At 52.1% G+C, this 69,775-nt stretch overlaps 2 protein-coding genes across 4 annotated transcripts; one reads left to right on the top strand and one right to left on the bottom strand.

The window, feature by feature from the left end:
- Nucleotides 1-9,485: 9,485 nt before the first annotated feature.
- On the top strand, nucleotides 9,486-42,496 carry STRA6 (signaling receptor and transporter of retinol STRA6). Of its 2 annotated transcripts, none has more exons than XM_050797742.1 (18): nucleotides 9,486-9,636; nucleotides 19,556-19,686; nucleotides 24,020-24,086; nucleotides 24,416-24,501; nucleotides 25,697-25,836; nucleotides 26,375-26,541; nucleotides 27,953-28,075; nucleotides 30,386-30,453; nucleotides 30,634-30,710; nucleotides 30,975-31,036; nucleotides 32,613-32,775; nucleotides 36,915-36,990; nucleotides 37,982-38,115; nucleotides 39,510-39,627; nucleotides 39,708-39,809; nucleotides 40,513-40,676; nucleotides 41,031-41,186; nucleotides 41,722-42,496. In XM_050797742.1, the coding sequence occupies exons 2-18, from the start codon at nucleotides 19,574-19,576 to the stop codon at nucleotides 41,883-41,885; spliced, it is 1,980 nt and encodes a 659-aa protein (XP_050653699.1). In that variant the 5' UTR covers nucleotides 9,486-9,636; nucleotides 19,556-19,573; the 3' UTR covers nucleotides 41,886-42,496. The 2 variants fall into 2 exon arrangements, with proteins under 2 accessions (XP_050653699.1, XP_050653698.1); XM_050797741.1 differs by lacking the exon at nucleotides 9,486-9,636 and adding an exon at nucleotides 19,319-19,420.
- A 2,514-nt stretch (nucleotides 42,497-45,010) lies between these two features.
- ISLR (immunoglobulin superfamily containing leucine rich repeat) lies at nucleotides 45,011-48,234 on the bottom strand. Of its 2 annotated transcripts, none has more exons than XM_050797746.1 (2): nucleotides 47,890-48,234; nucleotides 45,011-47,058 (listed from the first exon to the last, which is right to left on the bottom strand). In XM_050797746.1, the coding sequence occupies exon 2, from the start codon at nucleotides 47,048-47,050 to the stop codon at nucleotides 45,764-45,766; it is 1,287 nt and encodes a 428-aa protein (XP_050653703.1). In that variant the 5' UTR covers nucleotides 47,051-47,058; nucleotides 47,890-48,234; the 3' UTR covers nucleotides 45,011-45,763. The 2 variants fall into 2 exon arrangements, with proteins under 2 accessions (XP_050653703.1, XP_050653704.1); XM_050797747.1 differs by lacking the exon at nucleotides 47,890-48,234 and adding an exon at nucleotides 47,256-47,408.
- Nucleotides 48,235-69,775: the final 21,541 nt, after the last annotated feature.

The raw sequence follows: 69,775 nt of genomic DNA, 5'->3' as shown, positions 1-69,775 counted from the left end.
GCCTCGGGTAGATGGGGAAGATGGCCTCACCCACCTGTTGGGCTGCCCGTCCCGAGGGTTCGTCCAGCCTCAGTGCCTCCACACGCAGCTGAGCATCGTGCTGCCCATCATTCTTGCAGAAACCTGGATGAGGGAAGACGGGGCTCTGAGATGGTCTCAGGTTTCTCTGCATGTGCCAGGAGACCAGGAGGACAGGCAGGGCCCTGGGGAAACCTGGGCTGCCCAGCCTTTGAGTCAAAGCCAAGCAGTCTTGGCTAAGATTTCCCTAGTAGGCGACTCCCTCCTAGGCCCCACCCATGGCTGCCTCCCTTTGCTGATGCCCAATCTAAGCCCACCGGGCAGGGGTGAGGAAGGGAGGGCTTAGCCTGTGGGATGATCGTAGGTCCTGCCACCACCCTGGACTCCTAGACTGGGGAAGAGTTCAGCCTGCCCCCGATTTATGGCCATTTAAAGTCTGGGACTTTGTTTCCCCATTCCCTCACATTCCTCCTTCTCCAGGCAGCCTGCTGGGGTGGCCTCACAGTCTAGGCATGGATTTCCTTCTCATTCCAGCTCACTTTACTCTTCTCTGCTTGGAGTTCCTTCCTCTCCACCTGCTCTGGAAGTTACAGAAGGCAGGTCCCAGGTCTCCTCATTTCTGTCTACCCCCACATACCCACAATCAAGTGGGGCTCAGGGTCAGGCACACGGAGCTGAGTGTAACATTACTCGGTGTAATGTCCACTGCCCAGGACTGGATCCCAAACCCGCTGTGTGCTCAGCACTTTTACATTTACAAAGCCACCTCTCATCTGCCCTTCTATTTCCTTCTCACCTGACCTTGTGTGACAGGCACCAGTGTCCCCACGCCACACTGAAGGAGGTGCGGGCCACAGAGGCCCAGAATTTGCCCAAGGTCACACCGGCAGAGCTTTGGGATGCAGTCTGGAGCTCCGACCCTGCCCCTCCCAGTTCTCCTGAGGCTCTCTGGGGTCCCAGAGAGGGGCTCAGGCAGGGGTTCCAGGGTCTTTCCCCCAAACCCCATCCTTACTTCATACCTTTGGGCAAAGTAAAGATAAACTTGCTCCTGGTGAGGGTGAGGCTCTGGCCAGGCTCCTGCTGCTCAATGACATCAGTGACAGCAGAGCAGGCAGGGAAGGGGTCCCCATCATTCACTTGCAACTGCACCCCAGCCCCAGAGCCCACTTGCAGGGGGTTCTCTGCTGACAGTCTCAGGGCGTATCTACCCCCCTCATTAAACCCCACGCTCAAAACTTCGAACTCCAGATCTAGCCTCTTCTCTTCGGCCTTCAGCCTCTGGCTCAGCAGGGATGCAGAGACCCAGGGTTCAGGTCCCCTGAATGCCATGGCCACTGAGAGACCAACTGCCAGGCTGAGCACTGCAGCCTCTCACCCACAGCCCAGCCTAGACCCAGTCTGAAAGCCTGCAGGCTGGGTGCTCAGGGCCACTCCCCACCCACCTCTGTTTGTTTGAGGAGAAACCAGGTAACAAGGCAGGAAGCTGGGCCTGACCCAGGCAAGTTTTGTTCCATCGATCCCTTCCTTTTAGCATTTGTTCCTTCAACAAATATTTCTTGAACACCTACTGTGTGCCAGACACTATTTTAGGCATTTGAAATCCAGCAGTGAACCAAACAATAACTCCAGCCCTCTGAAGCTTATCTTCTAGGGGCAGGTGGGTAGAGACAGACAAAAATAAACACTAAATATAGAAAATTATAATGTATGCTAGAAGATGTTAAGTTCTGTGGAAAAAATTAGAGCAGGGTCAAGGATGAAGATTCTGGTGTGGGGAGCACATGGGTATGTGGTATCCAGAACTTCCCATTCTGGGAGAGCCTGTTCATGTGCCTATTCTTTCTCAAGAGTTCTTGGCTTGGGGTGTGGGGAGATCTCAAGGGAAGGGAGACAGTGTCTATTCTCAGGGAGCAAACCCTTAGTTTACCTTCTTTTTATTTTTTTTGAGATGGAGTCTCACTCTGTCACCCAGGCTGGAGTGCAGTGGCAGGATCTTGGCTCGCTGCAACCTCTGCCTCCCGGGTTCACGCCATTCTCCTGCGTTAGCTTCCCAAGTAGCTGGGACTACAGGCATGTACCACCATGCTCGGCTAATTTTTGTATGTTTAGTAGAGACAGGGTTTCACCATGTTGGGCAGGCTGATCTCGAACTCCTGACCTCAAGTGATCCGCCTGTCTTGGTCTTTCAAAGCGTTAGGATTACAGGCATGAGCCACTGCACCTGGCCTAGTTTACCTTATTAATCAAGACTTACAATGTGAGGCACAGCTTCACTTTGCAGACAGCCCAGGGCCTCTTACACCAAAGAGTTGTCAGGCTGGAATCCATTCTCCCCGACTCTGGGTCTTGGTGTTACCCGATGGGAGAGGGGAGATTCAGGACTCCCCTCAGTAAGAACTATCTCTACCATCACCACCACCACCATCACCATCACCACTACTGTCACCACTACCACAGTCACCACCACCATCACCATCACCACTACTGTCACCACTACCACAGTCACCACCACCATCACCATCACCACTACTGTCACCACCACCACAGTCACCACCACCATCATCACCACCACCACCATCACCATCACCACTACTGTCACCACCACCACAGTCACCATCACCATCATCACCACCACCACCATCACCATCACCACTACTGTCACCACCACCACAGTCACCACCACCATCACCAGCATCACCACCACCATCATCATCAGCACTACTGTCACCACCACCACAGTCACCACCACCATCACCATCATCACCACCGCCACCATCACCATCACCACTACTGTCACCACCACCACAGTCACCATCACCATCACCATCATCACCACCACCACCATCACCACTACTGTCACCACCACAGTCACCATCACCATCACCATCACCACCATCACCACCACCACCATCACGATCACCATCACCACTACTGTCACCACCACCACAGTCACCACCACCATCACCATCATCACCACCACCACCATCACCACTACTGTCACCACCACCACAGTCACCACCACCATCACCATCATCACCACCACCACCATCACCATCACCACTACTGTCACCACCACCACAGTCACCACTACCATCACCATCATCACCACTGCCACCATCACCATCACCACTACTGTCATCACCACCACAGTCACCATCACCACCATCATCACCACCACCACCATCACCACTACTGTCACCACCACCACAGTCACCATCACCATCACCATCATCACCACCACCACATCACCATCACTACTACTGTCACCACCACCACAGTCACCACCACCATCACCGTCACCACCACCATCACCATCACCACCACCTCTATCACCACCACCACCACAATCACCATCATCACTACCACCTCTATCACCACCACAGCCACCACCACAATCACCATCATCACCACCACAGCCACCACCACAATCACCATCATCACCACCACCTCTATCACCACTACTACCATAATCACTATCATCACCACCACCTCTATCACCATGACAGCCACCACCACCATCACCATCATCACCACCACCTCTATCTCCACCACAGCTACCATCACCATTATCACCACCACCTCTATCACCACCACAGCCACCATCACCATCACCATCATCACCACCACCTCTATCACCACCACAGTGACCACCACCATCACCATCATCACCACCACCACCACCACAATCACCATCATCACCATTACCATCACTGTCATCACCATTATCACCACCACCATCACCATCACCACCACCACTACTGTCACCACCACCATCACTATAACTGCCATCATCACAGTCACCACCATCACTGCCAGCAGCAGCAGCATCACCAGCATCACCATCATCACCTCCATCACCATCATCATTACCCAATATCATCATCATCAGCCTCATTATTAATGGCAGTCTTTGTTGAGCAGCCACTGGATACCAGGCACTCTACATGGCTCTGTGAGTTGATATAATTATTCCCCCTTTTACAAATGAAGAATTCAAGGCTGAGAGAATGTCAGGAAACTCATCCAAGATCACATGGCTAGTGAGTAAGTGTTGAGATCTGAACCTCAGAATTCTATCTACACTTATCCCTACTAAACATGTCCTGGGACTGGCTCAAAGATTTAAATGTATTATATTAGGGAACTAGGGAATTCTGTACCCTAAAACTGTAGTAGAGTTCTGAGTCTAAAGAGAACATTTATAGACAGCATAGATTTCATTCAAAAAAAATCTCACTTGAAGTTACATTGACTGAAATGTGTCACTTTCATAAAGTAAAAGATACCAAGTCTAAAAGTGGTATTGGCCAGGTGTGGTGGCTCACGTCTGCAATCCCAGCACTTTGAGAGGCCGAGGCAGATGGATGACCTGAGGTCAGGAGTTCAAGACCAGCCTGACCAACATGGTGAAAGCCCATCTCTACTAAATACAAAAAGTTAGCCAGGTGTGGTGGTGCATCCCTGTAATCCCAGCTACTTGGGAGGCTGAGGCAGGAAAATCACTTGAACCTGGGAGGCAGAGGTTGCAGTGAGCCAAGATTGTACCATTGCAATCCAGCCTGAGCAACAAGAGCGAAACTCTGTCTCAAAAAAAAAAAAGTGGTATTGGCCAGCCCAGCTACGGGTCCCAATGTATATAGCAGGCTTCCTCTGCAATGATTAAATTTCAGTTTCTTCAGATCCCCCAGGGAGAAGCTGAGGCAAAGAGTTCTAGCCGCCTGACTTGTAAGTGAAATTCAGCAGATCCCTTCTGTTTGGGTGTCAGTGTGCCCATCTTTATGATTGGGATAGTGGGGCAGGTAAGTCATCTCTCAGCTCTGATAGTCTGAAATTCTATAATTCATGTCAGGAAAGACCACAGTATGGCCATTTGGGGGAGAGGGTAGGTGGCAGAGGCTACCTGGAAACCTTTGCCTCAGCGGCTGGGCATGGCCAACCATCGTGGGTCTGGAGGTGGTGGTTTGCCTCTGCCAGGTCTGAGGTCTTGGAGCTTAGTGACTCAGTAAAAGCAGCTCCCTTCCCTTGCATATTTGAAGTGACCCGCAGAGATGTTACAAGATAGGAGTCCAGTTGCTTCTGCCCTAGGACCAAACTTTGCGCACACGTATCCCAGCCCCATCCCCTGCAAGCAGGGCCCATTCTCAGAATCACGTTTTCCCGGTCGGTTTATCCCAAGTCCCTTCAGTACTTCCCTCATACCCCTCATTCTCCCTTCTTTCCCTCCCTCCAACTTTCTTTCCTTCCTTCCTTCCTTCCTTCCTTCCTTCCTTCCTTCCTTCCTTCCTTCCTTCCTTCCTTCCTTCCTTCCTTTCTTTCTTTCTTTCTTTCTTTCTTTCTTTCTTTCTTTCTTTCTTTCTTTCTTTCTTTTCTTTCTCTCTTTGTCTCTTTCTTTCTTTCTTTCCTTACTTCCTTCCGTCCTTCCTTCTTTCCTTCCTCCCTCCCTCCCTTCCTCCCTTCCTTCCTTATCCCAAGTCCCTTCAGTACTTCCCTTATACCCCTCATTCTCCTTTCTTTCCCTCCCTCCAACTTTCTTTCTTTCTTTCTCTTTCCTTCCTTCCTTCCTTCCCTCCTCCTCTTTCTTCTCCTTCCTTCCTTCTCCTCCTCCTCTTTCTTTCCCCTTCCTTCCTTCCCTCCCTCCCTCTTTTTCTTTCTTTCTTTCTCTTTCTTTCTTTCTTTCTCTCTCTCTATCCTTCCTTCCTTCCTTCCTTCCTTCCTCCTTCCTTCCTTCCTCTCTCTCTCTCTCTCTCTTTCTCTCTCTCTCTCTTTCTTTCTTCCTTCCTTCCTTCCTTCCTTCCTTCCTTCCTTCCTTCCTTCCTTCCTTCCTTCCTTCCTTCCTTCCTTCCTTCCTTCCTTTCCTCCCTCCGTCCCTGCTTGCTTGCTTGCTTTCTCTCTCTCTCTCTCTCTCTTTCTTTCTTTCAGACCAAGTTTCGCTCTTGTTGCCCAGGCTGGAGTGCAGTGGCGGGATCTCGGCTCACTGCAACCTCCGCCTCCCGGGTTCAAGCGATTCTTTTGCCTCAGCCTTCGTGAGTAGCTGGGATTACAGGCACATGCCACCATGCCCAGCTAACCTCCCTCCGACTTTCTACAAAGAATCCGAGGTGGCTCTGTTGGCCTTAGCAAGTTTTTAGGATCCTCCACCACCTAACGTCCACACCCACTCCTATTTCTTGCCTCCCCTCCCCATTCTCTCTGGCGAAGGCTTACTTTTTTTGATGTGTGTTACTTTTTTTTAAAAAAATTGTACTCAAATACACATAAACTTTACCGTCCTAACCACTTTGAAATGTGCAGCTCAGTGGTGTTAAATACATTTACATTGTTGTGCAACCAATCTCCAGAACTCTTTTCATCTTGCAAAACTGAAACTCTACACCCATTAAAAAACAACTTCCTCTTCCACCTCCCCCCAGCTCCTGGCAGCCACCATTCTTTCTGTCCTTGTGAATTTGACTACTCAGGGCTTCATAGAATTGGAATCCTATGGTATTTGTCTTTTCACAAGTGGCTTATTTCACTTAACATAATGTCCTGGGGATGGTTCCCTTTTGCCCCAGGCCAGGTCTGCCTTTTCTTACCTCCCTACCCTTGCTGGTGTGATTTCCACTGCCCAAACTGTCCAGCTCCACCCGATGCAGCCCTATTCATCCTGCAGACTGGCTAAAAGCCTCCTCCCCTGTGACCCGGGTTAGTGACTCCCTCCTCCACCCCATTTTGCATTTTCCTCTCCTGTCTCAAATGATGACTTGCCCACACAAGTCATCATTCAATGCCCTGAATGTTGTTTCAGGAATCATGTTTGTGTGCCCAGGCTGGGTGAGGAATAGGTGCCTGGGAAATGGTTAAAGCATTATGGATGAATAAATGAATGAATGCATGAATGAATAAATTGATGAAGAAATCCAACCCAGCTTCTACTTATGCAGAAAGGAATAAGAGTTCTTTCGGCCATTTCATTTGGATTCCATCTGTGACAAGCAAAGACCATTTTGGGCTTTTGAGTCAAACTTGGACTCAGAGTTGCAACCTGGGGCCTCAGTGGGCAAGCAGCTGGTGAGGAGGGAGGGTAGCTGTGTTGGAGGGTAAGAGGCAAGACAGGAGGCAGAAACCCTGATGCTCAGGCATCTCTGGGTCTGGCCTCAGTTCTATGTAGAAATCTAGAAACTTCAATGAATTTCAGCAAGTCAGAGCTGGCTGGCACGCCCATTTTACAGATGGAGAAACTGATCCCAGGGCCACAGGGCAGCACCAGATCCCTCCTCCCTTCCCAGGTTCTCTCTACTCCCAGCTGCCTCCCTGATTCAGCCTCCTACAGTTTTCAAAAAGCTGAAACTCCAGGTGAGACTGTCTCTGGGGGGCAGGGCCTGGTTCCCCAGAGGGAGTCAAGAAGGAGTAGTGTATGTGGGCTGGGGTGAGGGGAGGAAGGCAGGAAGGGAGCAGCCTTGGGAGGTGAACTTCCAAGCCACCTTCCAAAGTTCCAGCGTGAAAGACTTTAATGGGGCCCTGCAGTCTTCTTTCTTCCCCAAAAGAATGGCCACTCAGAGGCCGCTGGCTTTGTTTGGAAGAGCCAGGGCCTATAATTAGCCCGCCCCAGAGGGCGCCCTTCCTGCTTCCCACAATGGCTCCTTTCAACCTCCCCCGCTGACACACCCCCACGGCCCCTGAGGGCTCTGAGACCCCTATCTTCAACGACCCACCTCCAACTCCCTCCCCACCCACACTTTACTTCCTTCCTCCAGGCAGAGCTGAATCCTGGCAAGCAGGGAGTCCGTGAGTTCTCTGGAGCCAAGGACCTGGGGCTGAGACTCATCCCCTTCCATAGGCACAGAATCCGAGGTGCAGAGAGAGCAGGTGGGTAGTGAAGGGACAGAACTTGGGTCTCCTGATTCCTGGTCCAATGCGATCATGCGATCATCACTGCTCCATCCTGGACCTTCAGCACCCAGTCCCCCGCAGCAGCCTCTCTTCCCCTGCAGGGGAACGTCACCCCAGGCCCACCTTCCACTCCCTTCAAGTCCACAGTGCCAGAGGCCCACAGGGTGACAGGATCACAGGCTCAGACCAGCAAAGGGAAGGATGGCAGCCAGTCCCCCTCCATCGCACAGATGGGAAAACTGGAGCCCCGAGCACGGAGGGGCTGCAGGGGCCGGGGGAAACCTTCCCCATCGCCCTCTGAAGGTTGGCTGGAAATCACCAACAAGAGGCAGGTGAATAGGAGGAGAGGCGTACACAGGAGCTTTCCCAATGAGGACCCAGAGATACAGGGAAAATTGTCCATTTTTATGCTGAGTTTCAAGGACATATGGACAGCTGTGTAGCGATATGATTGGTCAAAAATGACAATGATGTAATGTAATAGACCGAGTGGGGACACCCAGCAAGGCCTGTCTGTCTGGATTTCTCCTGGCCTCTCTGAGCATGCATTTCTTCCTTCCGGGTGTGGGCATGGGAAGGACTCTGGAGTGGAGGTCTGGCCTGCGATCAAACAAGGTAGGCCTGAGACTTTCTGCATTTCTTTTCTTTTTTTTTTTTTTTTTTTTGAGACAGGGTCTCACTCTCGCCCAGACTGGCGTGCAGTGGAGCAGTCTTGGCTCACTGTAACCTCCACCTTCCAGGCTCAAGCATTCTCCTGCCTGAACCTCCCAAGTAGCTGGGATTACAGGTGTGCACCACTACCGCCTGGCTAATTTTTGTGTTTTTAATAGAGACGGGGTTTCATCATGTCAGCCATGCTGGTCTCGAACTCCTGACCTCAAATGATACACCCATCTCGGCCTCCCAAAGTGCTGGGATTACAAGTGTGAGCCACCGTGTCCCACCTAGGCCTGAGAACTTCTTTGAGGCCCGTTTTTACACAGAAATCGGGGAAAGTTAGAGTCTGTAGGCTTTATGGCTGGCCTTGGGGAAAAGGGGTTTTGATTTCTATGACCCGCCTGCAGGAGGAGGGATTCTCATTTCTACATCTGTCCTTGGGGGAGAACGGGTCTGAGAGACAGGAGGGCAGGAGACAGCTCGGTCACTTTTGCTTCGGAGGCTTTCATTTTGGGGTGTTATTTTCTGAGTTCCAACAGGCTGCATTTGTGGTCACTCAGCCAATAAGTAGTAAAGACAAAATTAGAAGCCTAGTCTCTTCCTTCCACCGAGGGGCCTGGCTACTTTGAAGCTTTCTGTCATGAGTAGTGACTGTGATCCTCTCTGTCACGCCAGTGCCATCGGATAACACACCTTTCCTCTCTTGGCCTCCTGCTCCGGGCTCCAGCACCAAGCACTGTCAGGAGAGTCTTGGGCCATCCCTCAAGTCCTTTTGCTCTGACCTCCAGCTGAGGAGGAGCTGGAGGAGGGGAGCTAGGGCAGCATCAGTGATCCCTGGGCTTGCCCTGACAGCCCCCCTCTACCAGCCTTGCCTTGGAGGGGCTAAAGTTCCTGGTCTGGCAGGAGGGAGAGGGTAGCCTTACTGCTCAGCAGCACTGACCTTTGCCTTCATGTGCCCAGTTGCTTGGCTGCTGCACCAGGCTCTGAAGGCACAAACCCCTGAGACGGTGTCCAAGCCCAGGGCCCTGTAGACTGCGGATCCTGAGACCAGCACCACTCGTCCTGCAGCACTGGGGACAGACAGGGCAGGTAAGGTGGGAAAGAGGGCAGGAGATGGCAGGGGCAGCACGGAGTCAGCACAAGACAAGGCCCAAGATCAGAGATTTAGGCATGGCCTGGGCTAGCTTAGAAAAGGTACTGCCTAAAACCTTTAAGAGGAGAGATGCAAACCTCACAGCCAGACTGGGGAGTGGGGAGCAAAACAAGGAGCAGGAGAGAGAAACCAAAAGGAAACAACAGAGAGCGTGATAGAGAGAAACACAGAGTTAGACAGAGAAAGAAGGAGGAGAGACAGAAGGAAAGTAGAGAGAGACAGAAGGAAAGGAGGGAGACTGAGTCAGACACAGAGAGGATGAAACAGAGTGGCATATGAGGGACAGGCAGAGACTGATGGACAGGGGCAGAAAGGCAGACAGGAGGACAAACAGATAAAAAAAGAGAAAGGGGCCGAGCACTGTGGCTCATGCCTGTAATCCCAGCACTTTGGGAGGCCGAGGTGGGCAGATCACCTGAGGTCAGGAGTTCGAGACTAGCCTGACCAACATGGAGAAACCTCGTATCTACTAAAAATACAAAAAAATTTAACTGGGCACGGTGGTGCATGCCTGTAATCCCAGCTACTCAGTAGGCTGAAGCAGGAGAATCGCTTGAACCTGGGAGGCAGAGGTTGCAGTGGGCCGCGATAGCACCATTGCACTTCAGCCTGGGCAATAAGAGCGAAACTCCGTCTCAAAAAAAAAAAAAAAAAGAAAAAGAAAAAGAAAAAAAGAAAAAGAAAAAGAAAGAAAGAGAGAAATAAAGAAGCCAGGAGCAGATATTGACAGACAGACCCAGCAGTGGGCAGGGGTTCTGCTGTGTTATCAGACAAAGTATTGAGAGGTGTGTCTCAATCCTGCCATTTGGCTTAATCAACACTGGGGGCCTTCCCTCAATCCCAGGAGTCTCCCAACCATACAATGAAACAGAGTCCAAGCTCTAGGAAGGGATGTTCTTGGGGGAAAAGCAGTGAGGTAGGGATGTGGGGTGTGTGGGGTGTGTGTGTGTGTGTGTGTGTGTGTGTGTGTGTGTGTGTGTGTGGTGTGGTGGTGGGGAATCTCTGGCAAAGCTTTCCCTAGGTCAGTCACTGACCCTGGCACATCATGTGGCCTCTCTGGGCTTAAGTTTTTTTTGGATGTGATGGAGTCTGGGGTACAGCAGGAGTCTCCTTCAGCCTTATAACCTGGCCTTAGCTAAGGCTCTGTCTTTGCCGCTAACTTACTGCTCTATTCTACTTAACTCATGACTTCTATCTCGTAGTCCAAGATGGCTGCCTGAGATCCAGCTATCACAACTGTTTTTCAGCCAGCTAGAAGGAGGAGGGGTAAAGAAAACACCTCTCTTTTTAAGAACACAACCTGGGAATTACGCTCAACACTCTTTTTCCAAGTCACTGGCCAATACTTAGTCTAAGGGCTACATCTAGCTTCAAGGGAGACTGGGAAATGTGCAGTACTGCGCTGGGGACGGAATCAATTTCACACAGCTCAGTGATGCCTTCACAGATCCTTACTCATAGCAGGCTTATTTAAAAAGAATTACACATGCAATATGAGTTTTAAAATATACATTTCAAACAAGTGAAAAATCCTCCTTCATTCTCCAAAATTCATCCCTCCCCCAAGTGTGACCACTGTGAACAGTTTGCTGTGTGTCTGCCAGATTCACTTTTTATGTATACACACATACATACACATATGTCTACCTAGTTAAAGAAGCATAAAATGAGATCACGATTTATGTATTGTTCAGCAACTTGCTTTCTTGGTTACTGTTACTTGGCGGTATGTCTTGGAGGTTCTGCCACGTCAGTCCACAGAGAATTACCTCATTCTTTTTAACAGCAAAATAGTACTTCAGTGTGTCAATTTATCAGCATTTAGAGATGGATATTGGGGTTGTTGCCAATTATTTTTGCCATTACAAACGGCTTTGGGAATTTTGTCTCCATATACATGCACACAGACATTCCTTGGGAATGGATTCCTAAAAGTGTGCCAAAGGTTAATTTTCTCTTTATGTGGGTTTAACCCTTTGGAACTAAAAATCCTTTTCTCCATGGACAAGATGGTGATCACATCCAAGCTGGCTGGCTGCTTCCCTGTCTCGGCTTGAGCTGCTCTCTCTCCCTCTCCCTGCCTCCCACTGGGCAGGCCTGGCTCTGGCATCACCGCCCTTATTAGTCCTCTCTTCCAGGGTCTTTCACTATCATTGGAAGCCAATCTTACATACAAAAGCCTGTGGTCCCACATTTTTATAGGTGGCACTCCCTTTCTCCTTCAAGGAAGAAGAGACCACCTCTCCAGGGCCCTTCTCCTGAGAATTTAGGGCCCTGCTTCTTGGCCCGGCCTTTATCTACTCCCTCCCCGCCCTGCTTGCCACAGCACCTAGTTGGAGCACCCACTGAGCGCCATTTCCTTCCCCAGTCTTGTCTGCATCCCTGCAGGATGCCCCCTCTAGGAAGGGGAAGGAGGGCAGGGTGAGCCTGTGCTCAGGTGAGGGGCGATGCAGTCGACTGTCCTGCAGCCTTGGAGGGTGCAGGCATGTACTTGGGGCAAAGAGCAGGACTCCAGAACGCCAGCCTGTCTGTGAGGAGTGAGAAATAGAAGAGAGAGCTCCGAGGGGGCCTTTTTCACTTCCCCCAGGAATAGATCATATCTGGAATTCCATCCCTGAAGCCCCGACTACCCTTAGCATGGTCAGGGCCCTCAGCCCAGCTAGGCAGCAGGATGCGGATCCGGTTATTAAAAGCTGAGCTGGTGGTTCCCCTCCAGCAATTCATCAGGCAGTGGCCCCCTGGGAGTGATAGATGGGGACAAATGGGTGTAAGTAGGGGGTTCCTCAGCTTCTCTAAGGCCACATCTGGGGAAACTCAGCCATCAAAGCCCTGTGCAGGCTTCTCCACTGAGAAGCCTGAGGGCCAAGGAGATCAAGTTTCGAGCAAATGGTTTGGGGGTGTGGAGAGGCTCTACCACTGGAGACAAGCTGCCCTGTGTGTTGTGTGGGGCCCCAGCCCCTGCTCTGTGCCTGAGCTGGAGAGGGGGGTGGGGTGGGCTCCTCTGATCCTGGAATCAGGGGCAGGAGGTCTGTGAGGGCAGGAGGAGGGGCACAGCCAGACTGGGGAAGCGGGGAGCTGTCTTCCAGGAGGAGCAGATCAAGCACCTTTTAAAGCAGGTGCTGGGGCCACTGCTCAGGGCCAACCGCCGAGACCGCACAACCAGCCATCCCTCTAGGATCCCAGCCTAGCTGGAGCCGGGCTCAGAGAAGGAGGCCCTGTGTTGGGAGCATCCTGCTTGCCTGAAGGGACAAGTTTCCAGGAGTGATCAATAAAGGAAAGGAAAGAGACAAGGAAGGGAGAGGTCAGGAGAGCGCCTGGTTGGAGGTAGGCTGGAGCCAAGCCTGGGAGGCCAGATGGGATTGGAACAGGTCAGGGAACAGGGAGAAGGCACATGGGGTGAGGAGTGGGGAGTGAGCAGGAATCAGGGCCTCGGAGCAGGAAGTGAGCAGAGTGATGGGCTGGAGCAATTCTGATGAATAAGGTCGGAGACCTGGGGAGGGCTGCCCTCAGGGGACACTGGGGGGCTAGCAGGAGCTCCAAAAGGCCGTGAGACATTTGCAGAGTCCTGTCTGAGTTGGATCTGACTGCCTGTGAGCAAGAGGTTGGTGGAGAGCCCTGTCCTGTGGTCAGCAGCAGAACAAGGAGAGAGAAGTCAGGGGATCTGCCCAGCAGTCAACGTCCTCAGTGAAGAAGGAGGGCAGCACAAAGCCTACATCTCAAGGACACACCATAGTGACAACACTCCAGGGAGGAACGTGCTGGGAACGGGGAATGTGGGGCTCTTATAGCTGGGGAATCTTCATGGCCTTGTGTCTAGTCCTCTGAAGGCAGGAAACCCTCTGTTGCATATTGATGTTAACAGCCTCTTCTTGATTGCCTCCCATGATGGGGCCCTCACTACTCTGTTAGAGTACGAAGGCTACCTTTGGCCTGAGCTGAAATCTGCCTTCCCTCCTCCAGGTCAGTACTAGCCTAGCTCTCTGGGAGGGAAAGAACATGCTGCTCCCCTGGAACAGCCAGCTACCCTCCTCCTCCTCACCAGTGTCCATTGCCATACGAGAGCCTGGTCTAAATCCTTTATGTTCTGATGATGCTGTTGGTGAGGGGGGCATGAGAACTGCAGGAAGGGAACATCAGCTGGTGCTTCTGACCCTCCCACATGGCAGGGGAGGAAGGAGGTAGAGAGACAGGAGGTAGACAGCCACATCCATACTCTTCCCGCCGTGAGCACGGCAGCCAACGACACTGCCTTCCAGCCCACTGGGTGGAGTCAGACTTGGTCTGGTGCCAGAATTAAGCACGTGTGTGTGCGAGGGGCTGTTGGATGTGTGTGTGTGAGTGTGCTGCGCCACTGAGGGCACACCCCGAGCTCACGGGCCCGCATGAGGTTGACTTTCTTGGCTGTTTATTCATGGACTCTCAAGGTGACTGGGCTGCACAGGTAGGCGCAGGGGCCATCCCCCAACTCCTGGACTGAAGCTCCTCTCTTGGGCATTCTCTTCTGTGCTGTGGGAGTTGGGGGTGTTCCTGAGGTTTGAGTGTCGTAGAACTATTGGGTTTGCTGTAGGACTCAGAGATGGGAGGGTGGAGAGCAACAGGAGTCTCCAGGCTTTCTGCAAATGCTCACAGGCTTTTGAACATCTTGTTCCAATCTGTGGTTGATTTGCCGGAGTTTGAGTGTCCTGAGGTGTTGTAGTGGTTCTCATGTGTTACTGAAGGTCTGGGGGTCCTTCGGGGCAATACTGAGGTTGGAGGGGTTCTCATGGCATTACTGAAACTCAGGAATGTTGCTGAGATTCTGGAGGTGCTCTGGGAGATCTGGGAGTCCTTGAGGGGATGTTTCTGAGGTTCTGGGGATGCTGCTGGCCTTCCCCATTCCTTCTGGCCTGCTGTTAGCTTCTTCTAAGCTTAGCACTTTGCCCTTTGAGGATTTGATAATCACAGGCTGCCGAAGGCATGCACGTGGGCCTCTGTTCCTGGATGCAAAAATTCCTCAGGTTTAATCAACTTGAACAAAAACATGAGAGGAAGGAAGCCCTGTCCCAAGGCCTTCATGGGCCAGCTCCAACCTGAGGGGCGTAGCAGCTCTGTGCCAAGCCCAAATGGCAGATGGCCTTCATTGGCTCAGAGTCCAGAAGCTTTTTGGGACCTCCTCCCATATTGAGCAGGGCTTAGCCACCCGCCAATCTGTGCCCAGCTGGGAGTCCTGCTGGCTTGAGCTGCTCCTTGGATACTGGCATCAGCCTCATCTGAGTGCCACGTGGGCTCATGCTGGCCACAGCAAGGCAGCCCTGCCCTGACCCCTATGCTGCTCTCTCCTTGTCTCTCAGACTTCCCTTCTTGGCACTCCTGAGACACGTGTAAATTCATTCTTGCTATCATTCCAGATCTTCCATGGCTTCAGTTCCCTGCTCCAGGCCCCCTCCTCCAGGGAGCCTGCAAAACTGCACAAGCCATCTCCTCCTTTCCCTCCCTGCTCCTCAGTCTTTGGCAGTTCTGTCTTTTGAGCACTTTTGCTCTCCAGCCTGCCCTCTCCTGAGGGCAGGGCTGGACCTTCCTGGGTATCAGCGCCCCTTTAAAGCCAGCTCCAGAGGGCAGGCCCTTGACTCTGCTGCCCAGGCTTTCGGAGAAATTCTTCAGGGGCACATCATTACCATCCTTCTCTTCCTAACACTTTTTGCCTCCTGCCATCTGCCCAGGTAGCATCTTTCCTAATAGCTCAGAGCCAAGCCTCCCATTTTGCAGATGGGAGCTCCAAGCGATTCTAGCCCCAAGCTGAGGAGGTACCTTGGGCTCAAGAAGTGGGCTCACCTTGCAGCTTGAGCCACACGGCTACCTGCTATCCATGGATCTTCAACTCAGCCTGCCCCTCTGTCCCCACCAGACTGGGCAGGGCAGCTGGGGGCCAGGAGGGGGCAGGTGGGAAGCAATGGGGTCACCTAGGAAGTCACAACCACTCTCTGTGAGTTTCTTGTTACAACTGGTTGCTGGTGTACAGGGAGGGGTGCCTTGAGGGGAGAGTTCACAACGAGAATCTCCAGGCTGGATTTGATAGAGGCCAGTGAGATCCATAGAAGGGAAAAGACTCACTCAAGGCCACATAGCCAGTCCCAGGGTTCAAATCCAGCTAGGTGGCCTCCCCAACCAGGCGTTCTCCACTGCCATGCAGAAACCTGGCCCTTACCTCTGGACCTTCCAGCTCTGCCCTGGCCAAAGTACCGGGCACAAGGCTGCCCTCTGCCTGCCAGGCCCACGCCAGGGGAGAAGGACGAAGCTCACCATTTCCTCCCCTCTGCTTAGGGCCTCCTTTGGTGGCCTCTGTGTCTCCCCATGAGGAGGGAGGTGGTATTGTTGGCACTGGGTTCTCCGTGGGGGGCGGGGAAGGGACTGTGCCTGGGCTCGGCTGGGGTCCCTTTCTGCCAGCCTGACTGCAGCCCCTGGGTGGATGGAGGCTCCTTCAGGCAACCTGATTGCCTTTCCTCAGTGCCTGATATGGTTTGGATGTGTGTCCCCTCCAAATCTCACGTTGAAAGTGACCCCCAATGTTGGAAGTGGAGTCTGGTGTGTGGTGTTTGGGTCATTGTGGAGAATCCCTCCTGAATGGCTTGGTGCCCTCCCTGCGGTAATGAGGGAGTTCTCGCTCTATCAGTTCATGTGAGAGCTGGCTATTGGTAAGTGCCTGGCATCTCTCCTGCTCCCTCTCTCGCCAAGTGTCCTGCCTGACCCCCCTTCACCTTCCATCACGATTGTAGGTTTCCTGGGGCCCTCCCCAGAAGCCGATGCGGGTGCCGTGCTGCTTCCTGCACAGCCTGCAGAACTGTGAGCCACATAAACTCCCTTTCCCTATAAGTTACCCAGAGTCAGGCTTTCCTTTAGATCAACGCAAAACAGATGACCCCAGTGCCCAACTGGTACCTCCCTCTCTCCCCTCAGGTATCAGCGACATACCACCTTCCCAGTGAGGCCTTCCCTGACCACCTCGTCTTAAACAGCCAACTCCCGTCTGTCTCTCTTCTCTTCCCCCACTTCACTTCCCCTCTGGTGTCGTGTCCCTCAAGCCCTACCATACATCAGGTTCCATTTGGTGCAGGGCTTGACTCATCTTGCTAACTGCCAAACCAGCCTGGGGAAGGCAGAGTTAGGCTTCTTCCAAGGAAGAGGATGGTTTCTTTCTTTCTTTTTTTTTTTTTTTGAGATGGAGTTTCCCTCTTTTGTCCAGGCTGGAGTGCAATGGCAAGATCTCGGCTCACTGCAACCTCTGCACCCCCCCACCCCGGGTTCAAGCCATTCTCCTGCCTCAGCCTTCCTAGTAGCTGGGATTACAGGCGCATACCAGCACGCCCGGCTAATTTTTTGTATTTTTAGTTGAGACGGGGTTTCGCCATGTTGGCCAGGCTGGGTCTCCAACTCCTGACCTCAGGTGATCCACCTGCCTCGGCCTCCCAAAGTGCTAGGATTACAAGTGTAAGCCACCACACCTTGCCAAAGGGCATGGTTTCTGATAGGCAAGGATGTCTAACCCCAGACACCGCTGCCTTGTAGAGGGAGTGGGCTCCCTGTCTGGAACTGTACTCCCATAGTTGGAGGTGGATTTAAAATCAGATGTGAGTTGGTTGCTCCCTAAGGTAAGAGTCTGAGACCCCTGAGCAGGGAAGGGCTTGCTGGGCTCTGGTGTGGGCACGGGGGCTCTGGGAAGCCCAGCTGGTGAACCTCAGGGCACAGCAGCAGCCTGTATAGGACAGGCCCACTAATGAACACTGACCGCCAGAACAAGCAATGGCTTTGCCGAGCTCAGTTTCTAAAGTCCCTCTTACCCAAGGGCCAGGCGCTGTGCATCAGGGGAAGGCAGGAGGAGGGAAGGCAGGGATAGAGTCCCGCCCTCCAGAAGCTCACACCCGCGCCTGGAAGGCAAGTTTCCCGCATCCCTGGGATCAGAAGGGCCAGTGTGGGTTCCTGCATTACATCAAATAAAGCTCAGGTTCAGCCCTGAGTCAGCAGGCGCTGATATCTCTGTGGGATGGTGGAGAGCAACAGAACCCTCCTCCTGCCAGAAGGGCCATTTGGAAAGAATGGGGAGGAACTCAGGCTAGCAGCGTGCTCAGCCCCTAATCCTTTCCTGTGGGCTTGGGAATTTGAATGACAGCCTCCTCCAGGATTTCAAGCCCTGTTTACTCTGAGACTTCACCCTTGCTGTTTCCTCTGTGGGGATCACACTTCTCCCCACCCCCATCCCCATCCTGAGCCTGCCACCCTCTGCTCAGCTGACTTCCCTGCCCTTCAGATCACCATGGAAAGGTTATTTTCTTCAGAGTCTCCCCCTACTCCCAAATACTCTTGGGCTAAATTTGGTTTCCCATGGTAGAGACCAGCTCAGCCTGTGCTTCCCTTTGTACCCCTCAGATTTTGGAGGGGATTTAGTTATCTGGCCGTGTTCCCCGTGAACTGTAATGTCTCCTGCCTCAGGGCTCAGGACAGTGCTGGCACATACTGGGTGTTCAATAAATTTAAGTTAAAAGACTAAATGAATAATGTCTTTTTAAAAAAGCTGTTGAATGACTGTCTTAGCTGATAGGGTCAAAGCCCAAGACCCTTGTAGGGTATTGGAAGGACAGAGACCCTCACAGTTTCAGGGGCCTAAACCTCCATCAGGGACTGTGGCCTGAGAACTGCTTTCTACCTTCTTCTGCCTCTCGCCCCTCCCTTCAGGCTGGGGCACAGGTCCTGCTCCTGGGGAGGGAGAATGAGGAGGAGCCCTCCTCCCTGGCCCAGACCTTGCCTTGCTCACCCTCAACCTCACTCCAGGAGGAGCAGAAGGCAGGCGGGGCTCCTCTTGCCTACCCGTGGGTCTGGTTTGTGTTTAAAGAGCTAATTTCCGCCTTGTGGGGGTGAGTTATCTCCTTGTGAAATCAAGTTGTAGGAACAAAAAGGGTTTACCAGTGAGACACATGTTGCCTCCTTCATGGAAACCCTAGGAGAAGGAACGGACAGATTCCCCTTCCCTGCCTCCGCCCCAGCCCAGCCCCAGCAGTTGGTCTCCCTCGGTTGTTGCTGCAATGCTGGTCTCCTGTCTGTGTGGGGCACTGCAGATGTGGCGGGCAGGGGCGTGGGAGCTCTGGGGCAGGCGCTGAAGGCAGGTATGTGTGTGAAGTCAGGTGCGGGGGTGGGGGTGGCTCCTGGCCACACCCTTGCAGCGCTCAGGCCGCCAATGGTGCTGGGGCCTCCTCCCCCAGGAGGGGGGCTTTGTCAAGGATTATGGTGTGTTTCCATCACCGAGGCCCAAAGGGGCCAGAAAGGGGCAGGCTGAGGCTGGGGGAGGGGAAGGGAGCCCAGCTGGGAGGGCCCAGGCAGGCAGTGCGGAGCTGGCTGTGGCCTGCCTACTCTTTCATCTCTGCAACTCCTTCCTCCCTGGGCCTCCCTTCTGGTGTGTCTGTGGGTCTGTCTAGGTGGGCTTGGGAAGAGGGAAGGAAGGGGCGTCTCTCTAGGCAGCTCGGACTGGACAAGCCTTCTTTGAAAATGGTCCTTTGAACAAACGCCTGCTGGTGGTTGGTCAGACAGACAGATGCGCCAGCAGGAGCCCCGGGGCCCCAAGGGGACAGCTATCTCTGCAGGACCGGTGCGATGGGCGGGAAGGGAGGAGGGGACACGAGAGGCCCTGTCCTCCTCCTGTGCCAGCTTGCTCAGGCCCTCAGTCCCAGACGGGCTTTTCCCAGAGAGCTAAAAGTAAGAAAGTAACCTTCAGGATTAAAGAGAAATGTTTCTTTGTTTGGGTTTTCCATCTTTTTTTTTTTTTTTTTTTTATTTTAAGCCTCTTTTCACATCTGTAGTGGCTTTTCTTTCTCTCGCCTGGGGTCAAAGGAGGAGAAGGGCCGGAGAATGTCATCCCAGCCAGCAGGGAACCAGACCTCCCCCGGGGCCACAGAGGACTACTCCTACGGCAGCTGGTACATCGATGAGCCCCAGGGCGGCGAGGAGCTCCAGCCAGAGGGGTAAGTGTGGAACCCCCCAACCTCATTCTGTCGGCCATCAGAATGGGCTGATGGCAGAGGTTGCAACTGGCCGGGGAGCAGCTCCTGGTCAGGGGCTGCTAGGTCTGGCTCTGCCACTTATTTGCTGTGAGACCTTGGGCAAGTCACAGCCTCTCTGGGGTTCATTCAGTCTCTGCTTCCGCTACATGAGAACAAGACCCCTCACCTTGCTGTTAAGATACCTAAGGCTGGTCACCTAAAAAGCACCTGTGTGATGTGTTAAAAATACAGATTCCTTTAGTGTTCCTTGCAGATTCAGATCCGCAAGGATGGCTCCCTGGGTGATTCTGGCCCATAGCCAGGATGGGGAAGCTGCTGGGAGCAGTTGAGGCAAGCAGACCTGCCTTCAAGGGGTTATTGGTCTCTGTGGTGAGCATTTGGGTGTGGTGTTTCCAAGTGTCAGGTTCTCTGGGCAGGCTGGGGGATTCGGTGAAGGCAGAGAACCAAAGGGAGAAATCGTGGGGAGAAGTCACTGAGCGAACAGCCACCTTTGTTGTCTTTGGATGGTCTCAGAGTATGAGGAGAGCCTATTCCCTTCAGCAAGAGTGCTCAGGCCAGCCCAGGCTAGGGTGGGAGCAGGGAGGCAGCCCGCCCCCGGGTGGCCTGAGAACCCGGCCACAGCTGCTTTGCCTGGGTCCATTCTACCGGGGTTTAGTCTGGGCACCCTGGTGGAGGAGCTGGACCCCTTCTGTGTCCCCCACCTCCTGCCAGGATGCCTTGCCTGTGTAGGACCCAGAGCCAGTTCTCCCCTGTTGTTCCCAGGCCTGGCCCCATCCCCTACCTCCCTGCTCTGTCTGAGGGTTTGGAGAAGTAGAAAGGTGAGGCTGGGGGTTGCCGAGCCAGATGTGTGCACATCTGTTCTCCATCAAAACCTGAAACTTGAGAAGGAAAAATCCTTGCGTGCCTCCCCAGGGGCTGGGGCTGCGGCCTGGCTGGGCTTGGGTCATCCAGCAGGGACAGAGGCTCCACCCAGGCCTCGGGGAAGGAGCTGTTGTGTGGAGGACTCAGGGTTCTGACCACCTGGAAAATAGCCTGCAGTCAGCAAGGGCGTGCGCCCCACTCATCCTGCCTGACTGACTGAGAGCCTGTGGGCTCCACATATCCCACTGTGTATGTGTGGGCTGCGAGGGACCAGAATGAGGAGAGGCCCAGGAACTCATGAGGATGGTTTCTGACCTAGGTGAAGGCTCTAATCTGAAGCTGTGTCCTTGGGAGCCTCAGGGCTCGGACACTGGCCGCGAGCCAGGTGCCTGTAGCTGTAGTGTGGTCTCAGAATAAAGTTGTGTGTATGTCAGGCACTGGGTGATGGGGAGTCCAGTCCCTCATGTGGGTGACAGCTAGAAGATTCAGCTCCTTTCTCCCACTGCAGGGCATGGCACCCGTAAGAATAAAGAGATTTGTTTGAATCTACTTATTTAGCCAAACCAATTGAGCTGCCTGCCATCCCCCTTCCCCCGAAGTGGGAGCAGAAAATTAGGAGCTCAGGGAAATCCCGAGGAGATGAACTTGGGTTCACCTCTGTCTGTGAGTCAGACACCCTGGGGACATGTTGCTTCAGAGCTTTGAAGAGCTCTGGAGTGCCCGGTGCCCCAGCACTCTCAGGCTGGAGTTGGGGTGGATGAACACTGATGGCAGTGGAGTCAGCCACAGAAATTTCCTAAAATCCAGAACATTTAATGGTTCAAACATCCTCAGTGGCTTCCCGGGACCTCCCATGCTTGCTGTACCCTCATCTTACCTCACCTCTGGGCTGCAATCACACTGGAGGGCTTGACCAGCCCCAGCCACGCTGCCTGTTGCCTGCCCCTCTGCTTCCTCATGCACTTCCCTCCACCCGGAGCTGCCTTTTCCCCTTCTTTGCCTAAAGAGATGTTAACCATCTTTTATTTATTTATTTTTTGAGATGGAGTCTTACTCTTGTTGCCCAGGCTGGAGTGCAGTGGCGCGATCTTGGTTCACTGCAACCTCCGCTCCCCATTTCAAGGGATTCTTCTGCCTCATCCTCCCGAGTAGCTGGGATTACAGGTGTACACCACCACGCTCAGCTAATTTTTTTGTATTTTTAGTGGAGGCGGGGCTTCACCATGTTGGCCAGGCTGGTCTTGAACTCTTGACCTTGGGAGATCTGCCAGCCTCGGTCTCCCAAAGTGCTGGGATTACAGGCGTGAGCCACTGCGCCCGGCCAGTAACCATCTTTTAAACTCCAGTCAGATGCCACCTCCTTTGGCCCCAAGTTCTCCCTCCTCTGCATCCTTCAGCACCTGCTGTGCCTGTCCCAGGATCAAGCTCACCACCCTCTCCAAGGTCTTTATGTCTGTGCCATCCTGTCTGTCCCATGGCACAAAACATGGGGCCACAAGCCACCAGCCAAACATTTGCTCATTTCTGTGCCACTTGAGATCCCCATCTGGCCCCTCACACTGAGCTGAGAGGTCAGATGGGGACCTCAGGTGATACAGAAAGGGCCAGAGGCTCCCCCAGGCAGGGCCCTGGAGGGCGTTTCTGGGGGTGGGATTGGTTTGGGGTAAGGTCCATAGGAAAATGGTCAAACTACTCCAGGGACAGTTTTCCAAGTCCCTGCTGGGCCCAGATATACAGGTGGAGCAGGACCTAGTCATGCGGGGAGATGCAGGCTGAGAGGGAGGGCTGCCCCGTACACTGGAATGAGAGGCCTTAGGAGCTGGAGGTGGGGAGCCTGAGACTGGAGCACCAATGGTGGGAACCTGCTCCCTGCATGGCAGCTACTCAGGATCCCACTTCTACTTTGGGAAGAGGCTGGTCTCCTGGCCAAGAAGCTGTCCAGAGCTGACTTACTCTGCCTGTCCACCAAGTGGCTGGTTTCTTTCCCACCGCTCATCCGCTGGGATTTCCTGAGAGAAAGTGAGCAGGACAGACCGAGCTGACCCAGCAGAGGGTCCCAGGGATCTGTGCTCCCCTGGATAATGCGGCCTTGATGCCTCTCTTTATACAGTGGGGAGTGTGCTGGCGGAAGGCTGAGCCCTCTGGGCAAGCAGGGACTGGCCACAGCCCAGGCTCCATCTCAGGCCCTCGCCCACCAGACCTCACTGGTCTCACCCATGCTGCCATCCTCCCTCTGGCTCTCCCAGGCCCAAGCTGGGAAAACCCGTAGCTCTACCGCTCCCCAGGGACCCAGTCCTGCCTGATCTCCCAGGGCCAGGGCCAGCCCTGAGCTCAGGACTCCTGCCTCACTCCCTTTCTCCGCCACATGATTCTGCTGGGGAAATGGAGGGTTTCATTGTCCTCAGTGACCCCTATCTCCCCTGTGGGTCTACCTCTGTGCTCAGCCAGGGTGACTGCAGGACCATTGCCAGGCCATAGAGAGCCTCTGTGGAATTAGAGAAAGGGATCCCCATTTAGGTCCATTCAGTTCAGCGGGTGCTGGGTTTGGTGAGCAGGGTGGCCTGCTTGTTCCCTTGGCTGAGCATCTTTGTGCAGTGGGCAACCTGCATTGCTGTCCACGGAGGCTGTCGTTGAGAGGGAAGCAGGAAAAGAGACGGACCAGGGGAGATCATTTTAGTCACAGACCAACCTCAGATGGCAGTGAGTAGAGGGCAAATCATCGGGCCAAACCCTTGACTGCTTGACCCAGGTAGTGTGCTCAACCACAGTTCTGAGAAGAGGTCTGTGAGACCAGGAGCAGTCAGAGGGGCTTCCTGGAGAGGGGAGGCCTTGAAGGACAGGAAGCATCTGGGTGAGCAAGAATAAGTGCTCAGCCAGGCACAGTGGCTGACACCTGTAATCCCAGCACTTTGGGAGGCTGAGGCATGAAGATTGCTTGATCTCAGGAATCCAAGACCAGCCTGGGTGACATGATGAGGCCCTGTCTCTACTAAAAATACAGAAAAAAAAAATGCCATGCGTGGTGGTGCACACGGAGGATTGTTTGAGCCCAGGAGGCTGAGGCTGCAGTGAGCTGAGATCGCCACTGCAGTCCAGCTTCAGTGACAGAGCAAGACCCTGTCTCTAAAAAAAAAAAAAAAAAAAAAAAATAAGTGATCAGGCTGAGCCGGTCCACTCTGCTGCCCCTGGGAGCTTCCCATCTCCTTTAGTCTTATAACCCCAGAGCTTGGCATGGGGCTGGCACATCACAGGAACATGAGGGCCCCAGAATGACCCTGAGAAGGTGGGACTGGGCAGGCTTGTGTAGGAGGGATCAGAGGGTTGAGGGAGGTAGTGGGTAAAGCCTCAGTGTGAACAGTCTTGAACCCCAGATCCATCTGCACACCCAGGGGGGCCTGACGCAGGCCTGAGCCAGCCTTCCTTTGCTCTGTAGGGAAATGCCCTCCTGCCACACCAGCGTACCACCCGGCCTGTACCACGCCTGCCTGGCCTCGCTGTCAGTGAGTCCAACCCAAGTTGAACCTGGCTTGCAAAAGCTACTGCCAGCCTGGCCAGTGGGACCCGTGTTCCCGGTGGGGCTGGTGAAGGGGGTCCCTGGGAGATCCTGGGTGGGGGGAGCTATCTGGGAGTTCTCCCAGCCTGGGGGCCCAAACCAGGATGCAAGTCCAACCTCCCAGATGTCTGTCACCCCTTGACCAGTCCCCGAGATGCCACAGGAGTGTGCACTGGGCAGGTAGGGGATATCCCGGGGCCTGAGTCCAAGCCCTCAAACTCAGACCCTCAGGGGAGGCCTGAGCACCCCAAGCCCTCTTCTGTGCTCTCCTTTCAGATCCTTGTGCTGCTGCTCCTGGCCGTGCTGGTGAGGCGCCGCCAGCTCTGGCCTGACTGTGTGCGCGGCAGGCCCGGCCTGCCCAGGTTGGTGCCATGGTCTGGGCACCCCCACTCAGGGGGCGCAGCGGACAGGGTCACTCTGGGAGGGTGGGTGATTTGTTAGGTACCTAAAAGGTAGCTCTGGCTTCAATGACATCCCTACCTCCCTCAGCCTGGGGCTTTCCTCACGCCCACCCAGGTCTCCAGGTTTAGTCAGGACCCCCAGAGGAAGGGGGAGGAGCTTGCACAAGCCCACCTGGGAGAAAGGACTCCAACCCAGACCCTAGGGTAACAAGCCTGACATGACCCAGCTTCAGAGTGTACCTTCTCAGGCAGCCCTCCATGTGTGGATTGACGTGACCATCCCAATGCCATCTTGACCCTTGTCTTCCCTGAGGGTATCACCTGGACCCTAATGCTTGAAGGCAGATTTATGGGGACTGACCTCTAGCCCCCATAGCTGGAACTTTCTTCTCCTATCTCCTTCAGCCCTGTGACCCCAGAGCCTGCCTGGACAGGCATGATCCTGAGGAGATGGGGCTGGGCAGGCTAGTGCGCGAGAGACCAGAGGGTTGGGGCAGGTGATGGGTAGCTCCCTGGTATAGACAGCTTCGCATCCCAGACCCAGACGGTGCACCGAGGCTGGTCTTGCTGTGCTGGTTTTGTAGGGAACCAGCCTGGGGTCTCCGGTTGGCCCCAGAAAGAGCTTGCCCTGGCTGGGGCAGTGCTTGAGGGAGAATGAACCTCTCAGAGCATGAATGCAAGCTGCAGTGCAGAAGCCGAGGGTCTGAGTGGCTTGCCCTGAGCCCAGAGGGGTGATGCCTGGGACAGCTATGCCCGCTGTCTGCCCTCTGCCTCGGGTCCACACCCAGCCCAGGGCGGTGGCCGTTGTACAAGGATGTTGTGACTCGCTGAGTTCTCTGAAGGTTTGCCAGCTCAGACAGACCAATTAGTGTGGAGGTGGCTGCTTCCTGGAGCTTCCAGGGTGGGCGGAGGGAGCAGTCTTAGGGCTTCTTCCCACTGTATGTATGTCCCAAGTCCCTTTGGCACAGGACCCAGAGCTTGGTAGATAAGAGGCACTCCACAAATATCTATGGAATGAATGAATGAAGGGGTCTTATTCCCCCATCTAGAAAGTGGGACTGACTCTACCTCCTTGATTTGTGGAATACAGCCTGGAGGTAATGGGGGTGCAGGGGCTGAGTAATTCCTTCCTGCCCTGTCCTTGCCTCTGTGCTAGCCCTGTGGATTTCTTGGCTGGGGACAGGCCTCAGACAGTGCCTGCTGCTGTCTTCATGGTCCTCTTCAGCTCCCTGTGTTTGCTGCTCCCCGACGAGGACCCATTGCCCTTCCTGACTCTCGCCTCAGCACCCAGCCAAGGTACCCACTGCCCCCCAGGCCCTGAGGTTGGTGTGATGGGATGGGAATAGGGTGGGGTCTCGGAGTTTTAAGCTGAGCTCAAGGAGATGAGGGTAACAGGAATAGTTGTCAATGAGATGGGCTACTATCCTGAGACATGACCTCTTCAGACCATCCAGTCTTTACAATGATGCCACAAAGTATGCATATTAGCCCCATTGTGCAGTGGAGGAACTGAGAGCCGGGGAAGCAGTATCTTAAATTGAGTATTTACTCAGGCACCATGCTAAGCATCATATATATACCTTCTCATTTTTCCCTTGCTAATATATTGTGATTATTTCCATTTTACAGGTGGGAAAACTGAGGCTCCAAGATGTAACTTGCCCAAGATCAGAGTTGAGACTAGTTAGAGCCTGGATTTGAACCTAGGGTTCTTGCCTGCTGAACATGCTGAAGGGCTTGGAAGCTGGAGACAGGAGAGAGGCCTGGGTGGGCTCACCACAGGCCTCATGTCTGCTCTTCCAGCATGGGTCTCTCTGCTTGTTTCACCTTCCAGGGGCCTGGAAGATGCTGGGACTGTTCTATTACGCTGCCCTCTACTACCCGCTGGCCGCCTGTGCCACAGCTGGCCACAGAGCTGCACACTTGCTCGGCAGCACGCTGTCCTGGGCCCACCTTGGTGTCCAGGTCTGGCAGAGGGCAGAGTGTCCCCAGGCACCCAAGGTAACTGCTGACCACAATGGCCTAGGGCAGAGGGGCGTGCAGAGCAACCTACTCAAACCACGGTGCCTCCTTTGAGCTCTGATTCTATGAGGGGCCGCCCTGCAGCCTTCCATTGTGCATGGGATTCCATGCCTTCAAACACATGCCCCTTCCAAGCTTGACTGTTCTGTGGGAGAGGCAGGGAACAAGGCGGCTGGGCCCAGCCCTCAGGAGCTTTAAGTCTAGGATGGGGCAGAGAAGGGAAAGTGGGCAGAGTAGGGGGAAGAGAAAGCCTGAAATGGCCCCCACCCCCAACGCCTGTGTTAGGGATTCCCCAGCTTCCCTTTGGTCAGGCTGGAGAGGGAATGGAAGTGAAGCGTGATGGAGGCCGGCAAGTGTGAAGTCAGGGATGGTCTTAGAGGGACAAGAGGAGAACTCCAGAACCTCAGGACCTTGCTCACTGGCTGCTGGCTGGAGTTGTGAAGCTGTCCAGTCTAGAACCCAAAGAGTGATGGTATAGGCTTTAGAGCCAGACAACCTGAGTGTGAATCCAGCTTCACCACTTCATTCATTCGCTCACCCATTCATTCAACAACATATTTGAAGCACATACTCTGTACCAGGGACATTTCCAGGCACTGGACTACAGCTGTGAAAAAGACAGACACAGTCCCTAGCCTCCCAAGAGCTGTCATTTCAGAAGGGAAGACACGATACACAAACAAAATGATGCCAGGTGGTACCCAGTGCCTTGGGGAAACAGTGCCACCTTTCTGAGACTGTTTCTACATCCGTCCATGGAGCTGATAACACCAGTCCCTCAGGGTGGAGGTGAAGACTAAGAGGTTGCTTTGAGAGGGGGGACTTGGTGGCTCTTTTTTGCCACCTAGAACCTGGCACATACTAAGCTCTCAATAAAAGTATATTGAACCCACAAATAAATGAATGAGTATACAAAAGGCCCACCCCCAGGAAGTCCTCAGCCCTGGGAAGTAGGGCATAGACCTTCCTGATGCTTAGGTTGAAAACTGTATGTAGGCAAAGTCAGGCTTTTGCGTGATTTTCAGAACTGTTCCTAATGCTCCGGGAACACAGAAACAGAAAGAGGTGTCCTTTCCAGGCCTTATTCCAGCCCTGGTTGAGGTGGGTGTGGGGGGCAGGAGGGAATCAAGTTATCTCCTCCTCTTGACTCCTCTCAGGCCTGTGGGGGTCCAGGAGCATGGGGGAGGGGTGAGCATCTCTGCAGGGCTCAAGAAGGGGAAGTGGGCAGGTTTGTGCTGGGTGGCGGGTTGGGAACCATAGAGCTGAAGCCTTCCCATGGCCCCCCAGACCATCCTCAGGGCCCAGTGTGAGGTGGGAAGGGCAATGGATTCTGGTTCTTGGCTGGGGGAAGAAGGTGGAAGGTAGTCTGTCTGGGTGTTTGTCTGTCCAGATCTACAAGTACTATTCCCTGCTGGCCTCCCTGCCTCTCTTGCTGGGCCTCGGATTCCTGAGCCTTTGGTACCCTGTGCAGCTGGTGAGAAGCTTCAGTCGTAGGACAGGAGCAGGCTCCAAGGTAAAGGGGCAGGCCTGGGGTAAGCTTTTCCTCGGCACCCAAGACAGCCCTACTCTCCCATATCTGTGGTCCCAGATACATGGCCGTGCTTAGTGTAGGGCCCAGCACAGAACAGATGCTCAGAAAATGTTTGCTGAGACTGCTTAGTCCTGCCTCCCCAGGCAAAGGCTGGGCTGGCCCTTGACTGGCACCCAGGATACCCGCGGCACTGAGTTGTATGAATAGTAGGGACTTAACAAGGCAGAACTGAGTCAGAAGCCAGGAGAGTCATCGCTCTGTCTGTGAAACACTGAGATCCGGCTGGAGAGACAGCCTGGAGCCTTGCGCCTAATCCGAGTTCTGCACATACTGAGATGATTCAGGAAGCACCCAGGGCAGAACTGCATTATGAATCAACTCTAGGTTGAATGTGGTCGAATAATTTCAGATAAAGGAGACGGCTGGGAGGGCTTCCTAGAGGGGGTAGACTTTAGCAAGGGCCTGAAGGACAGGGAGATCTAGAGTGAGGAGAGAATAAGGAGCAGACATTGTAGGCACAGGAAAGAGCATGAATAAAGGGGAAGAGATGGTTTTGTATCTGTTTTGTTCACTGTATTTGCAGCACTGGGTAGGCCTTAGCCCTTAATACATACTCAGCAAATATTTTTGAAGTTTTGAATAGATGAATGAATGGATGGATGGATGGGTGGATGGGTCAAAGGAAAGGTGTATGGAAGGAAGGATGGATGGATGAATGCATCATGGTAAGAGAGAATTCTTAGAAGATACTTCGATCTTAATGAAAAGCCTTCTAAGGACTTACCATATCAGGCCCTGGGCTCAGTGCTGTGGACTTGGAGCTGATGGACTTGCGTCTGATCTCCAGGAGCTCCCAGTGTGGTGGGGAGACAGATGCAGCACCAAATACCTACAGTGCAATGTGAAGCGTGCTGCGGGTGTTGGGACTGCGGGTGCAGGGGCGGTCCAGTACTTCTTTCTGGTGAGAGAGGAGGAAGAGGAAAGCTCTGCAGAGGCCCTCAAAGGGGAAAGAAGGACAGACTTAGGAGAAAGGCTTAGGACATAGAGGCCAAAGGGCTTGGCTTCTCTTTAGACAGGGCAGGGGAAGGAGAGGCTTGATGGGAGGCACCTGGGCAACCAGCAGGTAGGTGGTGATGCCAGCTGCTGGCCCAGGGAAGGTGGAGGGAGAAGCAGGTGCTCCTGGGACAACGTGTGGTCCTAAGTGTGTGTTGCTCAAAGTGTGGAGCTCAGCAGAGGGGCTGGGACTGGGTGTTAACTCAGCAAGGTCAGACTGAATCCAGAGAATGAGTGAGATCCCTAGGCAGGATGGAGAGCCCTAGGTCCATTTTGGGCTACTCTGGTCCAAGAAGGCCCACAGACTCCAGGCTCGGCTCCCACGTGGCAGGCAGCGAGTTCTGAACACTTGTAGCTCCTGCCTGCTGAGGCTCACACTCCTCGAGGAAGCCCGTGTCCTCTCCTGTTTACATCTGGCTCTGAAGAGGGAGCGGCCCCCCAGGGCCACGTGGTGCCCGAGGCATGCCCCTTTACCTTCCCTTCCAGGGTTTCCACCACCCCACCCCTCTCTTCATTGCCAGCCTTTCCTCCCAGGCTTGAGAGGTGCAAAATCCTCTTTGGACTTTGGTCAAAGAGGTTTAAGTCTCAAAGGACCCCCATCAGCTTTGAGCTGACCCACTCCTGCCCTGGATCCCAGGGTTGTCATGGCAACAAGTGACAATCGCCTATGTTCTCCCAGTGATTCAGGGCAGGGGCTCGCCCCATCTTCCCATGGACCTCTGCCACTTCACAGGCAGCTTAAGGCCTGGAATGTGGCTTAGACAAATCTGGTCACCCTTGTGATCTCCCTTGCGTAGTAGCAGGAGGAGAAGCCTGAGGGAGTCTGACCTGGAATGACCCCCTCCTGTGTCCTGGCCTGGGATGTGCCCGTGGGACACAGCTTCCCTTTGCCCCAGTTTCAGCTACCAGAGGCCAGAGGGCTAGGGGTGGGAAGAAACAGTGATGAGATGTGACTGAGCAAAGCAGGTGAGAGTTGGAGACAGATCTTAGGAAGAACTTCCTGGCATTGATGGTTCTTTGACAGGAAACTGGCCTTGTGTTTGTGAGAGAGAAAAGGGAAGCTTTGGAGGGCATGGACCTCAAACCCACAGGTCAGCCCCCTCCGCACTCACCACCACAGCCATGGCCAAGAGGTTTTTATGGAGCACCTGCTTGGTGAACACTCTAGTTCCCTGAGCCAGGACCCACGAATGGGTCGAGGCAGGTCTCATCTGCTTGTTCAATTGTCTGTCTCCACAGGGGCTGCAGAGCAGCTACTCTGAGGAATATCTGAGGAACCTCCTTTGCAGGAAGAAGCTGGGAAGCAGGTGGGGTCTCCGACACACCCTCTGTGGGCCAGTGGATCAGGCTGGTTAGAAGCCGTGCTTGGGAAGCTGGCACCGGGCAGCATGGCAGGGGCAGAGGGGCAGAATGACCAGCCTCTGGGGCTGGCCCTCAGGGAAGGGGCTTCCGCTGAGGACCCCACACCTGCTTGGGTCTTTCTGCAGCTCCCACACCTCCAAGCATGGCTTCCTGTCCTGGGCCCGGGTCTGCTTGAGACACTGCATCTACACTCCACAGCCAGGTATGGGGTTGGGAGCTGAGGCGGAGCGTGACAGGGGGTGTTACCCTCCTTTGCACAGAATGGCTTCAGTGGAGGACTGGCTCCTGCTCCCTGGAATCCTTGTCATCAACAGGGACAACTACCAGCTTGGGACAGGGGGAAGACCCTGGCCTGGCCTTGGTCATTCAGAGTCCTGTGGCCCTTTTCCTGGGCCCCTTGGGAGGGAAGAGGGCTCCCGGGCCTGAGTGGTGCTGTTCACCACACTCCTTCCTTTGAGGACTACAGGATTCCGTCTTCCGCTGAAGCTGGTGCTTTCAGCCACACTGACAGGGACGGCCATTTACCAGGTATGTCCTGCACCCTGTACTGCCATCTGCCTGTGGAGCCCTGCCCTCAACCCCCAAGCCTGGAGTAGCTCCGGCCCAACCCAGCTCTCTAGGTGCCCCATCCAGAACCCCGACCAGGTGCTGCAGGCCATCTTGGGAATTCTGGCCTACCCAGAAGGGTGGGGGGTGTTCACTCTTGAACTCACAAAGTGACTCGGAGCATTAATTTTGGAAGCCACATAAACACAAATTTAAATCCTAGCTCCACTATTTACCTCCTGTGTGGCCTTGGGCAAGTTATTTAACCTCTCTGAACCTGTTAGCTCATCTGTAAAAAGGAGGAAATAGAGTAATTTTCCTCTTTGAGTAATTGGGAAGATTTAGCGAGATAACATGTTTGATAAACTCTGCCTCACCACCTCCAAAAAAAAAAAAAGAAAAAAAGAAAAAACAAACAACAACAATTCAGATCCTAGGAGATAGTTACAATTATTCCCCACTTTACAGATGGGAGAATGGAAGCTCGGAGAGGTGAATTTGACTTGGCCAAGTTTGACTACACACAGCTGATATCTCAGCGTAGCCTAAGTTTGAATCCAAGTCTGTCCAGCTTTAATTCCTGCACTCATTTACTTTCACAACATAGAAAAACTGGAAATTTTACATTCCAAAGTTTAGATAGATAGATGATGGGTAAATAGAGGTGCAGACACAGTCATCCCTCAGTATCTGAGGTGGATTGGTTCCAGGACACCCCTCCATTCCAAAATCCAAAGGCTCAAATTTCTGATGTACGATGGTGTAGTATTTGCACGTAGCCTACACACATTCTCCAGTATACCTCGTTATCTCTAGATTACTTACAATACCGAACATAAGTGCTATGTAAATAGTTGTCCCACGGCTGGGCGCAGTGGCTCACACCTGTAATCCCAGCACTTTGGGAGGCTGAGGCGGGCGGATCACGAGGTCAAGAGATTGAGACCATCCTGGCCAATGTGGTGAAACCCTGTCTCTACTAAAAATACAAAAATTAGCTGGATGTGGTGGCGTGGGCCTGTAGTCCCAGCTACTCGGGGGGCTGAGGCAGGAGAATCGCTTGAACCCGGGAGGTGGAGGTTGCAGTGAGCCGAGATTGCACCACTGCATTCCAGCCTGGCGACAGAGCAAGACTCTGTCTCAAAAAAAACAAAACAAACAAAAAAACCCAAAAAGTTGTCCTACTGTATTATTTTTTATTTGTATTATTTGTATTGCATTATTATTTTTTATTGAGGGTTTTTCCCCAAATATTTTTGATCTGTGTTTGATTGAATTGGTTGGTCATGGATGTGGAACCCACAGATATGCAGGGCCGACTGTATGTAGTTATGGTGCTTGAAGGCATGCCTTTGGCCTATTAGGCTATAATTGCACCTGTCTGTAATGTCCTCATTTAGAGGCATGAGGACCCTGCTCTAAGGAGCAGATAAGAACACTGATGGGCAATGGGCATGTGGCTGGAGCCTGTGTGCTGCCAGTTTCTTCCCCAAAGTCTCCCCTGTTAGTACAGAAAACCCTTTCCTGGGATGGGGCCCTCACTGTGGGACTCTTCCAGGTGGCCCTGCTGCTGCTGGTGGGCGTGGTACCCACCATCCAGAAGGTGAGGGCGGGGGTCACCACGGATGTCTCCTATATGCTGGCCGGCTTTGGGATCGTGCTCTCAGAGGACAAGCAGGAGGTGGTGGAGCTGGTGAAGCACCATCTGTGGGCTCTGGAAGGTGAGGCCTCCAGGGAGCCCCTGAGGGCTGCAGTGGGGAATGAAAATGGGGAGACCCAAGGTCTATGCCCTAGTCGGCCATGGACACACTGGGGGCCCGTGGGCACATTCCTTTCCCTCTCTGGGTCTCAACTGCCTCATCTCCAAATTGAGGCAGTTGGCGCTTCCAGTTCTGAGCTTCCATGAAACCTGAAGGGACATCTCAGCAGCTCCTGCCCCTTGCCTGCTTCTGTGGCACCTTCCCCCACCACCCCCAGTGTCTCTGACCAACTCTCCAGGAATGGAGATGAGGAAGGCCATGGGCTGGGTGAGATGAGGTGGGGAAGGAGGGAGGAGACAGTGATGGGGGACGGTGAGGATTTCTGAGTGAATCCTCATGGCAGGGGGCTTGTGTTGGGCAGGGTGCAGGCTTTCTCTTCCCAACTCCCTGTCTTTTGGGGCCATCTCCTTTCTCCTTCCCTCCTCTGACAATGAGCTCCTGAAGCAGGGAACCATCCCGGCCTTCGCTTCTGTGGTCTGATGCCTCCTGTAGCCACCTACTTACTCTGCCTCCTGGGCACTCCCAACAGCCCTGTGGAGGGGAACTGAGAAGTGTCCCCACTTGACACATGGGGAGGGATTTGCCTGAGGCCATCCAGCAGGGCAGAGTGCAGCCAAGAGAACGCAGGGCTCCTGAAGACTAGGTGGGGGCTCTCTCCATCACCTTGGGACAAAGCCCTGTGCTCAGGACTCAGGAGGCATGCACCTTCTGCTGACTTGGGGGCCCAGGCTGGGACGGACAGGCCCCCGGCTTCTGAGGAGTAACGTGATGGTCAGAGCATGGGCTGCCAGCATTGCAGGTGGAGGTGTGGCTGCTCCGCAGCTGTACCCGACCATTAACATCATCCTTATCCCACAGACCTGGGCGTGCTGGTCTTGGGGGGCAGGGGAGTGGGCAGAGGTGCACAGAGTGACCGCTTCCTTCCCTGACCACCTCCACCATCTCCCTGAGCACCTCAGTTCCCATACTAGAGGCTGCCCTGGAACTGCTGCTGAGGCCCACAAACTGGACAGGTGACAAGTTCTGTGTGAGCTGAAAATGACTTCTGGGAGATTTTTCGAGCTGGTTGCAACCTGAGTCATAGGCAGGTGCAGACATGGTCCAGGTCAGTCCACAACCAACCTCAGACCCTTGCTCACAGTGACCCTGTAGGTCAGCATCATTGATCCCAGTTCACAGAGCAGGGCATTGAGGATCGAAGGCAAGAAGAGACACGTCCAGGGCAAAGGATTCTGCTTCCACTCATCACGCCTTATATTTTTAATTGCATATTGCAGTTTCCAAGCTCAAAGGCTCCCACTTTGGATCTTCTTGGGCCAAACAGAGCAGCATTTACTCTCTAAATTTGCAGATGAGGAATACTGCAGCCCAAGAGGATTAGAGATATGGGTTCAAACAATTCTCCCATCTCAGCCTCCCAAGTAGCTGGGATTATAGGCGCCCGCCATCAGGCCCCAAAGCCACCCCACAACCTGGGCTCCAGTGTCCCTTGGTCTGCCCTTTGGCTAGGGAGCTAATGTCTTCTGCGCTCAGAGCTTCTTTAGGACTGCCACCCAGCGCTTGGACCATAAGCCTGGCATCACTCACAGAGAGCTGAGGCTGAGTCAGGCAAACCAGATTATAATCTCTGTTCCATCACTTACAAGCTAAGTGACCTTGGGCAAAGTGCTTTACCTCTCCTGACCTCAATTTCCCCACCTGCAAAATGAGTGCTGGAGTGAAAAAGGAACACTTGCCCTTGAGGCCCTCAATCACATGAGGGATGACAGATCTATCCCCCAAAGCAGGGCCCAGAAGAAGGCAGGCACAGGATCCCAGAGGTGGCAAAGAGCAGGAAGATTGTGTGAGTGCTGGGGTTTGGGGGCGCCCAAGTTGGGAACCAATGGAGGGAGAGAGAGGTAGGAGGTAGATGGATGGAGATCAAAGGCCAGGCCTGTGGCCAAGGGGGCTGCTAACTTTCACCGCTGTGTTAGCCTGTACACTCACCAGGCCAGGCTCAGCAGGTGGGCTGTTCACCTCCTGGCAGCAAACGGTCCAGAATGTGCCCTTGCTGCAGCCCAGCTGGCTCCAGAAGGGGGACCACAGAGGCTGGAGCTATGCATTCACAGTGCTTTCTCCCAACCTTGCTTCTGAGAAAAGTGTCCTTGCCAGGGCCCTGGAGGAGGGAGCTAGGGACCGGCAGAAGGGCCTAGGTGTCTGTAGCATCATTTTTAGTCCTGGCTGAATCTGGGAAGCACCCGGTGATTTTAACATTCCCGATGCTCAAACCCTGTGCCAGACCTACTGAATCGGAAACTCTCAGAGTGGGGCCCAGCCTCTATGATTGAACAGCCCTCCCAGTGATTTGTTTGTGTGTGTGTGTGTGTTTTTTGTTTTTGTTTTTGTTTTTGTTTTTTTGAGATGGAGTCGTGCTCTGTCGCCCAGGCTGGAGTACAGTGGCGCAATCTTGGCTCACTGCAAACCTCCACCTCCTGGGTTCAAGCAATTCTCATGTCTCAGCCTCCTGAGTAGCTGGGATTACAGGCACATACCACCAGTCCCAGCTAATTTTTTTTTTTTTTTTTTTTTTGAAATGGAGTCTCACTCTGTCTCCCAGGCTGGAGTGCAGTGGCACGATCTCAGCTCACTGCAACCTCCGCCTCCTGGGTTCAAGTGATTCTCCCATCTCAGCCTCACGAGTAGCTGGGATTACAGGTGCCCGCCACCAGGCCCGGCTAATTTTTGTATTTTTAGTACCATATTGGTCAGGCTGGTCTCGAACTCCTGACCTCAGATGATCCACTGCCTCAGCCTTCCAAAGTGCCAGGATTACAGTTCCAGTGATTCTCATGCAAGCAAAGTTTGAGCGCCACTGTAGCAGGCACCCAATGAATATTGGCTGGTTGATTGATTTCAATTCATTGCTGATGGAAAGAAATCATGAAGGCTCTGCCTTTGAAAAGTCTCCAGAGCAGTGGCTGTCAGCCCTGACTGCACACTGAATCACCAGTGTTGCTTTCACAGGCTAAGGCTGGGTCCCACCCACAGAAATTCTGATTTGACTGGTTTGGGTGCAGGCTGGGCCATGGGCGAGTTTTAGCAGCTCCAGGTGATCCTAAAGGTGATGTCAGTGCGGAGACCCACCGCTCTAATCCCTGTGGCTCTGTGGAATTAGCACTCACCTTTTCTGTGTTTGCTTTCCCTGTGCTTGAGATTCTGGTGGTGACATGGGCACCAGGAACACTTTCCCTGGGCTGATTGATGAGATCAGGGTGCAGGCATCTCAGGCTCATTCTGGATCTGCTTGCACACCTCACTCTATCATTTCTAGCGGCATGGCTGGCTGGGCGAAGCCCTCTGTCTGAGCCTCAGCTTCCTCTTCAGCCCAGTGGAACAGTTCTTCTGTCTAACCTCATGGGGTTGCCGTGACAGTTCAGAGCAAGGCTGGATGTGGATGTAAGGTGGGAGAGTCGCAGCCCGCACCCCTGATATTCTTAAACATCCAGGCTCATTCATGGCACACCATCATGCACGCACTCATTGTGTGCATGGCCAGGGAAGGGGTGAGGGAGCTGGGTGACAGCGTCCGCCTCCCTTATTCTGATGGACTCAGGCCACACCGATGTAGACTCACACCCTCTATGCGCTGAACAAAGACCGCTAGTGCAGACATGGATGGGGCCTTATGGCTCACATTATCCTGGGAGCTGTGCAGCATAACAGTGTGCCCAGCAGTATATTCACGAGCAAATGGGGGCCTGGGGGAGATGGAGTGCCCTCCTGAAGGCCACATGGCCAAGAAACAGTGAAGCTGGAGGCAGATGCCAGGTTGGATGGAGGTCCCACAGCAATGGAAGCAGCAACAGCAGGGTGAGGACCAGGTCTGCAGACTCACAGCTGGTTTCATCTCTTGGCTACTATATATCACTGGGAAGAATGGGGTGGCCGAAGTCATTGGCTTACTGGATCTGAGAACTGGGGATAGGGCCAAGAGGCCTCCACGCAGAGTTCATTGTGGGGCAGGGGGAACTCCCCACAAGGCACCACTCTGGCAGGGGTTCCGAGGCCCCCAGGAGACTCCAGGCCCTGACCTCTCACTTTGTTCCCTCTCTGCCCACCAGTGTGCTACATCTCGGCCTTGGTCTTATCCTGCTTACTCACCTTCCTGGTCCTGATGCGCTCACTGGTGACACACAGGTGAGTGGCAGGCTCCGGCTCACCCAGTGCAGAGGTGGGGAAGGAGTGGGAGTCCTGTGGGTCTGCAGGGAGGCCCTGGAGCTGGAGGTAGGGAAGGGCTCTGCCAGCCTAGGCTGTCAGGGAGCCCACCTGAGTGTGGCTGTGCTGCAGTGGAGGGAGAAGGTGGGGCCGGGTCCTGCACTTGGGACTTCCTGTCTGGTTGGGGAAATGTCTGTGAGTATGAGGGACATAGGGCACCACCAACTCAGGGCAGCTGGTGGAGCTTGCCCCCTGAGTAGGGGCCCCCGGATGGGCTGGATGAGAGGGAAGGTGGCCTGGGGAAGCTGTACCTGCCCAGGAATGGAAGAGATAGGAGGTGAGGACTGTGTGGATGAGAGCAGAGGCTGGGGTGGCCCTGCCATGTGAGAGCATAGGTGAGGGGTGGCCTGGGGGCATAGTGCTCTGGAGAGGTGGTGCGGGTCTCGCCATGCTGCCTCACTTGCCCTGCAGTGGTGAGTGGTGAGGAGCACTGAAGGCCCAGAGCAGGTGGAAGGGGCAGCCCGAGCACTTACCCATGTCAGAGAACTGGCCCATGTGTCCTGTACACTTGCCAGGCCTCAGAGCTCCTCCCAGGGGTCTTTCTCCACAGGTCACCCCTCCTTCTCCTGGCATTCAAGGCTCCCCAGCCTGTGCTTGCCTTGCCTCTTTACCAGGTGGTGTGCTGTGTGTCACTCCCATTCTCACTGTTGTTTCTCACTTTTCTGACTTGGCTCGGGTTGAGCCTTCTGCCTGGTTTTGTCTTTCTCGTTCACTCTTTAAGACTGCCCAGGTATCACCTCTTCCAGATATCTTGGGTTAGTGGCCTCCTCCTGGCTCCCACAGTTCTGGGACTCCCTGCTGATGGCTGTGGGTTGAAATTCTGTTGGGAGTTTGGACAGTTGCTGGCCCAGAAGAGGATTTAGGAGGAGAGTGTTGCTTCCTGAGGTCTCTGCCTCCCTGGCTCCCACCCCAGGACCAACCTTCGAGCTCTGTACCGAGGAGCTGCCCTGGACTTGAGTCCCTTGCATCGGAGTCCCCACCCCTCCCGCCAAGCCATATTCTGTTGGATGAGCTTCAGTGCCTACCAGACAGCCTTTATCTGCCTTGGTGAGCCTCCCTTGCCCGCCACACCCAGCCTTGGCCTGGGCCTCACCTCAGACACTGGCCCCAGTTGAAGAGAAGAGTGCTCAGCAAGTACTGCCCTCAGGGTTTGTCTGGGAATGTTCTGGGGCGACAGCAAGAGGAGGGACCCCCCCTGCCTTCCCTGCCCTTAAGAAGCTTACTCAGGATGGGGGTACAGGAGCCCTCAGGAAATTGAGTGGGTACCCTCCACATGGAGGTGAACTCTGGGTGCCATCAGATGTTCTCATGGGGGGTGGACCCAGGTCTGGAGGTGTCAAATTCAAAATGATACATTCCTGACTGGGTGCAGTGGCTCACACCTGTAATCCCAGCACTTTGGGAGGGCGAGGCAGGAGGATCACGAGGGCAGGAGATGGAGACCAGCCTGGCCAACATGGTGAGACCCCGTCTCTACTAAAACCACGAAAATTAGCTGGGTGTGGTGATGCACACCTGTAGTTCCAGCTACTTGAAGGGATGAGGCAGGAGAATCACTTGAACCCAGGAGGTGGAGGTTGCAGTGAGCCGAGATCGCGCCACTGCACTCCAGCTTAAGAAAGGGCTGTGCCACAGTTGGCTACCTACAAAGGTGATGAGACCCCTGTCACTGAGGGTATGCAAGCGGAGTTCCATGGATATTGTTGGGGTCTGCAAAGGGGGTCCTGCCCTGAGAGAGTTGGACCAGATAACCTACCAGGACCCCTACCAGCCCCAAGTTTCTGACTGTCCCCTTGGGTCCTGCGGTGAGAAAAGCACTCTGAATGGTGAGGGGCTGTGGCCAGGGTTGCACATCCAAGGGCCTTGTATCTCTCTCTCCATTTCCTTCCATTCTCACCTCCTTGAGGGAGGAGAAGGATGGTAAAGGAGTGGAGGAATTACGAGGACAAAAGTCATAGCATCTCTTCTTGGTAGCCCTTATGCCTCCAGGCCTTTTTGTAGGCATCATTCTCTAATCAGTTGGCCAGATTATTTCAATAGACAGTCCTTGGGCACCTACCGTATGACAGGCTCTGGCTTGAAGGAATGCAAACATCAGTTTAAAATGTAGTCTTATTCCCCAGTAACTCAAACTCAGGAGAAACTGGAGGGAAATAACATTTGCAAAGTACTTTGTGATTTTAAGAGTTTCCACAGACATTACCTCATCGGATCCTTACAACAGCCTCTGAGGTAGGGACTATTATCCCCATTTTACAGAGGAAGAAACTGAGGCTCAGTGAGGTAAAGTGACTTGTTCAAGGCAGCATAGCTGGGCAGAGGCAGAGCAGAGATCTAAAACCAGGGCTGCCCAATTCCAAAGCCCTCGGTTCTGGGGGTGGTGGGGGGGCAGCTTTCATAGAACCTGTTATCTGTCCCCCTGCCACTCCCACCCCTGGCAGGGCTCCTGGTGCAGCAAATCATCTTCTTCCTGGGAACCACGGCCCTGGCCTTCCTGGTGCTCATGCCTGTGCTCCATGGCAGGAACCTCCTGCTCTTCCGTTCCCTGGAGTCCTCGTGGTGAGTGAAGCAACACATGGAGGGCTCGGGGCCTCCTTAGAGGTCCGCTAACAGTGACCACCTCCCCACCCCACTGGCAGGCCCTTCTGGCTGACTTTGGCCCTGGCTGTGACCCTGCAGAACATGGCAGCCCACTGGGTCTTCCTGGAGACTCATGATGGACACCCACAGCTGACCAACCGGTGAGGTGGCACCTGGGCTTGTGGCTCCCTCAGGCCCTCAGCCTTTTCTTCAGCGTCTCTCTCTTTTTGTGTCCTCCCTCCACTGCCATCTATCCCCTCTCTCTATCAAGAAGCCCAGAAGATAGTAGAAAGAGCTTGCCTTACCCATACAGAAAAGGAACAGTGGCTCAGCCCACTCCAAAGTACCTCTCTACATACCCGGCATGGGGCTGGAAGTACCCCCGGGAACCTTTCTTGCTTTGGGAATTGGTACTGCTCTCCCCTGGATCCTCTGTTTCCTCAAAACTATGCCCCTCTCCACTTTGTAGCAAGGGAGTTCCCTGTCAGATGACAAGGCTGTGGGAGAAACTTGGTTCCCGGGGGAATTTGGAATTAGCAGACAGGGGACCCAGAAAAGGGAGGTGGGAGGCATCAGGGTCATAGAAAGACTTAGATGGACCCAGAATTAAAGCCTAGCTCTGCCAGTGAATAGCTGACAGCCTTGGCTAAGTCACCCAATCTCTCTGGGCCTCAGTTTCCCGTCTCCCAGGGTGGTGGGTTGAAAGAGAAAAGGCCTTGCCCAGGGTGGGGTGCACAGGAGACACAGCAGTAAATGGTAGGTGCTCAGTAAATACACAGCAGTTCTGGGCATCCAGGTCTGACACTGACCCTGGAGAGGGGGCTCTGGGGGACGGCCTGCCTCAGCTTTCTTCTCCCACCCTAGGCGAGTGCTCTATGCAGCCACCTTTCTTCTCTTTCCCCTCAATGTGCTGGTGGGTGCCATGGTGGCCACCTGGCGAGTGCTCCTCTCTGCCCTCTACAATGCCATCCACCTTGGCCAGATGGACCTCAGCCTGCTGCCACCGAGAGCCGCCACTCTCGACCCCGGTAAGGTCACTGGGCAGGGCTGGAGGGTTGCTCAGACTACCCAAGCAGTGAGGAAGCCATCTTTCCTGCCCCAGGCCTGTGCCAGCTGATCAGTTCACACCGATGTCTGTAGCTGCAGATGCCACCTGTGTGTGCCTGCACTGTGCCTTGTGTGGCCCTGCATGTGCAGTGGATGTGGGGTGTTCTAGCAGGTCCACGTGTGCCCATGCAGCAGATGTGCCACGTGCCTGGTGTGTCTACATGCTTGGATGCAGGGTGTGCACGTGCACTCCCTGTGTGTGTGTTAGGGGGTGTCTGGATGCCTCTAGTCCGGCCCCTACTCCCCCAGCATTGCCATCTGCCACCCCACCCTAGGCTACTACACGTACCGAAACTTCTTGAAGATTGAGGTCAGCCAGTCACATCCAGCCATGACAGCCTTCTGCTTCCTGCTCCTGCAAGCGCGGAGCCTCCTACCCAGGACCATGGTGGCCCCCAAGGACAGCCTCAGACCAGGGGAGGAAGACGAAGGTGCGCCCTCCCACTGGGAATGGGGGAATAGAGCCTACCCAGCTTCTCCCAGGAAGGATGCGTGCCCCTCCCCAGCACACAGAGTGAGCGCCAGGAAAATTCTCACTTCCTCTCTTCTTTGGCTGCCTTTGGTCACCCCTCCTGGTCTGATCTCAGGGTAATTTTTTCCACATACACACACATACACACACCATATGTGTACACAAAGAGAGAATGAAACAGCTGTCTTGCTAAGGGGCTCCCTCATTGCCCCCACTTCTCCCTTGGGGCAGGGAGTATGACCTCTTCCTTTGTTTCTGCCCAGAAGTATGTATAGGGAGGGGACACTAAGCCAGCTCCAGACCCTTGTCCCACCCAGCTTTCAGTCCATCCACAGACCTCACACCCCACTTCCATGTGCTGCCTGCAGGGGACATCCTAAGCCTCACCACCTGCACTACGCCTGGGATTTTCAGGCTCTCTGCTCAGGTCTGAGGGCCAGGGAGGCTTGGCTGGGTGTTTGTTGAGTGACTCACAGAAAGTCCGTCTCTCTCAGGGATGCAGCTGTTACAGACAAAGGACTCCATGGCCAAGGGAGCAAGGCCCAGGGCCAGCCGCTGCAGGGCTCGCTGGGGTCTGGCCTACACGCTGCTGCACAACCCAACCCTGCAGGTCTTCCGCAAGACGGCCCTGTTGGGTGCCAATGGTGCCCAGTCCTGAGGGCAGGGAAGGCCAGCCCACCTGCCCATCTGTGTTGAGGCAAGTTCCTGCCTACCATCCTCCTCCCTCCCCGGCTCTCCCAGCATCACCCCAGCCATGCAGCCGGCAGGTCCTCTGGATCACCATGGTTGGGTGGAGGTCTGTGTGCACTGGGAGCCTCAGGAGAGCTCTGCTCCGCCCACCTGGCCATGGGAGAGCCAGCAGGGGTTTTGAAGAAAGAAACTGGCGGGTTAGGGCCTTGGTCCAGGAGCCAGTCGAGCCAGGGCGGCCACATCCAGGCCTCTCCCTACCCTGGCTTTGCCACCAGCCTTGAAGGGCCTCGATGAAGCCTTCTCTGGAACCACTCCAGTTCAGCTCCACCTCAGCCTTGGCCTTCATGCTGTGGAAGCAGCCGAGGCACTTCCTCACCCCCTCAGCTCCACGGACCTCTCTGGGGAGTGGCTGGAAGGCTCCCAGGCTGCTGGCCTGAAGGGCAGCCCAAGTCACGACTCAGACCAGGTCCCACACCAAGCTGCCCACACTTGAGAGCCAGATATTTTTGTAGTTTTTATGCCTTTGGCTATTATGAAAGAGGTTAGTGTGTTCCCTGCAATAAACTTGTTCCTGAGAAACTGTCCTCATAGCGGGAGGGGTATGCAGGGAAAACCCCGCCTACGCTGTCAGTACATCCACACTGTGCATTGATGGGGATGGGGCTTGAGGTGTTCTGGTCACATGCTGGCCAGACACTGGGTGGAAGGCAGAGAGAACCCAGAGCTGCATCCCTTTGGGTGGCAAAGAGACTGGGGACCCTGTGATGCCACCCCTGAGCCATGTGGATGCTGGCTTTGGAAGTGGGACTTGTTCTGGGTCTTGAAGAAAGGGCAGGATCTGGGGAGGAGAAGTGACTTCAGGAATGCTGGTGAAGCAGTGTGACTCCAGGTGTGGAGGTAGGAGGGGGCGTGTCACATGGGGGGACAGAGCGTGGGCTGTCCTGATGGGAGTAGAATGAGAATACGGAGGGGAAAGGAGGGTGGAGACAGACTAGGGTCTTTTCCCTGCTGGGGGCTTGGTGGAGAAGGGGGTGGGGTATATGAATAAGGAAGATGCCCTGGGTCCACTGAGGGGCTGGGGGCTACAGAAGGTAGGAAGATGTGGCTACCCTACAGATCTAGGTCTGCAGGGCCTTGAGAAATGCCTGCACAGTTAATGGAGATCAACAGTCCCCTGCCCCACGCCCAGGTTCCTGCTACAGCCTCAAATACCTATAAAGCCAGGCGTGGGGTCAGGGACCTGAAACCCACTTTCAAGGTTGTCCTGAGGAGGCCAAAGAGGGCACGCTGCGATCCCACCGCAGCCCATTGAAAGAGGCTTCCTGACCTTGTTTCAGCAACTGACAGGGTCTCGGCGGGGAGAATCCAGGTTCCCAGAGAAGGGGGCCCTGTCCACTTTGGGGATGGGGGAACATCCAGGAAGGCAGGCTTTCTGGAGGTGGTGATGCCAGAGCCAACTCTCAAAGACTGATTTAGCCAAATGAACAGGGAAAGGGTGCCTGGGTGGAGGGAACAGTGTAAGCAAAGGTGCAAAGGATGGCACACCATGGAGCATTAAGGGAACAATTAAATAGCTGTTCCAAGAAGAGGCAGAAAGGGTGGGCTTGTTGGAGGATCGGGTCAGAGAGGCTCTAAGTGGGGAATTCAGGCTTCACCTGGAGGGCAGTGGGGGCCACGGAAGACCTTAAAGCAGGGGAGTAGCTAGTCCACTCAAGGCACAGCCATTCCCTGTGCTGCCTCTGATCCAGGTCTTAGGTCCAGGTCCTACTCCAAGAAGCCAAGCCGCTCAGCTGGGAATGGAGCCAGGGATGTCCAAGTCAGGCTGGGAATATCGAGCCTTAGGCAATCAGAGTCTATTGGACCGTGAGGCAGCACCCAGTCCTACCACATCATTTGGTTTTTGAGGCAACTGAAGCCCAGACGAGGGCAATGACTTACCCAAGGTGGCCCAGCACATGGAATTTGGCTCCATCCTGCTGTTTTCCACCAGACATGAGTCATTTTTTTTTCAACTTTTATTTTAGATTAGGAGTCATTCTTGATACATGCTGCTGGTGACATCAGCTCAGCAGGAGCTGCAAGTGGATGAGGGGAGAGAGGGCAGGGGGAGGTGCTGTATGTGGTGGACCAGGAGGGAGGGAAGGGGGCTGGCCAGCAGCCAAAGCTCACAGCTGCTACCCCAGACTCCTTAGCCTCCTGCCTTGACTTTGCTGAGCTCAGCAGTTCTGGGAGCCCTGGACAGAGGCCACAGAGCCTCTCCCTCTGGGCCATTGTCTCTGCACACAGCATCCTCGATGTTGAAAGGGATAGGATAGAGGCAGTAGGAAGACATATCTCCTACCTGGCACAGATAGGAGGTTGTGCAGAGTCTCCAGGTTAGGACCTCATCCTTATGCTCCTCATCTGGAGAGGCTGAAGGTTGCTGTACGCGTGCGCGCGCGCGCGCACACACACACACACACACAGCCCAGGCCAGTTACTGATCCACCTGCTCCGTGGGGAAAGATTCCTACAGGGAATCTGCAGTCCTCATTTGGACTTACCATTTCTTCTTTGGGGGAAGGATAAGTACGATTCATTTCCCCTGGCTTCTCCCTCAAATATGTTCTCTTGTTCCCAGTCTCTCTGGGGCTTTCTCCTCTGTCTTGTGTCCCCTGTTCCTCATCTGTCTCCTCCATCTTGCCCCACCTGTCCCCTCTTTCCTCTTCATTCCTAACATCTCTTCCAGGAGCAGGACAGGGAAGAGGAACTACCACCCAGGCACCTCCATTTCCTTGCGCCTTTCCAAATGCCTCTCTTGAAGCCACTGCTGACATCAGGCGCTGCTCAGGGTAGCCAGCCACCCCAGGCTTCTGCCCCCACCTGTCCTGTGGGATGGTTTGGAGGAAGGGACTATCTGCGCTCAGCTCACTGCAAGGCCCAGCCCCTGACACAAGCACCGGGTCAGCCCTCCTGTGCCTCCACAGTCTGTTGAGGTCCCAGAGGCCCCTGCCACTGTGGGCAGGCAGGCTGGCTGCCCTGACTCTTCAGCTCCTGATTCTATCTCCCAGTAGGGGCTCCTAGATCCAGACAAAATTCCAGGCAGACATGGAGGGGCATCAGAAATGCTATTTATTTCTCTGCTGCTCCCAAGCTGGCTGGCCTTTGCAGAGGAGCAGGCAACAGATGCATAGTTGGGGAGAAAGGGAGGACAGGTTCCAGGATAGAGGGTGCAGGCTGAGGGAGGAAGGGTAAGAGGACGGAAAGCCATCTTGGATCCCCACATTTCAGTCTCAGATGAGGACAAAGGGACTCCCAATCTCCCAAGTCATCAGAAAACACCAAGGAGCAGGAGATTGAGCAGGCCCCGGGGAGCCTCAGAGCCATACTAGCCACTGTCTACATCCCATCCTCCTCTCCCATTCCCTGTCTGCTTCAGACCACCCCCCAGCCAAACCCCAGCTTCATTCCCCCAATCCTAGCCCTGGCCAGCTTGACAGTCACAGTGCCTGGAATTGCACCACTGAGGCTTCTCCCAGTTGGATTAGGGCATCACCCTGTTAGCATGCTGCCCCTGAGAGGAGAGCACGGGCAATGCTGTTAGCAGCAATGAGCACCGCAGACAGTGAGTTAGGGGATCAAATTCTATCCTAGTCACTAGTTTGGAGCAGGTCTAGAAGTTGGGGGTAGCAGGTGCTCTAGAAGAGATTAGAAGGAGAGGTAGGAAAACGTGAAGTCCCCCATGCAGGCCTCAGGAGTTGCCAAACCCAGACACCTGCAGCACTTAAAGGGGCATTGGCAGGGGCAAGGGGAGGAGTTAGGAAAGCCCTCGGGCTGCTTCAGCCCAGCCTTGGTCGGGGTGGGGAGCTAGAAGGAGGTGAGGAAGAGGAGGAGGAGGAGGCTTTGGCCCAGCAGGAGCAGGCCTGGGGGCAGCTGCCCAGGGACCCCTTCTGCGACTGCAGCCTCAGGGTTCCCAGCACGGCTGAGGTAGATGATGACCACATTGTCCTCTGGCCCTGATGGCTGCACCTCATTGTCAACCGTATAGCAGCCCTTTCCCTCAACCGCTTTGCCATGGAACCTGCGACCTAGTGTGTCCTCACCACCCTCGCCGGGTGTGGCCAGTGCCACATCCACTGAGCTCTCAGCACTGCCCAGCTCATTGGTGGCCAGGCAGCTGTAGGTGCCTTCCTCCAGCTTGCCAAAGTCGGGGATAAGCAGGCTGCCATTGGCAAAGGCCTGGAAACGCGGCTGTGAGCTCGCCGCAGGGGTGCTGGGCAGGGCACGCCCGTCAGTGCCCACATTGGGGCTGGTGATCTCCACAATGCCGCTGGGTATCTGGATGTGCCAGTGAAGCTGAGGGGCCGGCTGCCCATCCACATCACAGTGCAGCGCCAGCACGAAGCCAGGCCGCAGCTCGGCACCATCCTGGCTGGGTTGGTAGCTAAGCTGCACTGAGGGCGCCGAGCATGGCAGTGGTGGCAGGCGGCTCAGCGGTGTGCCCTTGAGCACATGGGGTGAGGTGCAGGCGATGTTGTCCTGCTCCGGGATGGACACTGCCGTGGCCAGGGCCCATGTCTTGAGCCACACGATGCCGCAGGTGCAGTCAAAGGGGTTGTCGTTGATCTGCAGGTGGGACAGCGCAGTGAGCGGGGCGAAGGTGCCCTCGGCCAATGTGTGCAAGCGGTTGTGGTTGAGTTGCAGCGAGCGCAGAGCACGGAGGCTGCGGAAGGCGTCGCGGGGGATGAAGGTCAGCTCGTTGCTGTCCATCTTGAGCAATTGGAGGGCACTGAGGTTGTGCAGGTCGCTCCAGGCAAAGTCAGAGATGAGATTGTGGCTGAGGTCCAGGCTCTTGAGATGGCTCAGAGAGGCCAGGGCGCCGGCGGCCACCGTGCGGATCTCATTATGTGCCAGCCACAGCGACTGCAGCAGGGGCACCTCCCTGAAGGCACCCTCTGGCAAGCCTGGCAGCCGGTTGGCCGACAGGCTCAGTGTAGTCACATTGGCCGGGAAGCCAGGCGGCACGGCCTCCAGGTCGCGGTAGGCACAGTCGGCGATCTGGAAGCCATACTTTTCCCCACAGTCGCAGGGCTCAGGGCAGGCCTGTGCCAGGCCCAGGAGAACCGCCCACCAGAGCAGATGCAGCTCCTGCATGGTGCCTCCTGCAGAGAAGGGCATGTCACCCAGGGGATCCTGAGAACCCGCCAGAGGGACTCATTCCTCCCACAAGCCCAGCCAGAGCTCTTTCCCATCAGGATGCCCTGTCCCACATAACCCAGCTAAAGCCCAACACCATCTAGCCCACCGCCCCCATCCTACGGAAGGAGAAACTGAGGCCCAGAGAAGGGCAGAGACTTGCCCGAGGTCACGCAGCCAGGCAGGACGAAGACAGGATGGAAGAGGACCCCAGCTCCTCCTCCGAGTGGAGAGTTCTCCCTGCCTCGGCCTGTTCCTAGCTGACTTTATGACTTGAAATCTGTTTTCCAGCCACCCCCCTCCCCCAGCACTTTGCAGAACCTCCTCCTGCCCTCCCACATCCTGGCCGCAGTCCCTCCCACCGGAGTCCCCCATAGGTATGCTTTGCCCTGGCCCAGACAAGGCCCCTTGTGCAGTGCACACCACCCCCATCCACTCCACCCACCCCCTCCCGCTCCTCCGGCCGTGACCGCAGCAGACACCAGGCCTTTTCTGTGGAATCACACCCGTGGCCTATTCTGTTCAAACTTAGCCAGGCAGCTGCCCAAATAAACCCCCGCCAGGACCTCTCAGCTGACTGGGGTGAGGCCAGGGGCTCAGCCCAAACGCAGCTGGGATTTGTGGGGCCTCAGTTGTGGGTTGTGGAAGCAGCAGATGCCCCCGGGACGGCTCCAAGCTAAGGATTGTCCCATGCACCTCAGAGCAGCAGGGATGGACCAAGAGAGAACCAGCCCCTATGTCCAACAGGCCTCCCCTTCCCACCGCTGGCCCTGGAGCCCTCCTCCCCACTGGCTTACCTTCAAGCTACTCTTAGTCAAGCGGAGCCTCTTCTAAGGTGGGACCAAAAGGCAACAGGGGACCTTAGCCCTGAGAGTCTGCAGGGCCACGGGCGCCCAAGGGAGGACCTGGATGCTGGGGCGAGGAACAGCCTGGTCCCACCCCACCTTCAATGTGCAGGCCCGTGCCCTCCCTGCCCCAGACAGGGTGCCTGGGACCATCCACTGAGAGGAGGCGGCAGGGAGGAGCCCGGGGCAGCCCGCGCACTCCCTCCTTCCAGCAAAACAACTGCTCTGCAGCAACAGGACCCGTGTTTCATAAGTGACACCAGAAACTTGAGGGGGGAAGAGATGCCAAATTTTTTTGGGTTGTGTTTTCTCTCTCTCTCACTCACTTTTAGCAGCTTCAACTCCCTTAAAGACACAGCACTGTCTGGAAAGGACCCAAGAAATGATGGGGCCAGGAGGATTTTAGCGGGGGAAGGGCGAGAAATTGAATCTCATGGAAGGTGGGAAACTCCCACTGCAAACAAGGAAAAAGGGGAAGCCTTTGTCCAAGCCAGGGTTGTGTGTGTTGGTGTATATGTGTGTGTGTGTGTGTACAAGTTTGTGGGTGTGAGGGTGCGTATTTCTGTGTGTGCCTGACTTTGTGTGTTTGTGTGGATGTGGGTATGAAACCACGTACATTAATTTGTGTGTGAGTGTGTGTGTGTGTGTGTGTGTGTACATCTTGGTGTGTGTTTGTATGGGTGTGTCTGGCTTGGTGTGGGTTTGTGTGTGGAAGTGAGTGTGCATCCATGTGTTTGTGTCTCAGTGAAAAGCCAAGAAGGCCAAAGTGTACAAAGCAGATACCAACACTTCAGTGAAAGCCAAGATGTTAGGCGTGTTTTTTTTTTTTTTTTTCTTTTAAGAAAACGTATCCTACCGGCTCTGAGACGGAGCTGTGCTAAATGCATGTTGTTGTCCAGGGAGCTCCCAAGACTCCAGGCCCCGCCCCTCACTGCACTCCCCGCTGGTTGGGGAGGAGACAAGGAATCCTGGCTCAGAAGGCTCAGGGCGGGAGCCTGTTGGCCTTCAGTGCTCCTGGCCGGGATTCTGAGCCACCCAGGCCCACTGTCCCACCGGGCACCCAGAGGGAGGCCAAGGGGCCGCACTCCTGGAGAGTTTCTCTGTGTCCCCCACAGGGCCCAAAATCCCACTGTTGGCGCTGGACATCTATGTGGTCAGCTTCGGCCTCTCTGAGCTCCACTGTTACAACACCAACTGTGTGGAAGGGGCAGACGCCTCCAGGGTGAAGATATTTGACCCCTTTTCCAAACAGGAAGGCCCAGGGTTAGGGAATGGGGAAACAAAAGAGGCCCAAAACAAGGGAGCTGGAAGAGAAACGGAAAGATGAAGGAGCCCCAGAAAAGAACTCTGTAGACTGAAGAATTTCCCCTCCACAGAACAAGCCTACCATATCCCCTCAGTAGCCTTCCCCAAGCTTCCTTAGCCTTCCATCTGATAACTGGCTGAATTCTGCTCATGACTCAACTTACCCTCTCAGCAGGGCCAAGGGCAGACAGGGATCATCTTTGGCTGAAAGCATCCCCAGGAAGCCTGCCCCAGCGCATCACGCCCCATTCCCTGTCACCAGGCAAGGCCACAGAAGTCCCCAGCATGCTGCCTGCAAAACACCCCGGTATGATGTTGAGGATATTATTATGGTCTAGTGGAGAGTCCCCTTTCTTTCCCCTGCAGAGGAAGGCCTCTGTTGCATCATCCTCACTGTGCTGGAAAATTTCTAGGAAAGTCCTGAGTTTGGTGGATCAACCAGAGGCTGCAAGAATACACATCCAGGGTTCAATAAACCAGAGGGGAGTTTCAGTGACCTGTGTCAGTCAGGGAGGGCTTCCTGGTGGAGGGGGCTTCACTGTGTTCTGCACAGCCCATACACACACCCTCACCTGCATAAAGTCTATGCCAGCAGCTGCACCTCCAGGGTGCTCTGAGGAGTTCACTGTTCCTACCCCATCTCCCTCCTTCCAAGCACACCAGGGTCAGAGTGCAAGCACCTCCGCAGCCCTCAGTTCCCAGTGACTGTTCTCGCGGACATTCCTGACTTTTCTTCATAGTTCTTCCTATAAGCTGTGATTATTTATTCATGTGTGTTTAATGTGCGACCCCTTACTAGAGAGGAAGCCCACTGAGGGCAGAGGCCTTACCTTCCCAGGTGCTATTGATCTCCAGCACTAGGAAGACACTCAGTAAGCCTCCCCTTCACGGCATGATGGACAAGTTGGGTGGGCATCAGAATGAAGCATTTTAGAGCTCACCTACTTCACCTCCTTGTCATCTTACAGATAGGGCCTTTGGGCCCAGGCTAGGGAAGTGGCATGCCCAAGACATTTTAGAGAATATTTCATACAGTGTAGGAGACCCATGCTCTGTTGGATGGGTGAGTATGTCAGCAGCCTTCTGGGGGCAGGGAGTCTGTCCCCTCATTCCCTACCTAAGACCTTAATGACAGCCAAATACTAAGCTCAGACTCCCACCTCAGAACAGATGAGGAGGGCTGAGGGCGGAAAAAGTGAGAGGGACCAGCCCACCTGGGCAGACATGAGACTGTGCGTGCTGGTCACTGATGTATCTTCCTAGTCTGCTCAGGTCCTGCCGCTGCCTACAAGGTGTGGCAGTGCCCGCTTCCACCAGGAAGGACAGTAGGGCCGGCAGGATCTCAGCTAAGGACCATTGACTCTCCAAGGTGTCTCCCAGTGGGACAGGTGGGCCTACCCTTCTGCAGAGCCCAGGAGCAGTTGTGCAGGCCTCTGAGGATGGGGTGTATGATCTCCCGGGTTGCCCCTCTGCCGTCTCTTGCTGTCATAGCTCAAGTTTTTTCTGCAAAGCCCACCTCACGGGAGATCATGCCAGCAGGCTGGGAGACAAGCCAGAAGTTGGACTTCCTCATCTTTTCCACCTGGGAGCTTCCTGTGGGCTGTAGGGGCTGCCATCTCCCCTCTCCTGGCCTCCTCTAAATTGGGCTCAGGCCTGAGATGGGAACCCTTGGTGAGTACGTGGGGCCCTGACTGTCCCCAGAACTAGGAGGCCAAGCTTGGAAGCCCCTCCTGTGAGTCCTGGCCCTGTCTCCTGTGGGTCCCTGGCAGCTTATAGGGTGACCAGCCAGCAGTCCTGGTTCACCTGGAACTGATGGGTTTTCTGGGACATGGGACTTTCCATGCTCAAATCCAGACAGTCTCAGCAAACCAGTACAGTTGGTCACCCTAGCAGGGGAGGGGGGCTCACTTCCTCCCACAGTTTTTCTTTCCCCCTGCTCCCCTTCCTGCCCGCGAAGGCCCAGCCCTCTCTCCTCCCATTCCGCTGCCTCTCACTCCGCTCCTGCTTCTGCTGCCCCCAACCAGGGCGCCAGCCGCACCCCAGCTCGAGCGGGACTCCCCCCACCCCAGAAGGCCTCACTCCCGCTGACCAGGGGCGCCACGTCAGCTTTTCCTGGAAGGCAAAAAAAGATCCTGATGAGAAAATGGAGTGAGAGGGATAAGCCCAGCAGAGACAGAGAACTGGAGAAAAACAGAGTAATGAGAAAGATACCAGGAGAAAGACAGGGAAAAACTGCATCACGGCCTCCTTTCCGGAGGTAGAGAAAGGAAGCAAGGGAGAAACACCCAGAAAGAGAGATGGAGGAAGAAGGTCTGTTGGACCCGGAAACAGGCTCTGAGAGGAGAGAGGCAGTCGGGGGCTGCTGTGGTCAGCTGTGGTTGTGAGCTGTTGCCATCCCACCAAGAGGGGCAGAGTCTGTCTTGGTCCCGACACTGCGTTCTCCCCAGCAGCCTGCTGGAATAGCTGGGAGGAAGCTCGGTGCACTCCTGGTGGGACTTGATTAAGCCTGTGGGTGTCCTGGGAGGCAGAGGCTGTTGAGAAGATAGGGTTATGGAAGGAGCTTTGGCCAGCTGGTGGGACTGCGTGTGTGCGTGTTGTGCGCGCGCGCCACACATACATGGGGGGGACATAGAGCAATCTGCCTAGCTCACCAAATTATGAGGCTTCCTTTTTCTAGGCTTTAGTGCCTCTGTCATACATGAGAGTTGGTTTAAAGTCCTTTGGCCTTTATATTCTGCCTGTCTAGAATTCTCAAAAATGTCTCCATTGACACGAGGGGCCCGTGTGCATGCGTGTGTTCACACGCGATTTCTATGTGCATGCAAGTGAAAGCTGAGCCTGTGCCTATTTTCTGTGTGTGTGTTGTTCATGCGCGAGTGTGGGGACGTGAGGTGGAGTGAGCAGGAGCTCATGGCATGTGCACCCAGGGCTGTGGATGGGGGAGAGGCGCTGCAGGGCCTGTCTTCTCTTCTGGCATCATGCTAACCCAGAGGTCGCAGCTGACCTTACCTGGGGTGGTCTCACTCCCATTTCCTCCCCATTCTCCTCCACCCCTTCCCACCACTTGGGCATGAGGGCCTCTCCCCTCTTCTCGGGATCTCTGACCTAGGAACCCAGGCGAGCCTTGGTGGGCAGCCTGGCTGCTTTCTCTGGCCTCACCCCGCTTTGCTCTGGCCCTGCTCGCTGTGTGCAGCTCCACGTGTCCCCTGCTCCCACCTTGGGGCTGCTGCTCCTACTATTTCCTCTAACTGGACAAAGTCCCTCCATACCTGCAGGGCTCCCTTCCTCTTGTCTTTTGAGGTTTGTTCAAATGCCAGCTCCCCAGAAAGGCCTTCCCAGGCCACTCTATATAAAGTCTTTGTCCCTCGCTGTCTGCTCACCTTGCCTTATTTGTCCTTCTTTCCTACCCTCCCCTAACATCTCTGTTAGCGCGTTTCCTGTCTATCTCCGCAATCTGAATGCGAGCTCCACACAGGCGGGTACTTGGTTCTGTCCACTGCTATCTCCCCGGTGCCCAGCAAAGGGCCTGACACTTAGTAGGTGCTCAACAAATAGTTGCTGAACAAAGGAATGAATGAACAATAACCTTGGCCTTCCAGCTGGAGCCTTTGCCCCCCTCTCTCCTCCCGCCTCCATCTGCCCAGGGCCTCCTAAGCCCTCCCTGCTGACTGTCACTGCCCTTCCACTCAGGGCCATCTCCAGCCACATTTCTGGTCCCCTCTCCTGACACCATTCCCACTACTCTCTCCTGACCTTCGTCTTAGTCCTCAGGGACTATTTTCAGCAGTAGCACCAATTGAAGCATACTTCATAGGATTTATTTTTGTTTTTCTCCAAGCCAGTCCCAGTTTCCAGGAATGCAGAACTTGGCCGCACCCCCAGGATACATCGAAGACCTCAAGTTTTCAGCCCCAGCCCTTCCCACAGGGTAGGGGTGGGATTGGGGAGTGTTATGAATGACAGCGAGTGTTCAGATTAAGGTTCTAGATTGGAACCAGTGCTACAGGGTCAGGATCACATCCCGCTGTTAGCTGTGGGGCACTAGGAATGGGCCAAGGGCCATTTGTTAGGGGTCAGCATGAAGAGCCTGGATTAGATGCCAGTGCAGGTTGAGTGTGTGGGGCAGAGGTAGTTTAACCCTGAGGATGAAGCAGGATCTGGGGTCTGGAATGGGGGAGTGGCAATAATCCCTCTGCTCCATGGCAAGATGGAATTGAGGGTAAAGGGCTTGGAGGGTAATGCAGACAGAGAGAAAAGGAGAAACAGGGGGACCCAGCAGAAAGCAAGGGTGAGGGAGAGGGGAGGGAGGAAGACTGAAACATAAAGAGAACAGTGGTGGCAAAGGCCTGGGCCAGTCAGGAGGAAGGTGGAGCCTCTCACTGACAGCAGAAAGCCATTTGACTTGGCAGACACCTGCTTCTCACGAAGAGGTGAGGCTGCAGCGCTGTTCCATGCAACACCTCCCTGCCCACCCCCAGCCACCAGACAGACTGTGGGCAGAGCTTGGGCTTCTCCCAACCCTGAGGGGCTACCGGGAGGTGCAGGTGGGAGCTCCAGGCTAGAGAGGGAGGGAGGAGAGAAGCTCTGGCAGAGAACGCTGACCAAGAGGAGGCAGGGCAAACAGGCTGTGCTGACCTCAGCTCAGGGAACCTCTCGGGGGAGACAAGAAGACAGGTGGCCAGTGGGCCTGGGGAGGTGGTATTGTCTTCAGGGGCCTCTGGGAGAGCAGGCCAGGCAGGACAGAAGGCAGCACAGCCGCTGAGGGCTGTAGAAGCTCTCTGTGTGGTGAGAGCTGGGGATCAGGAAGACTCAAGGGAGAAGGTGAGAACTTGGATAATTTTCATAAGTTTTATTGAAGTGAAGCATGCAAATGGCAAAACAGAGCATCACATTGACAGAGAGGCCTCTAACAGAACACTACAATCCTCCTTCTCCCACTCTCACCTTCTCCTGTGCACTCTCCAGAGCAACAACTGATGGTTTCTGGTTCTTCTTCTGCTGTGGTTACACACATCAGGCCTGCCCATACTTTTGCAAGGCCCGTGACAAGAGTATAATTGGAAGCCCATATACCATAGGTGTAAATATTTAATTTATTTATTTACTTATTTTTGAGATGGAGTTTCACTCTTCTTGCCCAGGCTGGAGTGCAATGGTGCGATCTCAGCTCACTGCAACCTCTACCTCCTAGGTTCAGGTGATTCTCTTGCCTCAGCCTCCTGAGCAGCTGGGATTACAGGTGCACACCACCACGCCCAACTAATTTTGTATTTTTAATAGAGACAGGGTTTCTCCATGTTGGTCAGGCAGGTCTCGAACACTTGACCTCATGTGATCCACCTGCCTTGGCCTCCCGAACTGCTGAGATTACAGGCGTGAGCCACCTCCCCTGGCCTATTTTCTTTTCTTTTCTTTTTTTTCTTTCTTTCTTTCTTTTTTTTTTTTTGTGACAGAGTCTCACTCTTGTCTTGCTATAACAAATTACCTGAGATTGGGTCTGTCGCCCAGGCTGGAGTGCAGTGGCATGATCTTGGCTCATTGCAACCTCTGCCTCCTGGGTTCAAGTGATTCTCTTGCCTCAACCTCCCGAGTAGTTGGTATTACAGGCACCCACCACCACGCCTGGCTAATTTTGGTATTTTTGTAGAGACAGGGTTTTGCCATGTTCGTCAGGCTAGCCTTGAATTCCTGACCTCAGGTGATCCATCTGCCTTGGCCTCCCAAAGTGCTGGGATTACAGGCGTGAGACACCACACCTGGCCATATGTGTAAATATTTTAAAGTTATAAATTCTACAGAAGATTTAATATGTTCTATTCTCCAATCCATGACAAATGTGTCTTGATAACTACCTGGAAGACCAAATTCAAAATTTAGAATTCTTGGTGTCCTCATAAAGAGGGGAAATTTGGATACAGAAGGAAGACAAGGTGAAGACACAGGGAGATCATAAAATGGAGATGAAAGCAGCTGGTGGAGCCGTGCATTTGCAAGCACCAGAGATCGCCAGCAAGCAAGAGATTCTAGTGGAGAGGCCTGGAACAGATCCTCCCCTGCAGAAACCAACACTGCTGGCACCTTGATTTCAACCTCAGCCTCCAGAACTGTAAGATGATAAATTTTTGTGGTTTGAGTCACACTGTTTTATTTATTTATTTATTTATTTTTTAAACTAAAGTCTTGCTCTGTTGCCCAGGCTGGAGTACAGTGGTATGATCTTGGCTCACCGCAACCTCTGCCTCCCAAGTTCAAGCGATTCTCCTGCCTCAGCCTCCTGAGTAGTTCGGATTACAGGCTCCTGCCACCACGCCTGGCTAATTTTCATATTTTTAGTGGAGATGGGGTTTCACCACATTGACCAGGCTGGTCTTGAACTCCTGATCTCAAGTGATTTGCCCGCCTCGGCCTCCCAAAATGCTGGGGTTACAGGTGTGAGCCACTGCGCCAGGCCGAGTCACACTATTTTTGATACTTTGTTATGGCAATCCTAGGAAACTCATTCACTCTCCTGTGAAAAACAAGGTTTTGGTTCATGTGCATGGCTCCCTTTCATCGCTCTTCATTCCTCCTGGTTTTTGCAAATTAAAATATTCTTGGTTCTTCTACTGGTTATCTTCGAGCTCTAACTAACAGACCTACTTCCTACTCCGTAGAGTGAAGATACAATCTAACGACTTCCCACTATGTAAAATGAGAAACCGACTTCTATCCCTCCTCTACCTCTCAAGTCTTTAATAGTCTTACTTTTACATTTTAATTGATGATAACATTTAGATACTATTCTGAAGTCATTATTATAACAGCTGCATTTTGTCCATAAATTGACTCTAAGAAAAAAATCAATAAACCAATATTATATTCTCATGCCTGTGTGAGTACAGTTCACTGTCACTGCTGAGCCAAGGAATATCCAAAAATTACATTTCTTTCCCTTCTGATCTAATGTCATGATGCCCAGGCTGCTCAGAAGGGGTTCTTAGCATCAAGGTCAAATGTATTCAATTTTCTTCTGCTCCATCAACTGCTCAAAGACATGCCACATTTCATTTGCTTTGTATTTGGGCTACAGCTTTTTCTGCACAGCTTTTCATTTTCCTGGAGTTTCTAATTGCTTTCTTTATTCTAATTGTCAAAAGAATAATGTGCCTTCACCCAATACTAAAAATAACCCAGCTTTGTATACATATTCTTATGCTGATATTACCTGGTATTAAAAGCATCTACTTTCTTAATGACTTGCCTTATTGACATATGAGCTTCTTCTTTTTATTTTTGCTTTTCAAGCAACTGGAAGCCCTTTGATACCCTAAAGTCTCTTCAGTTGCAGAACCCAGAATGAGGCTGGGCTTTAGAGAGCCCCTAATCAGAACCCATTTGAAGCTTCACTCTCTTCCCTGATATGTGATCATAATGTTCCCTCTAGAATCTCATTGATGTTGGGGAGCTTTGTACTCCACGGAGACCCATCTGCTTTGGAGAGGTTTTAAGTGTCTTCTTGGAACAACTCTGTCTTAGTTCATTTTTGTTGCTATAACAAAATACCTGAGATTGAGTCATTTATAAAAAAGAGAAATTTATTTTCTCGCAGTTCTGGAGGCTGGAAAGTCCAAGAGCAAGGCACCAGCAGGTTTGGTTGTGTCTGCTGAGGGCTGTTCCCTGCTTCCAAGATGGCACCTTGTTGCTGCATCCTCTAGAGGGGAGGAATGCCATGGTCTCAAGTGGCAGAAGGGATGGAAGGGCAGTAAAAGAGTGAACTCCATCTGTCTTGTCTTTTTATTTATTTATTTTTTGAGATGGAGTTTCACGCTTGTTGCCCAGGCAGGAGTGCAGTGGCATGATCTCTGCTTACTGCAACCTCTGCCTCCTGGGTTCAAGTGATTCTCATGCTTCAGCCTCCCAAGTAGCCAGAATTACAGGCATGTGCCACCACATCCAGCTAATTTTTGTATTTTTAGTAGAGACAGGGTTTTACCATGTTGGCCAGACTGGTCTCAAACTCCTGACTTCAGGTGATCCACCTGCCCCGGCCGCCCAAAGTGCTGGGATTACAGGCGTGAGCCACCGCGCCTGGCCTGTCAAGTTTTTTATAAGAGCCCTAACCCTATCCGTTTATGAGTATGGAGCCCTCATGACTCAATCACATTCTCAAGGCCATACTTCTTAATACTGTTGCATGGGGGATTCCATTTCAACATGAATTTCAGAGGAGACACTATTATACAAACCATAGCAAACTCCAATAATCAGCAGGCTCATGCCTCTCCCTCAGGGAGCACCCAGTCAGGAGGACCACATTCTGTTTGTCTTTGTCTTCCTCCTTCACCATGTTCACACATGAGACGACCCCAAATGTCTGTGGGAAAGGATGAAAAAGTTCTCCCTCACTGACTGTTTTCTCTACTGTGTCCTGTTGTTGTTTGGTTGGTCTTTTAACCCATAAGGACTCTATCCCAAAGTAGAGGGGAGTTGGAGGGAGCATTGTGACTGACCAGCTTCTCTTTAGGGCATGTGACCCATTAGGCTGGGGGCAGCAGCACCCACACTTGAAACCCAATCTCTACTCAGGTAGTTCCCTCCCTAGGGAAGCAACCTCCAGTGTTATGGCTGGGAAAGAATTAGAAAACAATTAATTAATTATACTCCTATTTTTAGCCTTTTTTTCTTTAGGCAGGAATTACCAAAAATCATATCTACCTTTTTAAAAATTTGTACATTGTTAGTATATGCCAGGCCCCCTTTATACATATAATCTCCTTACACAAACCCAGGGTAGGTACTTTTTTGTTTTGTTTTGTTTTGTTTTAGAGATGAGGTCTCCCTTTGTCACTCGGGTTGGAGCATAGTGGCGCTTCATAGCTTACTGCGGCCTCAACCTCCTGGACCCAAAGAATCCTCCTGTCTCAGCCTCCCAAGTAAAGATAGGTACTTTTTATTGCCCATTCTAAAGAAAAGAGCACTGAGACTCAGGGTAAGGAGTTTTTCAGTGTCCCCTTGGTTAGGAAATAGGTGACTAGAGTTTGAACCCACGTCTCTCTGATCCCGAAGCCCTGGTTCTTTCGTTCTTTTGAGAGGCCATGCAGACAGGATAGGTTTGGTTTCAGCAGGAAAGGGCAGTTTTAAAAACATGAAGGTGGCTGGGCGCGGTGGCTCATGCCTGTAATCCCAGCACTTTGGGAGGCTGAGGAGGGTAGATCATGAGGTCAGGAGTTCAAGACCAGCCTGGGCAACATGGTGAAACCCTGTCTCTACAAAAATACAAAAAATCAGCTGGGCGTGGTGGCGGGCGCCTGTAATCCCAGCTACACAGGAGGCTGAGGCACAAGAATCGCTTGAACCTGGGAAGTGGAGGTTGCAGTGAGCCGAGATCGCACCATTGCACTCCAGCCTGGGTGTCCGGGGGAGGTTCCGTCTCAAAAAACAAACAAACAAGCAAGCAAACAAACAACAACAACAACAAACATGACGGTAGACTTTGACCAAAATCAAGGGCCCTCCAGAGGGCCAGTGGGAGCTGGGATATAGGAAAGGAGCGGGGACCAGTTTCCTGTTGGCTCCTCTTTTGTGGATATCAGGAGCCAGTACAGGGGCTTTGGTGTGACAGGTCAGGATAAGAGCAAGGCTTATTAATCCAACATCTGGCAAAGATAAGACAGATTAGAAACTGGGGGACAGAAGAAGACGGGGAGGCCGTGAGAGTTGTTAGGAGGCTATGTCAACAGCCTACAGAAGAAGCAGTGGTGAGGGAAGGGGTAGTAAAGTGAACAGGTGTGAGAGGTGGTGAAGAAATGACCAGATGGGCCATCAACTGGGCCTAGGGTGAGCAAAAGGGACTTTCCCTAGACTGGCAGAAAGAATGCAGTCACTGTTCCGTGTGACGTTCACTGAAGCAGCTTCAGTGGTCTAGAAATATTCATTATTCCATCCACTCCATAAGTACCTCCTGGGCTTCAACCATGAGATGGGCAATGAGCCAGGTGTGGGAACAGAGCAGGGGACAAGAGTGATGATGGGTTGCCTTCATGGAGCTCACAGTATGGTGACATGGACACTGCGCATCAAAAATAAACTTTCTGGATCTGGTGTGGTGGCTCATACCTGTAATCCCAGCACTTTGGGAGGCTGAGGCAGGAGGATTGCTTGAGCCTAGGAGTTCAAGATTGGTCTAGGCAACATGGCGAAAGCCCATCTCTACAAAAAATAAAAAAATTACTGGGCATGGTGGCACATGCCTGCAATCCCAGCTACTTAGGAGGCTGAGGTGGGAGGATCGCTTGAGCCAGGGAGTTTCAGGCTGCAGTGAGCCATGATCATGCCTCTGCACTCCAGCCTGGGCAACAGAGCAAGATCCTGTCTCTAAATAAATAAATAAATAAATAAATAAATAAAGGCAGAAAGAGTTCTACCCTTCCCCCACCCCAACTCCTTCTTTCCTCTTGAGACATGAAGACCTGAGGACTCTCAGAGCCCTGGGTCTGAGCTCTGGGAGAGGGGACAGTCTGGTTGACACAACCCCCACCTCCCCGGGGCACTCTTCCTCAGCCAAAGCTGATTTTTTTTACCCTGAATATGCTCAATGTCACACTCATTCCCAGAACCCTTTCTGCACCTGTTCCCATTCTTCCGTTCCACAGGCAGAATTTTCTTTCTTTATGTTTTCTTTTTGTCTCGGTTCCCTCTGAGGCAGTTGTGAATGCCAATCAAAATGGCTGCTATGAAATTTTAAAATAAGAAAATACCATTACACATCTATTAGAATAGCTGAAAAATTTTAAAAATGTAACTGAAATTATCAAGTGCTAGCTAGCATGTAGAGCAGCTCATACACTGCTGGTGGGATGCAAAAATGGTTCAGCCACTTGGGAAGATAATTTGGGAGTTCCTCACATAGTAAAACATACATTCATAATATAACCTATGAATTCTGCACTTAGGCAGTTACCCAAGAAAAATAAAAATATGCACACAAGAACCTTTATGCACGTGTTTATAATCACCAAGAACTGGAAACAACCCAAATATCCATCAGCTAGTGAATGGATAAAAACACCACCACCACCACCAGGGGCACATAGTATCCGTACAATGGAACACCATTCAGCAGTCTAAAGGACTGAGCTACTGATAGGCATGACAGCCACATGGACGGAACCATAGACACATGATGCCAGGTCAGGCACGGTGGCTCACACCTGTAATCCCAGCACTTTGGGAGGCTGAAGTGGGTGGATCACCTGAGGTCAGGCATTCCAGACCAGCCTGGCCAATATGACAAAACTCATCTCTACTAAAAATACAAAAATTAGCCAGAAATAGTAGGGGGGGCGGTGCCTGTAATCCCAGTTACTCCAGAGGCTGAGGCAGGAGAATTGCTTGAACCTGGGAGGCGGAGGTTGCAGTGAGCTGAGATCGTGCCGTTGCACTCCAACCTGGGCAACAGAGAGAGACTTTGTCTCCAAAAAGAAGAAGAAGAAGGAGGAGGAGGAGGAGGAGGAGGAGGAGAAAGAAACATGATGCGAATGACAGACAGGATCACCAATATTTCAGAAAGACAATCCAGGCTGGGCGCAGCGGCTCACGCCTGTAATCCCAGCACTTTGGGAGGCCGAGGTGGGCGGATCATGAGGTCAGGAGATCGAGACCAGCCTGGCTAACACGGTGAAATCCCGTCTCTACTAAAAATACAAAAAATTAGCCAGGCCTGGTGGCAGGCACCTGTAGTCCCAGCTACTCGGGAGGCTGAGGCAGGAGAATGGCATGAACCCGGGAGGCGGAGGTTGCAGTGAGCCGAGATCACGCCACTGCACTCCAGCCTGGGCAACAGTGCAAGACTCTATCTCAAAAAAAAGAAAAAAAAAAAAAAGACAACCCAAGACACGGCCATGCTATGCCAGACCAATACAAAAGCCATACTAATACCATATATAATAAATAATTATACACATATGTGCTGTTGCTTTTAAGGCACTTAGAAAGGAAGATAGGTACTTATTTGAAGTTATATATTCTGATTTATTTATATTTCTGTTATATAAATGTTATTTAAACCAGACAATAGGACTAGCTAATAGCAACTAGGGATAATTAATAGTAAGGCTAATTAAATATGTGTGAAAAAAATAAAACAATATTTTTATACTGTTTTTATCCTCAGATATAGAAATTTGTTTTTAACTTTTTAAAAGTCCTTATTGAATACTTAAGGTTTATAGGCTATTTATTTTATATTATTAAGATTAAACATAAGACTTCTAAAAAGGAAAACATAACTATTCACAATAGCAAAGACATGGAATCAACCTAAATACCCATCAATGATAGACTGGATAAAGAAAATGTGGCACATATAGATCACGGAATACTATGCAGCCATAAAAAGGAACGAGATCATGTCCTTTGCAGGGTCATGGATGGTATTGGAAGCCATTGTCCTCAGCAAACTAACGCAGGAGCAGAAAACCAAACACTGCATGTTCTCACTTATAAGTGGGAGGTGAATGATGGGAACACATGGAAACATCGGGGGAATAACACACAATGGGGCCTGTCAGTGGGTGGAGGGTGGGAGAAAGGAAAACATCAGGAAGAATAGCTAATAGATGCTGGGCTGGCTTAACACTGAGATGATGGGATGATCAGTGCAGCAAACCACCATGACACATGTTTACCTGTGTAAAAAACCTGCACATCCTGCACATGAACCCCTGAATTTAAAATAAAAGTTGGAAAAGAAGAAAAAAAGGAAGCCAAAAAATTTAAAAGGAAAATGAAAATACAATAGGAATGATGAAATGGGTATTTCACATATTTGATTTTTAAAAAATGTCAGTTTCCTTCTGTTCCATGCTACAGTAAGATGCCTTTTATTCCTTCAGCTTCCTTTCCTAATAATATTTCTCTGAATTGCCTGTGGCATTTAGGACACTCATCTTTTCTTTTATGCAATGATAAAACTGAATCGAGATAAGTATAACATTCACTTTGGCCTGTGGCTCTGCTCTTCTCAAGCCCACATTACATTGATTCCTAGTGTCAGTCTGATGTGATGACACAAGGCTAAATATCTTCTCAACAACACTGTGAGGGCATGGAGTACTTAGGCTTTTATTTACTAGCAACAGCAGATTTTTTTTTTTTTTTTTTTTTTTTTTTTTTGAGACAGAGTCTCACTCTGTCGCCCAGGCTGGAGTGCAGTGGCGCGAACTCCGCTCACTGCAAGCTCCTCCTCCCAGGTTCACGCCGTTCTCCTGCCTCAGCCTCCCGAGTAGCTGGGACTACAGGTGCCCACCACCATGCCTGGCTAACTTTTTGTATTTTTAGTAGAGACAGGGTTTCACCGTGTTAGCCAGGATGGTCTCGATCTCCTGATCTCGTGATCCACCCGCCTCGGCCTCCCAAAGTGCTGGGATTACAAGCGTGAGCCACCATGCCTGGCCAACAGCAGGTTTTTAGACTTGTAGGAATTAATTTCCACCTCTCCATACATGTCCATGCCCTGTATCTACGGGCTTGTTTCGGTAGGCCAGTTGTTCGTCAATCAGTTCTTTTGCTTCCATAAATTAATCACACAGGCTATCGATGTCTAAAATGTCTGTCATTCTAAAACACTTCAAAGCACATTGGATGTCATCATAAGGTAAGCCTCTTTTCTCTGGAAAAATGGTTTCAAAGCAGGGAGGTACTTTGAACTTGTGAAATTGAAGCTGGATTCCAAATAAGTTGCAGTTTTAGTAAAGAAATTGAGAAAATCCTGTTTAACTTGGCTGTCCTTTCCTAGTGATAATTTTTTAAGTTTCAAAGCAGTCTTATTTCCAAGGAATGAGTCATTTGTTCACTAGATGAGTTTTTGTCACAACCTACACCTAAATGGAACGAGTTAGATGCACTTAGTTCATCCTTTTCTGTAGCTTTTTTAAAGATTATGAAACAGTCTTGGAGAAACGGCATATACATTTCCATTTTACAGTAATCCTTTTCTCCGTTCTTATACTAAATGTATTTCCAAAGTAGTGAAGGACATTCTTCTCATCCTACACTTTGAAAATATGATTTTATAGTAGGCCAACATGCCAACATCTTTTCTGCAAGACGTCTTGTAGGCATATGTCTAAGAAGGCTATCTCCTTCCACTTCCATAAAAATCAAAAATCTCATGAAGTACCTCTGCATGCTTTGAGGAAACTGAAAAGTAAACAAAAATGTCATTACGAAAGTGTCAATGTCACAGGTAGGCAAATCACACCTCTTTTTAGCAGTGTTATGTAAAAGGTACAGAGGGGTCAGGACGTTTAGCAGGAAATTTCTTAAATTTCCTTTGGTAAGTTTATAGACTGAATGGAATTTTCCAAAATTTACATTTGCACCATTTGCAAACATGCAGATAGATGAGTAAGTCTAGTTTGCATTTGAACACAATATCAACAATCTTTTGTTTTATGTATTCTGTGATTTCATCACAATCTTCATTGAAGTCAGGAAAACAACTTGAAACTCCCTTTTCCAAATAAAAAATACCTAAGAGACAGGGAGAACATGTTTTTGTTGCCGTGATTCCACACATTGCTTGATAGAGTTTAGAATGCATGCTTGTTGGAGTAGTTCTCAGAATCAGTTCTATACCATAAAGGGTCAACCCATCTGTTATCAAAATTTCCCCTTTTGTTCCCACTTGGGCCATTTCAGTTGCAACTTCTGAATCAGGAAATGTAACTTCACTCAGTTTCATACAGCTTCAAGGAAAAAATATGATAATGAGAGTTTGTTTGTGTGATAAGCCCAGGTGAATTCAGTGGCTGCTATTTTCAACTGGGCATTAATGTCTTTTTGGAAGATGAGAAAACTTGAAAGATTGATTGATTGATTTAGAAGTACCTGTCCCCTCCCAGACTGGTGAGATTCAGATCCATATGAGTGAACAGCTCTCCCCTACCTCAGGCAGGGCTGCTGCACACAACCCAGGAGGTACTCCCTGCACTGCAAGGACAACAGAAGAGCATCTCTGGGGACAAAGCAAGAGCATGTCACCTCCCCAAACTAGAGCCAGTTTTCAGGGTGACTTTTCTAGACTAATGCACAGCTGTTCAACTGTGTAGATGGAAAGGTGGGAGGTGATGCTGTAATCATTGTAACTGCTTCTGGGCCTGACACATGATGGAGAGAAGTGGGGGAGCGCTCTGCACTGTGAGTGATCTGAGGATTTCACTAACATAACATCCTCAATTCTCTGCCTTAGGCAGGGAGGCAGGGAGGGTGAGCAGGTGCAGATCCTCGGGTGCGGCCAGCATTCAAGCAAGAGGGAGCACGTTGCGTGTGCAGGTTGGATGCATCTTTGTCATCAGTCATCCAGGAGAAGGACAGTGCTCCAGTCAGTACCCCAGGAACAAACAGGTGCTCTGTCGAACTAAGAAGGACCAGGCAGAGGTCAACTGGTTGTAAGAGATTCCCAGGAAAGACAGAGGGCTAGGCTACTGGGTCACGGGTTAGCCAGCAATAAGGCCAGTGGGAGGAGATAAGTGACTCTCGGCCTGCAGCCTGAACACCAAAGAGCATACAAAGCGGAGGGAAAATGTCTTTTATTGTTGGATAATTACCTTGTTTCTAGCTCGTTGCTATTACAAACAGAGGACAAGGAATAATCAGCTGAAAATGGATTCAAATGATAATTTTTAGGTAAAGAGAAAAAGAAAAATCCATCAAAATTAAGAAATCAGACCATTAAAATGCTTAAAGATGCATAAATGTTTGCAAAACCTCTCTATGGGGAAGAAATTAATCAGATGGGGGAAACCAGTGATTGGGGATATTCAGTGCTGGGGACATTCATGTGCGCCCAGATTGCTTTGGATGAGTCTATTTTTTGCCACAGTGAGATGTTGGTTCTGTTGGGCAATGTCGTTTTCCCATGCCTCTCAGAGTGACAGATTCCAGAAAGCTGGCAGAGATGCAGGGTTTGTCAGAGGACAGACATGAGATCCAGAAATAGGCCAGAGCCAGTCGAGAATGATGAAAAGATAAACAAGGCCCAGCAAAGCTGCGGGGGATGGGGACCGGCCTTAGCAGCAGTGTCAGGGAAAGGGTGAACAGATTTTAGTAGACTCAGCTTCCTCAAGAGCAGCTGCAACCCGCAGATCAACTTCCTGCCTCAGCAATAGGGTGGGCCAGGCTGCTATAGAGACACATCCAGTTGCAAGCTGGAGAAAGTAAATATGGAGAGAGCAAGGCAAGGGCTAGCAGAGAGCTCAAGCAACTAGCAATCATTTGTGCATTTCCAACCCGTTATTTGAGCTTCTTGTGACACTGTCATAGTTAACCATGTGAACACAATTACTGCCACCCAGTCACCAACTCCTGCAGGAGCAAGGACTTTTAGAGATCTGCTTCTAAATGATGTAACTATCTCGGAAAAGTAACTTAACTGTTCCCACTCTGTGACTGCATTCATTTCCATGGCAGCACCATGTGTTTCCAGAATCCCTGGCAGCTGCTATAGCTGTGAACGGGGAGAGCATAGCTCCTGGAGCAAGCAGAGGCCAGACACCAGCTCTCCCAGCTTCCTTCTCTGTCTCCTGAGTTCAGCATCTGTTCGTTCTTTCATTCATTCATTCATTCATAAGGCACATATGAAGTACCCACTATGCCTCAAGCACAGTCTAAGTTCTAGGGAAGAAAGGTGAATGAGCTCTATTCCTGACTGCAGTCAGGTTTCTGATATTGACTAAGTTTTCATCCCCAGAAAATGGTGACTGTATTTTGTCAAATAAAAACAAATCCAGAATTAGAGAGGGAGGGAGAGGCTTTAATTAGAAAGACGATTGCAATATGGAGAAAGCTCCCATCTCAGAAATCTGTGAGTGTTTCAAAATCAAACAGAAATAAGTTTTTCTTTCACAGGGTAATGAGAGGACAAGCAGAGGTAGGCAAACGTTTGTAAGGGGAGCTGGGCACACAAGGGGTGGGGTCTGGCGAAAATGTGCCTAGCTGATTCCCAGGAGGAGCTGATAAGGGGTCACAATCCATTTTCTGTTACACTTGCTCAGGCTTGGAGGAAAGCAGACCTCAGAAGCCTGGAGGAAAGAGAGAAGCTGCCTAAACCTTGGCCAAGCCAGAGCAGAGGGTAAGAAACAGGCCACTGTGGACACCTGGTCAATCTCCAGCAACCGATGCTTTCGATGAGTGTCAGATGGGCGGCTGATGAGCACCGGGCCTTGGCTGATGAGCTGCATTCCTCAGCCATTCTCCAATAACCATCCGCTCACACGTCTACACACAGACAGACCCACAGGGCTCCTTTCCTGTGGTGATTTTGATTGCTTACTCTATATTTTATCATTTTCTAGGCCACAAACAGTAGCTTCCTTCTGATGGGAAAAATTCAACCTAATTAAACCCGAAGCACACCCAATCGCCAAAGAAAGATGAAGCAGATATATTCCTTTGTTTCTTGAATAGAAAAGCCAGAAGAATAGAAATAGGATTTATAACTTCCTGACTGTAAGAGGAAAAATACCATAAATAAAACCTGACCTATCTAACAAAGGGCACAAAAGGGGGTGGGAGGCAAAAAATCATGGCAGATAGAAAACTCAAAAGTGTTAGGAATCAACCCAGACATATCATTAAGCATAAGAAATTGTGAATAAGTTGTCATAAATTAAAGGAAAGACACTCAGATTGGGTTTTTGAAAATCCAGTTAGATGATTTACAAGTGTTCAGTTGTCTATTGCTATATGACAAACCACTCTAAAACTTAGTGGTTTAAGATGAAAATGATTGATCATTTTTCACAGTCTTTCAGGCTGGTATCTGTGTGGTTCTTCTGCTGATCTTGCTGGAATCACTCATGTGGCTGCTGTCAGCTGACAGCTCAGTCAGAGCTGGAGACTCCAGGATGTCCCCCGTGCCTGTCTGGGGGTCGGTAACGGTCTTTACTGGGGCGCCTCAGTTCCCTTCCATGCGGTAGTTGTCCTATTGTAAAAATGGTCATTTAGGAATACTTCCACTGCCCACTGGGCTGACTCACGGGCATTGTGACATGAAAGGTCAGGGTCAAATGTTTATCACAATATGAACTTGGGCTGGGCATGGTGGCTCACATCTATAATCCCAGCACTTTGGGAGGCCAAGGTGGGAGGATCACTTGAGGCCAGGCTTTAGAGACCAGCCTGGACAACATAGTAAGACCTCATCTCTACAAAAAATACAAAAGTTAGGTAGGCATGGTGGCATGTGCCTATAGTCCTAGCTACTTGGAAGGCTGAGGCAGGAGGATTGCTTGAGACCGGGAGGTCGAGGCTGCAGTCAGCTGTGTTCATGCCACTGTACTCCAGCCAGGGCAACAAAGCAAGACCTTGTCTCAAAAACAAAACAAAACAAAAATGAACTTGTTCTAAGGCATTTGGCAATGAAGCAGCTGGGTAGTAGAGAAAAAACAAATTTTGAGATGTATAGAGCCAAAAAGCTTGGCTGGGGAAAACTCTTCCCGTTAGATACAGAAATTTGTGAGGACAGTACTCAGTTCTCATTAAAGTTTGGTCAAAGCCAGCAGTCTCTCCTGTCCAGAATATATTCAACATTGCAAAATTGACCAACACTTTCAAAATTCTAAGGGAAAATAATTTCAAACCTAGAATTTTATGTCCAGCAAAACTATTAATTAATTGTCAGGGCACATTTTTTTTTTTTATTTTTGAATGAGAATCATATGAAATTGAATTTATCAGAATCCCTACATCTGTGGGACACAAAACTGCAATAGTATTATAACTTCAAGATCACCGATAATAAAAAACAAATTTTGATCAAACATGCTGAAGAAAAGACTGAATTGTCTTTTTATTTTTCTCTCTGGAAATTATTACAAACCATTACCATTAAGAAGCACAGTGGCTTTGTACTATGTTAATTTGGCTAGGCCGAACTGTTTTTCAGAATTCCCTTTCTGGAATGTTTCCAAGTAGGCTGGCCACAAGATTTTTTTTTTTTTTTTTTTAGCTGGAGTCTGATCCTGTCGCTCAGGCTGGAGTGCAGGGCTTGATCTTGGCCCACTGCAACCTCTGCCTTCCAAGTTCGAGCAATTCTCGTGCTTCACCCTCCTGAGTAGCTGGGACCACAGGTGCGCATCACCACACCTGGCTAATTTTTGTATTTTTAGCAGAGTTGGGGTTTCGCCATGTTGGCCAGGCTGGTCTCAAACTCCTGACCTTAAGCAATCTGCCCTCCTCGGCCTCCCAAGGTGCCAGAATTACAGGCGTGAGCCACCGTGCGCAGCCACTGAGACATTTTTGAAGGTGATTTGGAGGGTGGAAGAGAGGCAGCAGCCGTTTAGTTGCTTACCTGCTGGCTGACCTCCTGGGCATGGGGCAGCAGCCGGGCTTGTACATCCTCCAACTTCTCCTGATCCTCTTTCAGTTTCTCTGACTCCTGGCCCAGGTGTGTGTTTAGCTCTGCGAGGCAGGGCACCCGCTTCTCCCACAAGACACTCACATCATCAAGGTTGGAGACAGTTCTGCTCTGTCCTTATAGGTTCCACCTCATGTTCTTGGACTCTAGCTTGTTCTTGCTCTCCATGGAGTTTTATTTCCATCTTCCTTTCCACCCTGCCTGCCCTGCAGACTTCAAACTCCAGCATCAGATACAAGGTAACAGCCTTACAAAGCATGCTTAGTCAGCTTCCACAATTGTGTAAGGTTGAAGCCCTATAACAAATCCATTGAGAGATAGAGAGAGAGAGAGAGAGAGAGAGAGAGAGAGAGAGAGAGAGAGAGAGAGAGAAACATATCCTTCTAGGAGAATCTGCTTCTGCTTTTGATTGAAGGCCAGCTGATACAAAGGTCTTCAGAGCTACAACTAAAAGTTCAGGAGAAAATTACTATAAATCAATGTCATGCAGTTTAATGTTAGACTACTTTCCTGGATTTTGTGGTTTGTGGTAATTGTCACCATTTTCAAAAACTGCAATTTGCTGTGATTTCTTTTCTCACATTTCTTTGATGTCTAATTTTCCACTTGTTCTTCTGTATAATTGCATAATTTTAGGCCTCAGGATGAGGATCCTCTCCTACTTCTGCAATAAATTTTGGGATATCGTAATAGAAACTAAGAAAATAAACACATGAAAAAAGCAAACAAACAAAAAAACCAAGGTAATTATCAACCCCAGGGAGAACAAAGGTTGTATGAGAAAAGAAATAAAAACAGAATTCAATACATGGATCAGCTGTGAACTGTTTGCGTAATTGTTACAATGTAAACATTGGAACAATCATGTCAGCAAAAGTTGCAATTTAACCATATTGGAAGGATGAAAGGAGAGTTGAGTGTATGTGTGTCTTTGTGAGAGAACTAATTTATTCACCCTCCATAGGAAGTCAATAGGTAATACAAAAAATTGAAAAAATAACATGAAAGCATGCTATTTTGAAATTTGAAAGTGGAAGGGAAAGCACTGAATATGGTAAAGTATGGGAATTATAAACCTTAGAGAGTTATTAATTAAAACGAATTCTAACACTAGAAAAATATATTAGAAATATATTT

The sequence above is a fragment of the Macaca thibetana genome, chromosome 7, assembly GCF_024542745.1.
Source record: "Macaca thibetana thibetana isolate TM-01 chromosome 7, ASM2454274v1, whole genome shotgun sequence".
NCBI classification, from domain to species: Eukaryota; Metazoa; Chordata; class Mammalia; order Primates; family Cercopithecidae; genus Macaca; species Macaca thibetana.
This window is presented reverse-complemented; position numbering and strand designations above follow the sequence as displayed.

Coding starts and splice junctions, on each gene's coding strand:
- STRA6 (XM_050797741.1), top strand. CDS start 19,319: ATGGGCGGGAAGGGAGGAGGGGACACGAGAGGCCCTGTCCTCCTCCTG. Junction 30,454..30,633: donor AGGAAGAAGCTGGGAAGCAG/GTGGGGTCTCCG, acceptor GTCTTTCTGCAG/CTCCCACACCTCCAAGCATG. Junction 31,037..32,612: donor CAGGGACGGCCATTTACCAG/GTATGTCCTGCA, acceptor GGACTCTTCCAG/GTGGCCCTGCTGCTGCTGGT.
- ISLR (XM_050797746.1), bottom strand. CDS start 47,050: ATGCAGGAGCTGCATCTGCTCTGGTGGGCGGTTCTCCTGGGCCTGGCA.